Source organism: Hyla sarda, chromosome 9 (assembly GCF_029499605.1).
Source record: "Hyla sarda isolate aHylSar1 chromosome 9, aHylSar1.hap1, whole genome shotgun sequence".
NCBI classification, from domain to species: domain Eukaryota; kingdom Metazoa; phylum Chordata; class Amphibia; order Anura; family Hylidae; genus Hyla; species Hyla sarda.
The window spans coordinates 43,018,930-43,091,018 of NC_079197.1; the positions used below are offsets into that span (position 1 = coordinate 43,018,930).

The 72,089-nt window shown below is 43.8% G+C and overlaps 1 long non-coding RNA gene across 1 annotated transcript; it reads left to right on the forward strand.

Annotated features, from left to right (window-relative positions):
* Nucleotides 1-30,752: 30,752 nt before the first annotated feature.
* On the forward strand, nucleotides 30,753-54,014 carry LOC130291164 (uncharacterized). Its single transcript, XR_008847810.1, has 3 exons — nucleotides 30,753-30,838; nucleotides 53,738-53,771; nucleotides 53,895-54,014. It is a non-coding gene; the product is annotated as an uncharacterized LOC130291164 (long non-coding RNA).
* The last annotated feature ends 18,075 nt before the right edge of the window (nucleotides 54,015-72,089 follow it).

Sequence of the window (72,089 nt, forward strand, 5' to 3'; positions counted from 1 at the left end):
TGACGTCACGAGGGGCGGAGCCGTGACTTAACGATGCTCCGGCGCCTGTATTGCCGTCATTATGTGCAGAGCGATCTCGCTCTGCGCAGTAATGATAGCGGGGTGCAGCAGCAGCGATCCCCGGGGTCCCCAGCAGCGGGACCCCAGCGATTTGACATCATATCCCCTATCCTTTGGATAGGGGATAAGATGTCTAGGGGTGGAGTACCCCTTTAATTGCTGAAGGTGTGAGTGTGGAGCAGCTAGAGATGCCAGATGTGGTGCTCTGTTTAAATCCAGTGTATGTATGGTCTAGTGTGTACATCAGTCCATAAAACAACGATATTTGTAGAAGATAGAAAACGGCACTCACCATCAAAGGCAGGTAAAATCTTTGTCTTTATTTCATCATTTAAAATATGATATAATGTGCCAGCAGACTAGCTGGAAGAGAGGAGGACGAGGAGACTGCAGCTACTTCCCGCGCGTTATTCGCTTCGTTAAGCTATTTTCTAAATCCTCTGTCAAACATGAGAAGGTAAATAATACCAGGCATGAAGATAGAGGGAAATATCAACATCAAGTCATTGGTGTTCACTAGTTAGCAGCAGTGAAGATATATAGTAGCCTTAAATAAATAGAAAAATAAAAAATAATTATGAATGATAAATGAAATATATCACAGTGATCAGATGAAGAGATAAGATAAAAGAACTAATATGATGCAATGGCACATGGAAACAGTCTGCTCTCCTGTTATTCTTTTTGTTTTATTTTCACTTAAAGTGCAACTGTCATCAGGATTTATGTACAGAGTGTAAATGCTGTGTATCACAGTAATGCAGCCATACCTTTGAATACCTAATCAGTGTGTGGTGAGGGTGTTGATGGTAAGGGCAGATGTTATTACCCTAGGGGCAGATGGCATGAACCCCTTGTGTTTGTGACACCAGACGTGCTTATCCTCCAAACCACTCGAGGTATGGCCGCTGGTTCCTGGGCCAGGCGCGGGGCAAATAATCACTGTGATGTAAGGTTACAGAACAATGGCAGCTTTACTGAGGCAGACAGGTGTTATAGTCTTTACAACTCAGTTAGGCTCAAGGAAATGACCGGTAACTTTAGGAGACTTGCGGGCTCGCTGGGACTTGTAGTGGACTTGGACTGAAAAATGCAATCCCACGCTGACTTTAGACTTGACTATGACTGACTAGACTTCTCCCCTGTGTTTGCTTACCAGGCTTTGACTTTCACCTGAAAGGGGTTCACGGTCGGTGGAAGCGTAGCTGCGTGGATAGGTCTTGGTTCTCCCGTAGGACACCAGACACTCTCAGGTCTTGACTGTACTGCTCCTCAGCATGGTCTAAACTGAAACTAAACTAGCTCCTTCCAAGGGAACAATTTGGAGGACTCCCATAGGTCACCCACAAGTCACCTGGTCACTGGCACCTTCCTTGGTTACAAAGGCTTAGTAGCCACATTTAAAGGCACATTAACATCAGGAAGATAAATTAATAAATAATGTGGTGGAGGCGGGGTGTGTGGTGAAGGGCAGATGTTGTTACCCTAGGGGCAGATGGTATTAAACCCTTGTGTTCGTGATGCCAGGGCGTGGTTTAGCCTTAACCACCCAAAGGTATACCACTGGATCCTGGGCTAGGCAGGAATATGGTCAGGTCAAAAAAGCAAGAGGTCTGGAAAACTGTGGAAAACACACAACAGAAATGCTTTCTCTAGAGCTAGTGAGCACAAAGATCCGGCAAGAACAGGAAGGAAGTGTGGGGTTAAATAGACACAGGACCAGACAAGCACCAACCAATGGTGCTCTGGCCCTTTACGTCTGAGGAAACCGGCGCGCACGCCCTTGAAAGCGGGGGCACACACGACAGCAGGGAACAGTGGAGGGGACAGAGAGCCCGGCATTCCCATGCGGGTGCGTCCCGCGATGCGAACAGCGGCAGAAGCAGCACGTGATGACGAGGCCGGAGCGTGCTTGCAGCCACCACATCTGGCAGTAGTGCTACTTGTGACACCTATTTTACTGCAGTTTTGTGGTGTTGATTTTACACGGTGTGAACCCAGCTTTAGAGTTAGGCCAGCTGTCATTGTAATTGGAGTGGTTATAAAACTGTCAATGTTTTTTTTTTTTTGCTCAGTCATTCATCATATTCAGATCTAGAGATAATAACGTTCTAATGAATGCCATTCAAATGTGATTTTGTCAGTAATTACAGACATAGATTCTTCTGACTGTTGGGCTGCTTCTCTGGCTTAGGACTGGTTGCACTTTGCTAAGTCTTGTACACAAAGCTTACACTACAGTACACAAAGCTTATACTACTGTGGTGGCTCGGTACAGAACATGGTTCTCGACAGTTCCTAAGGTCCCCTCAGGTAGAGTCCCTCAAGTCCACAGGGCTCTCCTGCAGGGTTTTCCCCTAGGTCATTATTATGGTATCTATTGTACATTGATTATGTATGTTTATTATCGGAATTGTACAGTGAATATAAGCTATGTGCAAAGGTTATTAGGATGTTTAAACTTTATAGGACCTTCCTAAGGTCATGTGACATGGTCATGTGATATGTGATCACCTGATACCCAATGGGCTTTTAGTCCAGCCCCCTGATATATAAAGGGCTGAAGCCTCCACACTAGGTCTCTTCTCTCTTCACTTCCTAGACAGTAAAGCAAGCACAAGTCCTGTATAAGTTCAGTCCAGAACAGCTAGACCAAAGCCTACAAGTCTGCAGCCACATCAAACCTGTAAGGCTGCTTTCAAACTATGAAGTTCACACATTAATAAACGTATGTTATGTATTGTTAACGTACGTTTAATAATGCGTGAATTAACGGACGCTAACAAAACATCCATCATGTACTGACGTTTTAACACCTCTGCCTAGAGACTCCCACAGCCAGGACTACTACTACTCCCATCACGGAACAGACTTGTTTCCATGATGGGAGTAGTAATTCCCTAGCTGCAGGAGTCTGCCTTTGGCTGGGGAGGTTACATTAGTGTTTGTACTACTACCCCCTGTTATGATTCGGCTGGCTGGAGGTGGATCCTCTGTGTCAGAGAGGGATTGGCATGGACCGTACCAGTGGACCGATTCTAAGATGCTACTGGTATTCACCAGAGCCTGCCGCAAAGCGGGATGGTCTTGCTGCGGCGGTAGCAACCAGGTCGTATCCACCGGTAACGGCTCAACCTCTCTGACTGCTGAGAAAGGCGCGGTACAGAAGGACAAGGCAAGAGCAAGGTCGGACGTAGCAGAAGGTCAGGGCAGGCAGCAAGGGTCGTAGTCAGGGGCAACAGCAGAAGGTCTGGAACACAGGCTTTGAACAACACAAGGCAACAAGATCCGGCAAAGCAGTGAAGGGGAAGTGAGGTTATATGAGCAGGGAGCAAGTGGAGGCTAATTAGACTGATTGGGCCAGGCACCAATCATTGGTGCACTGGCCCTTTAAATCTTAGAGAGCTGGCACGCGCGCCCTAGAGAGCGGAGCCGCGTGCGCCAGAACGTGACAGCCGGGGACCGGGACAGGTAAGTGGCTTGGGATGCGATTCGCGAGCGGGCGCATCCCGCTATGCGAATCGCATCCCCGTCGTGAATGTCAGTGCAGCGCTCCCGGTCAGCTGACCGGGGCGCTGCAGAGAGGAGAACGCCGCGAGCGCTCCGGGGAGGAGCAGGGACCCGGAGCGCTCGGCGTAACAACCCCATCATGGAACAGAGTCTGTTCCATGATGGGGGTTGTAGTACAGGGGCTGAGGCATTGATCGCACCTGGTCTCACTTCTGACACCCGATGCGATCACAAAGTATTTTTTACTTTCATTTTTAAATTCCCCGCGGGGATCCCTGAATGGCCGGTACTGAGGAGCCATTCAGGGATCCCCGCGGGGGGAGTGGGGGTATAGATATATACTTATAAATGCGATGGCGGGGTCACACTATGCGCTGGCGGGGGTATATATTTTTATTAATGCGCTGGCTGGGGTCATATTTTTACTAATGCACTGGGGGGCTAGATATATAGCGCTCTATGACCCCCCCCCCCCACACACACACACACGCAACACTTTTAATATACATATGTCCCCTCACATTGTCAATTTTAAAAATCCTGCGGGGATCTCTGAATGGCTCCTCAGTAACGGGCATTCAGGGATCCCCGCAGGGAATTTAAAAATTTAAGTAAAAAATACATTGTGATCACAGGGTTGCGGACCATGCCGCCCGCTTCCCTGCTTAATAACTTCTGATCGCATCGGGTGTCAGAAGTGAGACCCAGTGCGATCAATCCCTCAGCCCTGTACTACAACAGACTCTGTTCCATGATGAAGGTAGTAGTAAAAACACGAATTGTAACCTCCCCAGCCAACGGCAGATACCTGCATTGGGGAATTACTACTCAATAGTTAAATGTATGTAAGGAGTCTCAGGCCATACATGTGCCTAGTAGTCACTAAACCTCTCGGCAATAGATAGTAGGAAAGAACTAATGTCCAAACTTGGACAGAGGTGCCTTATTAAAACATAACTTTTACTAGAAATGATTAAGAATAGATGAAATAAGAAAACAAATAATAGTGCACAAAAGTGGTGGAAAACAAAAAAGATACAAAATATACTATCTGTTATGTAGCAGTAAATACAGCCGTGTGTTCACACAGATGGTACAAAATATGCTCCTATTTATTATCACAGTGGAGTTTTGATTTAATAGAGTACACCATACTCCACTGACTATTCAAAGACAGTGCTCGCTAATCACAAACACGTACTACTAAGTCCTTATTCCCAACGCGTTTCCATGCGGGCAACCGATACAGATTATTATTCCCCGCACTTCATCAGGGGATATAGAATATAGCATAAGAATATTGGAGCAATAGCCAAGAAATAATGAGATTAGAAGGAGGGGCCCATCATCATATCAACAAGGTATATAGTCGCATATGGATACATCCATGGGCAAATTAAATCACCCTCAAGGAAAATGATCCCCAAGTAAATCTTATCTATCCAGCCATCTGATATAGTAACCCCATGCTTCTGGGTAAAACAGACCTGTGGAGACAAAAAACAAATAAAGATTTCCCTTAGCAACACTGGGTTCACTTACCCCTTATGTCGCCCCTCAGGGAAATTAGAAATATTTACTCACGGGCTGCTGGATAGGTAGGAGAGACCCCGGGGAACCGACTACTGAAATAACAATATATCCGTGCTCAATTCATCTATACACAAAAGCCGCAGGGTATCATCTAAATCGTAAGCACTTAGTAAAATAATCCTAGAGGGCGTACATACCGTGTCGGCGAACAAAGCAATAAGCTGTCCCTGCAGTGGCAGGGGGTCCCGGAACGGTGTCCAGGTAGTGAGCGTGTTAGGTGAACACGCCGGCGTCTCACTAACACCGGCGCGCATCCTATTTACGTCATCGGAGGCCCGTCCCCATGACGCCGCGGCTGGGGGCGCGGCCTCCACACGGAGCCGGATAGTAAACTGGCCTTGATCCGGCCCATGATAGGTAAGACGGCGGATGCGATACCGGTTACTTGTCTACAAAATAATAAACCAATAGACTCCTGACTTAGGCTAAACATAGGGACATTCGAAACCTTATACACTATCAGCAAATTCACTATATCCTTATCTCATCATTGTCATCTATAGCATAAAGCCACCTTATGTTTGTTCATATGTACCGCTAGGTGTAACCGGGATTAGTATCTACCATCACCCCTAGCAACCGACATAGGAAAAAGCATATATACCCATGAAGGAGTTTAATCCAGTGTAAATCCCACTCATCATAATTTACACTGGATTAAACTCCTTCATGGGTATATATGCTTTTTCCTATGTCGGTTGCTAGGGGTGATGGTAGATACTAATCCCGGTTACACCTAGCGGTACATATGAACAAACATAAGGTGGCTTTATGCTATAGATGACAATGATGAGATAAGGATATAGTGAATTTGCTGATAGTGTATAAGGTTTCGAATGTCCCTATGTTTAGCCTAAGTCAGGAGTCTATTGGTTTATTATTTTGTAGACAAGTAACCGGTATCGCATCCGCCGTCTTACCTATCATGGGCCGGATCAAGGCCAGTTTACTATCCGGCTCCGTGTGGAGGCCGCGCCCCCAGCCGCGGCGTCATGGGGACGGGCCTCCGATGACGTAAATAGGATGCGCGCCGGTGTTAGTGAGACGCCGGCGTGTTCACCTAACACGCTCACTACCTGGACACCGTTCCGGGACCCCCTGCCACTGCAGGGACAGCTTATTGCTTTGTTCGCCGACACGGTATGTACGCCCTCTAGGATTATTTTACTAAGTGCTTACGATTTAGATGATACCCTGCGGCTTTTGTGTATAGATGAATTGAGCACGGATATATTGTTATTTCAGTAGTCGGTTCCCCGGGGTCTCTCCTACCTATCCAGCAGCCCGTGAGTAAATATTTCTAATTTCCCTGAGGGGCGACATAAGGGGTAAGTGAACCCAGTGTTGCTAAGGGAAATCTTTATTTGTTTTTTGTCTCCACAGGTCTGTTTTACCCAGAAGCATGGGGTTACTATATCAGATGGCTGGATAGATAAGATTTACTTGGGGATCATTTTCCTTGAGGGTGATTTAATTTGCCCATGGATGTATCCATATGCGACTATATACCTTGTTGATATGATGATGGGCCCCTCCTTCTAATCTCATTATTTCTTGGCTATTGCTCCAATATTCTTATGCTATATTCTATATCCCCTGATGAAGTGCGGGGAATAATAATCTGTATCGGTTGCCCGCATGGAAACGCGTTGGGAATAAGGACTTAGTAGTACGTGTTTGTGATTAGCGAGCACTGTCTTTGAATAGTCAGTGGAGTATGGTGTACTCTATTAAATCAAAACTCCACTGTGATAATAAATAGGAGCATATTTTGTACCATCTGTGTGAACACACGGCTGTATTTACTGCTACATAACAGATAGTATATTTTGTATCTTTTTTGTTTTCCACCACTTTTGTGCACTATTATTTGTTTTCTTATTTCATCTATTCTTAATCATTTCTAGTAAAAGTTATGTTTTAATAAGGCACCTCTGTCCAAGTTTGGACATTAGTTCTTTCCTACTGGGAATTACTACTCCCATCATGGAAACAAGTATGTTCCATGATGGGAGTAGTAGTTGTCCCTCAGCACTGCAGGAGTCTACTGATGTCACCTCTTCTGAGCATGCTCAGTAAAAATAATGTCCGTTATAATAACGAGCATTAACAGGTGTATTTACTACCGTATGTCAGCCATAGACTTCAATGTTAAAAATAACATACGTTAATTTACCCGTTTCTTGTGACGTGCGAAAAATTTGTGCATGTCACTTTATTTCTCCCGTCACAACTAACGTACGTTAGTCATGACGGGCTATAACGTGTGACAAAGGGTAAACGAAAAAACCCATTGACTTGAATGGGGTTGTTTAACATGTGTTAATAATTATGTTTCAAACGTACGTGTATTAACGGGAGAACCTCATAGTGTGAAAGCAGCCTAAGTCTAATCTATGTTTACAAGTAAAGTCTCTACTGTCCCTACCAAAGTCATAACAGTAGCAAATTGTCCTGCATCGTCATTATTACCACTACAAGTCCAAGGGGAGAGGTTCCAAGTCTGAGAGGTTCCCCCGTGTCTCAGTCACCTCTGTGGAAGTTGGCTCTCTGTAAGGCTGGGTTCACACCAAGTTTTGTAATTACGATTCCCGTATACGACTGGGAGGAGGGGGGCGGGGCTTAATCGTGGCGCCCGCACTCAGCAGTATAGGGGAACCATAAATAATGCATGTCTATGAGTCTATGAGCCTCCGGTCGGCTGCGTTTTCGGCCGTATGCGATTTCCCGACCGCAGGCAAAAAACGTGTTCTTTTCCCGTTTCAACTTCTTCATTCACTTCCATCCTTCAGACAAGAACATCAGGGCTGATGCACTCTCCAGGTCCTCTGACGTCATTGGTTTGGACTCCACGCCTAGGCATATTATTCCTCCTGACTGTTTGATTCCTGCCGCTCCTGCCGAGATTCAGCAAATTCCTCCGGGAAAATCCTTTGTGCCCACCAGATTGAGACGCAAGGTCTTGAAATGGGGTCATTCTTCCTTGACAGCAGGACATCCTGGAATACACAAGACCCTACTTATTATTTCCCGGCACTACTGGTCGCCCCATCTTGAACGTGATGTTTCTGATTTTGTTCGGTCCTGTGCCCGTGACAAAACTCCTCGGCAAAGACCTGCAGGACTCTTACAGCTTTTAACCATTCCAGAGACTCCCTGGTCCCATATCGCCATGGATTTCATCACCGATCTGCCACCTTCTCATAATAACACTGTCATCTGGGTCGTGGTAGATCGGTTTTCCAAGATGGCTCACTTCATTCCTCTACCAGGTCTTCCTTCTGCTCCACAGCTGGCGAAGTACTTCTTGTCGCATGTCTTTCATTTACATGATCTTCCACAACATATCGTTTCGGATCAAGGTGTCACGATTCGGCTTCCAGGTAGTGGATCCTCTGTGTCAGCGAGGGATTGGCGTGGACCGTGCTAGTGGACCGGTTCTAAGAGGCTACTGGTTTTCACCAGAGCCCGCCGCAAAGCGGGATGGTCTTGCTGCGGCAGTAGCAACCAGGTCGTATCCACTAGCAACGGCTCTACCTCGCTGACTGCTGAGAAGGCGTGGGACAGAAGGACTAGGCAGAGGCAAGGTCAGACGTAGCAGAAGGTCGGGGGCAGGCGGCAAGGTTCGTAGTCAGGATGGGTAGCAGAAGTTCAGGTACACAGGCTTTGGACACACTAAACGCTTTCACTGGCACAAGGCAACAAGATCCGGCAAGGGAGTGCATGGGAGGAGATCAGATATAGCCAGGGAGCAGGTGGAAGCCAATTAAGCTAATTGGGCCAGGCACCAATCATTGGTGCACTGGCCCTTTAAGTCTCAGAGAGCTGGCGCGCGCGCGCCCTAGAGAGCGGAGCCGCGAGCGCCAGCACATGACAGCAGGGGACCGGGACGGGTAAGTGACCTGGGATGCGATTCGCGAGCGGGCGCGTCCCGCTGTGCGAATCGCATCCCCAACGGCCAAGACAGTGCAGCGCTCCCGGTCAGCGGGACTGACCGGGGCGCTGCAGGGAGAAAGACGCCGTGAGCGCTCCGGGGAGGAGCGGGGACCCGGAGCGCTAGGCGTAACAGTACCCCCCCCCTTAGGTCTCCCCTTCTCTTTGTCCGGTAACTGCCTGCCCTGGGATGAGGACACCGGGAAAGAATGGAGGGTTTCCTCAACGGCAGGCAGTACAGCAGGAGTGGGAATGGGGAGGGAGGGCAGAGGGCGAGGCCTGGCACGGGGCAGTGTGACACCAGGACGGGGGCCATGGGGAGGCACAGAGGCTTGCCTGACGGGACTGGGAGGGGGGGGAGAGGCACTTCCTGTGGCAGGCAGAGTCCCAGTTCCTGATCTCCCCGGTGGTCCAATCAATGGTGGGGGAATGAAGCCGGAGCCAAGGCAGACCGAGGAGGACCTCAGAGGTACAGTTGGGGAGAATGAAGAACTCAATCCTCTCAAGGTGGGGTCCAATAGACATGAGGAGGGGCTCTGTGCGGTAACGCACGGTGCAGTCCAATCTGGCTCCGTTGACCGCGGAAATGTAGAGCGGCTTGACGAGACGGGTCACCGGGATGCTGAATTTATTAACAAACGACTCCAAAATAAAATTTCCAGAGGCACCGGAGTCCAAGCAGGCCACGGCTGAGAGGGAGGAGTTGGCTGAAGAAGAAATCCGCACGGGTACCGTGAGACGTGGAGGAGCAGACTTGGAACCAAGAGACGCCACACCCACGTGAGCTGGGTGCGTGCGTGCGTTTCCCAGGCGTGGAGGACGGATAGGGCAATCCACCAAGAAATGCTCGGTACTGGCACAGTAAAGACAGAGATTTTCTTCCCTACGACGATTCCTCTCTTCCTGGGTCAGGCGAGACTTATCCACTTGCATGGCCTCCTCGGCGGGAGGCCCAGGCGTAGATTGCAACGGATACTGTGGGAGAGGTGCCCAGAGATCTAAGTCTTTTTCCTGGCGGAGCTCTTGGTGTCGCTCAGAAAAACGCATGTCAATGCGGGTAGCTAGATGGATGAGTTCTTGCAGATTGGCAGGAATCTCTCGTGCGGCCAGCACATCCTTGATGCGACTGGATAGGCCTTTTTTAAAGGTCGCGCAGAGAGCCTCGTTATTCCATGATAACTCGGAAGCAAGAGTACGAAATTGGATGGCGTACTCGCCCACTGAAGAATTACCCTGGACCAGGTTCAACAGGGCAGTCTCGGCAGAAGAAGCTCGGGCTGGCTCCTCGAAGACACTCCGGAGTTCAGTGAAGAAGGCCTGGACTGTGGCTGTGGCAGGATCATTGCGGTCCCAGAGCGGTGTGGCCCAAGACAAGGCCTTTCCTGAAAGAAGGCTTACTACGAACGCCACCTTAGACCGTTCTGAAGGAAACAAGTCCGACAACATCTCCATATGCAGGGAACACTGAGACAAAAATCCACGGCAGAGTTTAGAGTCCCCATCAAATTTGTCCGGCAGGGACAAGCGGAGGTTAGGAGCGGCCACTCGCTGCGGAGGAGGTGCAGGAGCTGGCGGAGGAGATGGTTGCTGCTGTAGCAGAGGCAGAAGTTGCTGTAACATGGCGGTCAACTGCGACAGCTGCTGTCCTTGTTGGGCAATCTGCTGCGATTGCTGAGCGACCACCGTGGGAAGATCAGCGAGACTTGGCAGCGGCACCTCAGCGGGATCCATGGCCGGATCTACTGTCACGATTCGGCTTCCAGGTAGTGGATCCTCTGTGTCAGCGAGGGATTGGTGTGGACCGTGCTAGTGGACCGGTTCTAAGAGGCTACTGGTTTTCACCAGAGCCCGCCGCAAAGCGGGATGGTCTTGCTGCGGCAGTAGCAACCAGGTCGTATCCACTAGCAACGGCTCTACCTCGCTGACTGCTGAGAAGGCGTGGGACAGAAGGACTAGGCAGAGGCAAGGTCAGACGTAGCAGAAGGTCGGGGGCAGGCGGCAAGGTTCGTAGTCAGGATGGGTAGCAGAAGTTCAGGTACACAGGCTTTGGACACACTAAACGCTTTCACTGGCACAAGGCAACAAGATCCGGCAAGGGAGTGCATGGGAGGAGATCAGATATAGCCAGGGAGCAGGTGGAAGCCAATTAAGCTAATTGGGCCAGGCACCAATCATTGGTGCACTGGCCCTTTAAGTCTCAGAGAGCAGGCGCGCGCGCGCCCTAGAGAGCGGAGCCGCGCGCACCAGCACATGACAGCAGGGGACCGGGACGGGTAAGTGACCTGGGATGCGATTCGCGAGCGGGTGCGTCCCGCTGTGCGAATCGCATCCCCAACGGCCAAGACAGTGCAGCGCTCCCGGTCAGCGGGACTGACCGGGGCGCTGCAGGGAGAAAGACGCCGTGAGCGCTCCGGGGAGGAGCGGGGACCCGGAGCGCTAGGCGTAACACAAGGTGTGCAGTTTGTCTCTAAGTTCTGGCGAGCCCTTTGTAACCGTCTGGACATCAATCTGGACTTATCCTCGGCCTATCACCCTCAGTCCAACGGTCAGGTGGAAAGGGTCAATCAAATCCTTGAGACTTATCTTCGGCATTTTGTTTCAGCTCGCCAAGATGATTAGGTCGACCTTCTCACCTGGGCTGAATTCTCATATAATCTTAAGGATTCTGAGTCCACGAGGTCGTCTCCCTTTTTTGTTGTCTACGGACTCCATCTCCGTCCTCCTCTTCCTCTCCCAGTCTCCTCCGGTGTGCCTGCTGTTGATGAGCTGGTCCGTGACTTCTCCACCATCTGGCAACAGACCCGACAGTCATTGTCCCAGGCTTCTTCACGCATGAAGGTGCAAGCGGATATAGGTAGAAGACCTCCTCCGCCCTTCTCTCCTGGTGACATGGTGTGGCTTTCATCCAAATACATCCGCTTCAAGATCCCCTGTTACAAGCTCGGTCCCCGCTACCTTGGTCCCTTCCAGATTCTACAAAAGATCAATCCTGTTTCCTACAAACTCTGTCTACCTGCTACGTTACGTATTCCCAATTCCTTCCACGTCTCTATCCTCAAGCCTCTTGTTGTAAACCGGTTTTCTCAGAAGAATCCTCCCCCAACACCTGTCTCCAGCTCATCAGATATCTACAAAGTTAAGCAGATCCTTTCTGCAAAAACTGTGAGAGGTAAACAATTTTTTTTGGTCCGTCAGTCCGTCACTCTCCGGGTGTTTCCCCTGCTCTCTGCTCCGGCGCACGTGTCCCCATCCCTTAGGGCGTGCGCAAGCCGGAGCTTTAAGATTTAAAGGGCCAATACGCTCATTAGTGTAACCACCTGTGTCTTGTTGATAAATTCCTCCTCAGTTCTCTGCCAGATCTTTGTTGCCTTGTGCCCTAGAGAAAGCTTTCCTTTGTATTGCCTTGCCGTGTACCAGATCTCCTGCTCTTGTGACCTTGCTTCTCTGCTGCCTGCCTACTGAACCTCTGCTATGTCCCGACTACGCTACTGTGCTGCCTGCCCTGACCTACAGCTATCCTGACTACGAGTTGTCTCATCACTTCTGTGCTTCGCATCTCCTTAGCCGCCTGTGTGGTCGAGCCGTTGTTGGGGGTTACGACCTGGGTGTCGCCTGCAGCAGCAAGCCCATCCTGCTTTGCGGCAGGCTCTGGTGAAGACCAGCGGCACCTTAGACTCCGTTCCCTGGCACAGCCCGAGTCATCTGCCACACAGATCCAGCGGATCCACATACACCGGAGTTCCTGTCTTCAGAAACGTGAGTGTTACACACGTAGGATTAGGATTGAGTTAGATTGAACTCACGGTTTTGTATTCGGCTAAAGTTAGCAGGCTTCAGGCCTAGATTTGTCTTGCAGGTATACACAGAGCTCCGCTCGCTGTCATATCCCTAGGGAAAGAGAGCGATGATTGGGTAACAGCGCCCTTATAGCTAAAGGGGCGGGCTTCAAGCTTATTGGCCCTCCAGACCTGTCAGTCCTAATACAAAGCATTGAAGTACAACATGTGACCTGAGCACATGACCTGGAAGGTCCTTATCCTTAGCAGAACAATATAATTATTAGTCATGTGACCTAAGGTCTTGGAAGCAATATTTACACTATACATTATATATATATATATATATATATATTACAAACACATAAAATTAAAGAAGGAAGAGGTGACTAGGGGTTATCCCACTAAGAGCATCCTAGAAGTGCGGAGGAACTCTGACTTTGGAGACTTATAAGACAAGGTAAAGTACGTGTACAGTACTGGGACACCACATATACTCCAGTATACATAATGCTTATATTATATTGTTTTATATATTATATTATATTGCTTGTACTGTTTAGTACTATGCAATAATATAGTACTGACCAGTACTAAAGGTGATCTACTTGTACAGCCTACCTAGGCAGACCGTACTAGAAGACTGAAGATCCTGGAGTAGAATATTGGAAATTATTGGATCACACTGTGGGAGGACCAATGAGCCCTCTGAACTCACCAGCATCTGTCATTTTACCTATAGATGCCATGATCACTTTATGAATCTTTGGAATGCTGTATTGTCTCTTTTTCTGTTTGGACAACTATTCCATCAGTCAGTACGATTCTAATGATACCAAATTTGGTTCATTTTTTATCTTGTTTGTCTTTTAACAATTCCCTTTTTTCCTCCACCAGAGCTTTTGCTTTTTTTGCACTATGATCTGCAGTTTTTTATCAGTACTATTTTATGTGCAGATGCAACTGTGCACTTATGGTGTTGACTGTGCAGGATCAGAAATAAGATAATTTAGTAGTTCAGACAATTCCAAACATGATAATATCAAAGAATTTTTTTTATTTTTTTTACTTTTTTATTTAGAAGATTGGAAAAGAGGGGAAATTTGAATTTTTATTAGGGAAAGGATGTCCTAGGGAACATTTATAAGCAATTATTTAATTGCTTATATAGATCAATCCAATGCATATGCCTTGTATTAATCTATGCTATCAGCATTCTGCTGGTGCCGCCTGCCATAAACAGATTGTATCAGCAGATCAGTCACGACGGACAGGCCTCGGGCTGCCATGACAACAGTTCAACATCTCAGGGGGGCAGATCAGTACACTGTCCCACCAATAACGCATCTAAAAACTGACCATCTTCAAAGTGACCTCCAATTACCAGTGGGTGTTGGCTGCAGATGGCAGCCGGTTCCCAATGGGTATGGCGCAAACTCGGCTCACCAGTCTCCACCACATACCCTCACCCAACTCATGCCATAAGTGTACATCACAAGTTGGGAAGAGGGTGTTTGTTTGTTTTTTCATATATGTGTTATATTTGTGATGATGCTTGTTAGTGGTCTTGTCCTGACCCATGACTGTTTAAAACTTGTACTACTGAAATACTATAAATAGTGTGTTGGAATAGATTACCAAGTGCTCATTCTCCCCCTTCCCCCAAACATATAAATGTGCATTATGAGACAGAACTCCCTTCTTTGGCTCCATAGCACCTGTCTCAAGTGTGAGACCCAGCTTAATGTGATTCTACAAAATTTTTCAGGAAATCAAATAAAACAGTGGGGGAACATTTCAAACTCTTCGCTGAGCTTTTCTTAATGTTTTCTTCTTTTATTCAGGGGTGGGTGGAAAAAAATTCCATAGTTCCACCATTGTTTATTTTACACCTCATCCATCTCTCTCCTGCTATCAGCTGTCACCTAACTAAAATCTTTAACATCTCCCTCTCTTCTGGGGTCTTTCCCTCCTCCTTCAAACACTCTATCATAACTCCACTATTGAAAAAACCATCTCTGGACCCGTCCTGTGCAGCCAACTATTGACCCGTCTCAAATCTCCCCTTTATCTCCAAACTCCTGGAACGCTTGGTCTACTCCCGCCTTATCCGCTATCTCTCCGAGAACTCTCTCCTTGACCGCTTACAGTCTGGTTTCCGCTCCCTTCACTCCACAGAAACGGCCCTAACCAAAGTCACTAACGATCTTCTGACGGCCAAATCAAATGGCAATTTCTCTTTACTGATTCTCTTGGACCTGTCTGACACTTTTGACACTGTGGATCACCAACTCCTCCTCAGTAGTCTCCGCTCCATTGGTCTCAAGGACTCTGCTCTCGCCTGGTTTTCCTCCTATCTCTCTGGCCGCTTCTTTAGCGTCTCGTTTTCTGGCTCTACTTCTCCTCTTCCCCTTGCTGTCGGGGTTCCCCAGGGATCGGTCCTGGGTCCTCTACTCTTTTCACTCTACACATCCCCCATTGGAAAAACAATCAGTAGATTTGGTTTCCAGTACCAAGTCTACGCTGATGACACCCAACTCTATACCTCCTCCGCCAACATCACCCCTGCACTCCTACAGAATACCAGTGACTGTCTCTCTGCTGTCTCAGACATCATGTCCTCTTTATATCTGAAACTAAATCTTTCTAAAACAGAACTTTTCTCCATCAACTGATACTGTACCTAACCCTGACATTTCCATCTCGGTATGTGGTACTAACATAACTCCTGGGCAGCAGGCTCGCTGTCTTGGAGTTATACTTGACTCTGATCTGTCTTTCACTCCCCAAATTAAGTTCCTTTCACGTTCTTGTCACCTGCATCTCAAAACATTTCAAGAATCTGCCCATTTCTCACTACTGAAACTGCTAAAACTCTCATTATTGCTTTGATCCACTACCACCTCGACTACTGTAACTCTTTACTAATAGGCCTTCCTTTCTCCAAACTCTCTCCTCTCCAGTCCATCCTTAATGCAGCAGCCAGACTCATCTTCCTCTCCAGCAGCTACACCGACCCCTCCTACCTGTGCCAGTCACTACACTGGTTACCAATTCAGTCCAGAATACAGTACAAAATCCCCAGTCTCGCACACAAAGCTCTCCACAATGCTGCACCTCCCTACATCTCCTCTCTCATCTCTGTCTACCATCCTACGCGTTCTCTCCGATCTGCTAATGACCTCACACTAACATCTTCCATATTCCAAACTTCTCACTCCCGTCTCCAAGACTTCACTCGTGCTGCACCGGTTCTCTGGAATGCTATCCCTCAATCCCTCAGACTCAACAAAAACACCCATAGTTTCAAACGTGGCCTAAAAACACATCTCTTCAGACAGGCCTATAACAGTCTCTAATTGGCCTCAACATATCCCCAACATATCCTCAACATATCCTCAACATATCCCCAACATATCCCCAACATATCCCCAACATATCCCCAACATATCCTCAACATATCCTCAACATATCCCCAACATATCCCCAACATATCCCCAACGTATCCTCAACATATCCTCAACATATCCTCAACATATCCCCAACATATCCCCAAACATATCCCCAAACATATCCCCAACATAACCCCAATATATCCCCACACCTCTTGTTTGAATAGTTATTGTGTAATTTTATGTCTGATACATAATTGTAAGTTCTGCGGAATCTGTAGGCGCTATATAAATAAAATAAACAAATATATAAATTAAATAAATACGGGGCTCACTGTACCGCAGAAATAACATGATGAATTTATTTTCTGGGTCCATGCAACATTAGCAATATCAAAATTGCATTATTTTTATGTTTTACTACTTTTGCACACTAAAAACCTTTCTGAAAAGAGCTAGTTGTTTTCTGTCAGCGCATTGGCCGTCCCTAAGGGGTTAAACGTGCAGTCAAGCAGCAGCACTCTTATACAGTGTGGTACTCATAAAAATTCCAATTCAAATTCTTCAGCTTCTGTTCTCTTCCCAATATTGCAGTGGATACCTACATCTACAGATACATATATTATCTGATGTTTAGAATAATTGTTTTTGCTTCCACACAGCCAGCAGGGCTGGTTTTAGAGAAAATATGGCCCAGGGCAAGCCTAAAAATGGGGCCCCAACTTTTTAAATATTCTACCAAAAATACAGTTGCATTTAGTCACTTCAACAAAATAAAACATATATGATCATATGAAAATCTACTTTAAAGAGTACTTGTCATCAAACCACAATTTCTAAACTAACACAGATTATATTCCCTAACTACTCCTAACACCTCTCCTGCCCTTAAAAAAATTCTCAGAGCTTTAAAAAGCTGTATATTATACCCTTCCACTTGTTCACACTGTGTGAGCTCCCGGCAGGAGAAAGTGGGCATTCCCCAGCAGGCGCAATGTTATTGAAGCCTGCGAGAGCTGAGCCTCGCCATGCCCCGAATGCACTTCCTGAGTTTGGTGCCCTGCCAGGCCGGGAGGAGACCAAACTAACTGTTTGACTTGCGCAGGGAACAGAACAGAGCCACCTAGAAGCCGTTTTCCATTCTCAATAAAGGAGATGTGCAACGTAAAACTTTTATGTCCCCCTGTGCCCGGGCTGCAAAAAAAAAACTTTAACTCACCTTCCTACGTTCCCCCGTTGCTCCGTTATCGGCATCCCGTTCCTCTGCTGCTGCTCAGCTCTGTGCTTCTTAGGCTCGGAACGTCACAATGCGGTCAGCGTATCATCGGCCGCAGTGATGTTCTGCCTCTTCCAGTGATAGGCTGCGCTCGGGCTGGCTCCTTACATGACAGTGCGCTCAGCCTATCGCCGGCCAAGGCGGGACATGGCTGCGGCTGACAAAACGCTGACCGCATTGTGACATTCCAAGCCTAAGAAGCACAGAGCCAAGCAGCAGCGGAGAAACAGGACGCCAATACCGGAGCAACGGGGGAATGTAGGAAGTTGAGTTAAAGTTTGTTTTTTGTTTTTACAGCTCGGGCACAGGGGGACATTAACGTTTTACGCTGCATATCTCCTTTAAAAATATACAAAGGTTGAGAATTTTAACAGCAAGTGAATAGCAAAGTGCCTTATAATTACATAAGAAACAATATATTAAAAGTTTAGTTTAGTGACAGGCACTCTTTAATTAAGGCTAAGTTCACATTGCCGTTTGCATCAGACCCATTGGCTCTTTTGATTTTCTTAGACAATCGGACCCTTAAACAGGTCGGATGCAAACGGCTAATACCGGGTCCCGACACATCTCATTCACTTGCATGGGGTCTGTCGGTGATCCGGTAATTTTACAGGTATTCAGCGGACAAAATAATAGTGCTTGCACTATTTTTTTTCCCACTAAACTCCCGTCCTGGATTGCCAATGAAACTCTAAATTGTGGAGTCCGACTGCAATGTGAACGAGGCCTTAATAACATTAGACAAAAAGAACTAAAACAAAAATAACAAAATGATTACAATTTTGACTTTTGCATCTAGAAAAAAATCCAGTGAATGTAGACAAGAGCAATGTCTGAAAGAACAATATAACAGACATTTCCAAATACTATACTATAAGTGAACCTTCCTGGCTTTTGCTGAGGCAAAGTATTCAATCACTTTTAAGAAATCCAGACTTCTGCAAATGTCACATTCAGTTGCAATCTCTACAAGATCATTTAAAGGAGTTGTCGGGTAAAACACGACTTATTCCCTATCTACAGGATAGTGGATGTGTCTGATCACGGGGGGAATCTAACCGCTGGGACCTTCAACAGCCCCACCACCACCACCACCACCACACAAATTCCTGCAAGGCACCCCGACTCTATGTGCATAGGGGATGAGTTGTTTTTGTCGGACTACCCCTTTACATAATCTTATGACATAGATGACCTCAAATAATTTTTAGTTCATTTCCAACGTGAAAGTTGTTTTTCTCCTGAAAACTGCTACTATCAAAGGAACACTCAAGAGAATTCATAAAGCTACACTCAGATTTGGGTACATATCTAGTAGGTTTGTTAGGTAGATGTTATGAAGTATATTCATTGGTTAATCTGACACATCATGAGGCATGCTCCTTATTGTAGAACATATTTCGAAATACAGGTCATTGGGAACAATATCGCTCATTGCTTCAAAGAAGTGGCTGCCGCGGTCTTCAAGTCTTTTTAGCAGCTTTCATTTTCTTTTTTTTTTTTTTTTATGTATCTGTGAAAACCTCTCATTTATACTTATAACTGCAGTGTCATTCAGTGGTAAGAAAAAGACCCTTCCCACTATTTCCTCTGGAGTCTTCTGCTCCTCATTCATATGTTCATAATTTAACATTCTCCTCTTGCTTCTAAAGTGCTTGTTTGTCTTGTTTTTGTGTTTGGCTTTATTTGTTTTCATTTTAATTTTAACGCAAATTATTGTCTAAAAGAAGGTCTGCAAACAGAGTCGCCCTCACATTTAAAACATTATTGTTCGAGATATGGAGGTTTTAGGAGTTTTTTAAAAATGTATTTTAAAGGGGTACTCCGGTGCTTAGACATCTTATCCCCTATCCAAAGGATAGGGGATAAGATGCCTGATAAGATGCCTGATCGCGTGTTCGCTCCGGGTCTGATTACCCACGACCACAGGGCTGGCGGCGTGTGACGTCACGCCTCCGCCCCCGTGTGATGTCTCCGTGTGACGCTCCGCCCCTCAATGCAAGCCTACAGGAGGGGGCGTGATAGCTGTCACACCACCTCCCATAGGCTTGCATTGAGGGGTGTGACGTCACACGCCGCCGGCCCTGTGGTTGTCGGTAATCAGACCCGGAGTGAACACGCTCCGGGGACTGATTACAAACGGGGTGCCGCGTGCAAGATCCCGCGATTAGGCATCTTATCCCCTATCTTTTGGATAGGGGATAAGATATCTAAGCACCGGAGTACTCCTTTAACCTTTTTTTGACCTTTCACCTTTTTTTTTTATTATGAATTGTGTTATCATCACTTTGTCGGATATTTTTGTAAACTTGGGCACATGAAATTGTGAGATGTTGGCCATTGTTAACAATCTTAATTGTTTCTTACATCTTTACCATTCCTTTTTTGTACCTTAAAAAATATATCTGTCTGTTTCATATGGACAACTGCTTTACTTTTCCTTTGCATGTTTCTTTTTTTAAACATTTTATTCTCTACCTTATTCTCTCTCTCTCTCTATTTTTTTATTTTGGCAAACAGACAGGAGTAGTAATTTTTTTAGACCTGGTCAGGAGGTGGTCTACATTTGCGCGTTTTTTTTTGCGCCAGTTGCGGCAACATTTTTGCAAAAAAGACGCAGACCACTGCATCCGTCACTTTAAAAAATGGTCTTGCAACACCAAAAGGTCAACGTGACAGATTTTAGAACTTTAAAAAAAAAAAGCAAAAAAAAACAGCAATTAGCGCAAAAATAACAAATATATGCAAATGTAGACCAAAATGGCCCCTATGTGTTTAAAACTTTAGCTGAGCTTGAAATATAGCTGGGATAGGAGCATAAGAACATGACTTATAAATGCATGCATATACATACACACATACACAAAAAGGAGGGAAGGAACTCTCAAGAAAGGCACATCTATACAGACATGTACATGTAAACAAGCATGTGCATGTATGTATACTAGTGGCTCAAATAAAATGCAATTGCCTTTAGTCTTGCAGAAAATTGATCTCTGAATCAATTTCCTTTTGAAGTGTGTCCATGCCAACTTTTGGACTTTGAAACAGCTTGCTGTTAAGATTATTATGGTAAAATATATTGTACCAAACAACAATGCAAATGAGGAACTTTTTTTATATAGTATAGATGACAAGATCTTCAAGCGCAGAGCACACATCGCCTAGGTTGTAACAAAGAACGACATTCCCAACGAGTATCAGAGATTGGTTTTAGGGTCAAGTTAGTAACATCTTTGATTTTTTTTCTTTAGTATTTTCCTTATATGTTTGTTCATTGTTAAATCCTATCGAGTAAGAAATTCTACTTGACCAAGAAAGTCACCATTACTAGGATTGTGCAATTTATTGGAGCTTCTTGTAGATATAAGTGCACTGAGCTAAATAACAGATTATAGGCCTTATGTCAAGGCTTTTCCAGATAGATTTTGTTTTGTGTGTATTGTACGATAAATTTACTTATTTACTTATGTTTCCACATATATTGTAATGGATTTGAGCTCTGGAAAACTCAACAGCTCAGAGCAGGTGTAAAAAGAGCAAAACATTGTCAAAATCACCAAATACAAGATACAATAGTAAATACCATGGAAAAATATCTGTCAGAAACAAAATCCAAACCAGAAAGCTACACTCCCCTCTTAGTAGATGAGGCCCTTTATGACTCTGCTGAGGATTGATCTCAAGTGTAAGCGGCAGGGTAATGAATCCTCTGACCTGTGAGAACTATGTCTGAACCATACCAGGGAATGGAGTCTAAGGTGCCGCTGGTTTTCACCAGAGCCCGCCGCAAAGCGGAATGGACTTGCTGCGGCAGGCGGCACCTAGGTCGCTACCCCTGGCACAGTCCATCCACACAGGTTGCCCAGATGTAACTTGGCATGGAGGGTAAATCGTAGTCGGGATGAAGCACTGGTAAGAAGGGCAGGCAGCAAAGTAGTGTAGTCGGGTCACAGGAAAAAGGTCAGGAGGCAGGCAGCAGTGGAGCAAAGGTCAGGTCACCAACAAGAGGTCAGGAACACAAATTAGGCACACACTAGGAAATGCTTTCTCTCGGCACAATGCACAAAGATCCGGCACCATAATAGGGAGATGCCTGACTTAAATATGGTCCACCCAGCAGCAGACCAATTAAGGGCGTACTGGCCCTTAAAATCTAGTAGCGCCGGCATGCCCCAAGGAGAGGGATGCGCTCGCGTACCGGCAATGCGCATAAAGAGAGAGACCGGGGACAGAGGGGGTAAAGAGATGCCCGGGACTCGTATGCGGGCATGTCCCGCAGAGCGAGTCCCAGAGCCGCCGCAATTATAGGAAGGGGTGCGCTCACGGCCGGACAGAACATCCCGCACCGCGAGTCCTGGGGTTGCAGAAGCCGGGGGAGAGGGGGCGCGGCCGGAGTAAAAGTCCGGAGTGCTGCCCATGACATCCAGTATGTCTTTTCTATTTCTATCAGCTGCATGTTTGTGTTGTTAACCATTTTTTCCTCACGGAGGCCCTTTTTAAAGATATGCCAGTCCTGCATGCACTTCTCATGTGACATTTTTTACATTATGGCTCAGTTGTGTAGGTGTCTGTGTGTGTGAGCCTAGAGGGAATCTGTCCAAAGTTTTGAGCCTGTGGATAGGTGATAAATATTTTATTTTCTCACTGAGCCACATAAGGTTTTATTTATTGCAGGATGACTTATACTTTTTAATGGCAGTCTTCATATTTCGCATCGCAAAACTAATATATATACATATATATATATATATATATACACACACATTACAGATGGAGCGTTTAATGTGGGGCGCGAGGACGCAGACAGCTTCTTTCGGGTCTGTAACACTAAACACGTACTTCAAGTAATGAGTGCCAAAAATCTAAAAATGAAAGTCTCCGCATTGTCCAAAAGGAGAACCAGATTATTCTGGACACTCAAGTCTCTTTGATGGTATGTGGAATGTAACCGCGTTCCTCGCGGTTTACGTAATCATAAAGAACCATCCCAATATGGCGAAGATGAGGACTTTATGCAAGAGTGGATGAATATTCATTTGGACTATTCCATGAACATGTTAAAATCAGTCATCTCATGACATGAGAAGGAATAAGAGCTAGTGACAGCAGAACTTCTCAAAGCTAAAACAGAGTTGCATGTAAGATTGGATGATGCACATTTTTCTGCATACATGAAGAAGTTGGAGCGTAAATTGTCTTCTATACAGTTGGTAATTAAGGACACTGAGTGTGATAAGTTTTTGCGTGACAAGATCGACTTTGATACCAAACGAATCTTTACAATTGCAGGCCAAAAACGCAAGCAAAGAAAAAATAAAGGGAGACGCAGGAAAACGGACTTTTGGACCACAGACTCAGAGTCCAGTGGCTCCGATCATAATACTACCAAAATTACAAGCACTGCAGAATCCAGTATCCCTTTAGGAGGAAGAGGACGTGGCAGGGAGAAAGAGGAAACAGAGGCCACAAGAGAAAAACTGTGTCTCGGCAAAACTAGACCCCCCAGAAGAAATGGCAGTAATTAATTTGTCCAAATTCATCATGGACTATGTGATAAAGTCAGTCTTGGCTAGGGGTTAAAATTTTTGCATAACAGAGGACTTTAATCTTGTCAACTTTGAAATAGATCTATTTAAAGCCACTCGTAAATTAAGTTTAAAAAAATGATTTCACAATAAAAGTAGCAACACGTTAAGAGCAGAAGGAGAAACTCCTGTGAGCATTGTTTCTCTTGGCTTCAGTGTGTTACAAGATGGGTATGTATCAGAGTGTGTATCAGAGTTAGAATGTCTGAATACACTTGCTGACCTCCCATCAGAGGAACAATTGGAACAGGATCCGGAGAATATTTGCGTCCCTGAGTTCATCGGCGGGGTGGGATCTTCTTTAACCCCGCCGGTGCAGTTGGGAAGCAATATTGATCTCTTTCAAGAAAGAGTCTTAGCAGATCTGAAAGCCTTATGCTATCCCTCTGATCCAGCTACCCTAACAAGGGAAGAAAGAGTAGCCCTAGACAACTTGAAAAAAGGGATGATATATTTGTAAAAAAGTCCGATAAAGGGGGCAACATTGTCCTAATGGACAGGGACTATTATGTAACAGAGGCAAAAAGGCAGTTAGAGGATGAAAGATTCTATAAAAAAGTCCCCTCTAATCCACTCCCTAAATTTACTATGAAACTTCAGACACCTTTGAGATGCAATGTCGAAAAAAATGTTCTTTCGAAAAAAATGGCAGAAAAATTATTACCTGCCAATTCAAAACCAGCTACCTGGTACTTTTTGCATAAAACACACAAAACCTTGGTGTCCCGATTGTCTCCGGGGTGGGGTCACTAACTGAGCCTATTTCGAGGTTTATTGATTGGCTTCTATACCCCTGGCTAGGGAAGATACCCTGTCTAGTTAAGGACACCAACAAATTTCTCCTTACTTTGGAGGGGTTAAGCTGGCCTAAAGAAGCCATGTTGGTGTCTCTCGACATAGAGAGCTTGTATACTAGTATCCCCCAGAGCAACGGAGTGGAAGCCATTGGAGAATTTCTTAATTGTTCTGACAGGTCTCAGAATTACATACATTTTGTGTGTGATGCACTTTCTCTAATTCTTACATGCAACTCATTTAGGTTTGGCAATTAATGGTTTATACAAACAGGAGGAGTTGCCATGGGCACTCTGGTCGCCTGTACGGTAGCAAATTTATACGTTGCAATGTTTAAAAAATTACATATTTTCTCTGATACCAACCCATTTTTTAAACATATTGGCCCTCATTTACTATTCTAAACCCGACTTGTTTTGTCGGGTTTTTTTGGCGCATCTTTGTCTGCGACATGTCGCAGACATCGTGCGCCACTCTGCGACACGATGCAACATTTTTTCCCGACGGACCCGATGTTGATTCTCCCAAACCCGAAAAAGGAGCGTAACCAACATTTCTGAGCTTTCCCACATATTTATAAAGGTTTCCAACCCGAATTTGTTGAATTGTTGTGGATTTTTTCCCAACAACTCAGAGGAGTTGGAAACCAAAACCAACAAAACCACGTGCGACAAACAGGATGCGACATAATAATAATAAATACCAGGGGAAAAAAGCAGTCGGGTAAGAAAGCAAGACAGACTTACAACCCGATTTTCTAAGTAAATGAGGGCCATTGTATGTTATCGACATTTTGTCTATGACATCTTTATGGTGTGGACAGGCTCCGAAATAGAGTTTACAACATTTGCGTCAGCATTAAATTTAAATAATCATCTTAACCTAAAATTCACATCTAAAATAGGTCCATCGGAGTTAGAGTTCCTTGACGTGCTCATGGTGATAGAGGAGAGAAATCTTGTGACAAAAGGCTACAGGAAACCTACTGCCTGTAATTCTCTCCTCCATTATAATAGTTATCACCCCGTGCACGTCAAATCAGCAGTCCCTTACGGACAATTTTTGCACCTTAGACACATTAATAGTGATTATGAAAGACAGGCTCTGGATCTAAAAGAAAGACTGTTAAAAAGAGGTACCCCATTACAGTTCTAGAAAAAGCAATGAAACAAGCAAGTGAACAGAATAGAGAAAAACTGTTGAAAGGAAAAAGAGATGGGAAAGATAGGAAAAACAAGACATCACACTCTAACACTATCTCAACAGCCTCTCAAAATACAGAGAGCTCCCCTGCCAATTCGGATCGTTTTTCTTTCTCCTTTCCTGTTTGGCCCAATGGCAAAATGAATTAAAAAACAATTTATGACAATTAGTTTTTAATTCAAAATGATGCAGATTTAATGCGTTATGCACAGTCCAAGCTCCTGATAGCTTTTAAAAAATGCAAAAATATTAAAAAAAATCTTAGTAAGAGTGGGTTCACACCATGATTTTCTATACAATTTTTTTTTTTTAAACATATGCAACTATACAGCAAACCATGGCCATAGACTTTCCATTCAAAACCGTATGCTGTCACGATTCGGCTATCTGGATGTGGATCCTCTGTGTCAGCGAGGGATTGGCGTGGACCGTGTCGGTGGACCGGTTCTAAGATGCTACTGGTATTCACCAGAGCCCGCCGCAAAGCGGGATGGTCTTGCTGCGGCGGTAGCAACCAGGTCGTATCCACCGGCAACGGCTCAACCTCGCTGACTGCTGAGAAGGCGTGGGACAGAATGACTAGGCAGAGGCAAGGTCATCCCGCTTTGCGGCGGGCTCTGGTGAATACCAGTAGCAACTTAGAACCGGTCCACCGACACGGTCCACGCCAATCCCTCTCTGGCACAGAGGATCCACCTCCAGCCAGCCGAATCGTGACAGTAGATCCGGCCATGGATCCCGCTGAGGTGCCGCTGCCAAGTCTCGCTGACCTATCCACGGTGGTCGCTCAGCAATTGCAGCAAATCGCCCAACAAGGACAGCAGCTGTCGCAGTTGACCGCCACGTTACAGCAACTTCTGCCACTGCTACAGCAGCAACCATCTCCTCCGCCAGCTCCTGCACCTCCTCGGCAGCGAGTGGCCGCTCCCAGCCTCCGCTTGTCCCTGTCGGACAAATTTGATGGGGACTCTAGACTCTGCCGTGGCTTTCTGTCTCAATGTTCCCTACATATGGAGATGTTGTCGGACCAATTTCCCACAGAACGGTCTAAGGTGGCGTTCGTAGTGAGTCTTCTTTCTGGAAAGGCCTTGTCTTGGGCCACACCGCTCTGGGACCGCAATGATCCTGCCACAGCCACAGTCCAGTCCTTCTTTTCTGAAGTCCGTAGTGTCTTCGAGGAACCAGCCCGAGCTTCTTCTGCCGAGACTGCCCTGCTGAACCTGGTACAGGGTAATTCTTCAGTAGGCGAGTACGCCATTCAATTTCGTACTCTCGCTTCCGAATTATCTTGGAATAACGAGGCTCTCTGCGCGACCTTTAACCCCTTAAGGACCAAGGACGTACCGGTACATCCTTGGTCCTGCTCTTCTGATATAACGCGGGGTTACACAGTAACCCCGCGTCATATCACGGCGGGCCCAGCGTCATAGTGAAGCCGGGACCCGCCTCTAATAGCGTGCAGCGCCGATCGCGGCGCCGCGCGCTATTAACCCTTTAGCCGCGCGCTCAGAGCTGAGCCGCGCGGCTAAAAGTGAAAGTGAAAGTTCCCGACTAGCTCAGTCGAGCTGTTCGGGATAGCCGCGGCTAATCGCGGCATCCCGAACAGCTGACAGGACAGCGGGAGGGCCCCTTCCTGCCTCATCGCTGTCCGATCGCCGAATGACTGCTCAGTGCCTGAGATCCAGGCATGAGCAGTCATGCGGCAGAATCGTTGATCACTGGTTTCTTATGAGAAACCCGTGATCAACATAGAAGATCAGTGTGTGCAGTGTTATAGGTCCCTATGGGACCTATAACACTGCAAAAAAAAAGTGAAAAAAAAAAGTGAATAAAGATCATTTAACTCCTCCCCTATTAAAAGTTTGAATCACCCCCCTTTTCCAATAAAAAAAAAAAAACAGTGTAAATAAAAATAAAAATAAACATATGTGGTATCACCGCGTGCGGAAATGTCCGAATTATAAAAATATAACATTAATTAAACTGCTCGGTCAATGGCGTGCGCGCAAAAAAATTCCAAAGTCCAAAATAGTGCATTTTTGGTCACTTTTTATATCATTTAAAAATGAATAAAAAGTGATCATTAAGTCCTATCAATGCAAAAATGGTACCGTTAAAAACTTCAGATCACGGCGCAAAAAATTTGCCCTCATACTGCCTCATACACGGAAAAATAAAAAAGTTATAGGGGTCAGAAGATGACAATTTTAAACGTATAAATTTTCCTGCATGTAGTTATGATTTTTTCCAGAAGTCCGACAAAATCAAACCTATATAAGTAGGGTATCATTTTAATCGTATGGACCTACAGAATAAAGATAAGGTGTCATTTTTACCTAAAAATGTACTACGTAGAAACGGAAGCCCCCAAAAGTTACAAAACAGCGTTTTTTTTTTCAATTTTGTCGCACAATGATTTTTTTTCCTGCTTCACCATAGAATTTTGGGCAAAATGAATGACGTCATTACAAAGTAGAATTGGTGGCGCAAAAAATAAGCCATCATATGGATTTTTTGGTGTAAATTTGAAAGAGTTATGATTTTTTAAAGGCAAGGAGCAAAAAACGAAAATGCAAAAACGGAAAAACCCCCGGTCCTTAAGGGGTTAAAAAAGGCCTATCCAGTAACATCAAGGATGTGCTGGCCGCACGAGAGATTCCTGCCAACCTGCAAGAACTTATCCATTTGGCCACCCGCATTGACATGCGTTTTTCTGAGAGACACCAGGAGCTCCGCCAGGAAAAAGACCTTGATCTCTGGGCACCTCTCCCACAGTATCCTTTGCAAACTACCCCTGTGCCTCCCGCCGAGGAGGCTATGCAAGTGGATCGGTCTCGCCTGACCCAGGAAGAGAGGACTCGCCATAGGGAAAAAAATCTTTGTCTGTACTGCGCTAGTACCGAACATTTCTTGGTGGATTGCCCTATTCGTCCTCCACGTCTGGGAAACGCACGCACGCACCCAGCTCACGTGGGTGTGGCGTCTCTTTGTACGAAGTCTGCTTCTCCACGTCTCACTGTGCCCGTGCGGATTTCTCCTTCTGCCAACTCCTCCCGTGGCCTGCTTGGACTCTGGTGCTTCTGGAAATTTTATTCTGGACTCTTTGGTGAATAAGTTCTGCATCCCGGTGACCCATCTCGTCAAGCCGCTCTACATTTCTTTGGTTAACGGTGTGAAGTTGGACTGTACTGTGCGTTACCGCACAGAACCCCTCTTAATGTGCATTGGACCCCATCACGAAAAGATCGAATTGTTCGTCCTTCCCAACTGTACCTCTGAAGTCCTCCTCGGTCTGCCATGGCTCCAGCATCATTCTCCCACCCTTGACTGGACCACCGGGGAGATCAAGAATTGGGGTTCTGTTTGCCGTAAGAAATGCCTCACCTCTGCTCCCAGTCCCGTCTGTCGGGCCTCAGTGTCTCCTCCTGTGCCTGGTCTCCCCAAGGCCTATCAGGACTGTGCTGTGCCTCCTCATAGCCCCCGTCCTGGTGACACCCTGCCCCGTGCGAAGCTTCACCCTCTGCCCTCCCTCCCCATTCCCACTCCTGCTGTACTGCCTGCCTTTGAGGAAACCCTACAATCGCTCCCAGTGTCCTAGTCCCATGTGAAGCAATTGCCGGACAAAAAAAGGGGGAGACCTAAGGGGGGGTACTGTTACGCCGAGCGCTCCGGGTCCCTGCTCCTCCACGGAGCGCTCGCGGTGTTCCTCTCTCTGCAGCGCCCCGGTCAGACCCGCTGACCGGGAGCGCTGCACTGACATTGCCGGCGGGGATGCAATTCGCATAGCGGGACGCGCCCGCTCGCGAATCGCATCCCAAGTCACTTACCTGTCCCGGCCCCTGGCTGTCATGTCCTGGCGCGCGCGGCTCCGCTCCTTAGGGCGCGCGCGCGCCAGCTCTCTAAGATTTAAAGGGCTAGTGCACCAATGATTGGAGCCTGGCCCAATTAGCCTAATTAGCTTCCACCTGCTCCCTGGCTATATTACCTCCCTTCCCCTGCACTTCCAGGCCGGATCTTGTTGCCATTGTGCCAGTGAAAGCGTTTCCTTGTGTGTTCCTAGCCTGTGTTCCAGACCTCCTGCTGTTGCCCCTGACGACGATCCTTGCTGCCTGCCCTGACCTTCTGCTACGTCCGACCTTGCTCTTGTCTACTCCCTTGTACCGCGCTTATCTCAGCAGTCAGAGAGGTTGAGCCGTTGCCGGTGGATACGACCTGGTTGCTACCGCCGGTGCAAGACCATCCCGCTTTGCGGCGGGCTCTGGTGAATACCAGCAGCAACTTAGAACCGGTCCACCGACACGGTCCACGCCAATCCCTCTCTGGCACAGAGGATCCACCTCCAGCCAGCCGAATCGTGACATATGCATCATATTGTATACAATTGTCTCCGTTTTTCACACCACACGGTTTTTTACTTTTTTTTTCTGGACAGAAAACCGTGGCCTACCACGGTTTTTGGTCCAGGTGAAAAACCATATTGACCCGTATACTGTTTTTTTTAAATGGGAGACAATGGGAACCGTACAGAACTGTATGTGCGTACGGTTACATCCGGTTTTCACCATACGGTTTTTGACTTCGCACAGTTTTTTTTTCTTGGAATTTCAATCAAACAAGTGAAACTTTATTCATAATGGAGTGAAAAGTTCAAAACGTATACGTTTTTTTCTTCTTAAAAAACGGATGCAACCAGACATCATTTTTCAAACTGTATACGGTTTTCAAACGTATGCAGATAAAACTTTGTGCACATGTTTTGATACAGTTTAGTCAGGTTTTGAGGAATCCGTTTTTTTTATCAAAAACCTGATAAAAACTGTATTGCAAAAACGTGGTGTGAACCTACCCTAAGAAGTAGTCTAACAACGAGCTCAACTAAGAGTGAGAATTGGCTCCAAAGACCCATTGCTTCCCGAATGCATATGTGCAGATCCTGTAATTGGTGCGCCTCTGCATACCTGGAAAAAAATGTGGTGTTAGGTGGCATCCCTGTCCCTTGCCAGGAGGTAATGTGCTGCAGAACAAAATACGTAGTGTATGCAGTTGTATGCCCTTGCAAAAGGTTTTATATAGGGTGCACCACATGCTCATTAAATACAAGATTCCACGAAAATGCTCGCTCTATAAAAAAAAAAAAAAAAAAAAAAAAAAAAAAAAGGTTCACCAAGACTAATTGCTCACATCGTAGAGGAACATGCAGGAGACATAAAAAAACATTAAATTTCTAGGTATAGAATTGGTACCAGTAAAAGAAGGTGTAGACAGATGCAGAGCACTCCTTCAGTGTGAGGCGAAGTGGATCATTCAGCCCGGAGAACTGGAGAACCTAGGTCTGAATGATCGCTTAGACATTAATGCGTTTGTCTAGACTTTTCTTACTACCTGTACATTCCTAAGTACTGTATATTACAGAGACATTCACTGTAAGTGTTCTTGTTAAAAAGACTTGTCCTTGTAGAAATTGATTTTATTGCTCTTACAGATTCGAATAAGTTATTTGCTGTTTTAATGCTGTTGCAGTTCTGTTACATCCCCTGTCTGACGTGACAGGTGTAAGGAGGTATTTACCTGGCCTCTCCTGTCAGAGGAGGCGTGACCTGAAGAAGCGCCGGGAGGGGCGTGAAATAGCTGTCGTACAAATGCACTGCAGCACCCCGCTGTTTGTTTTAACGCACCGTACCGAATAAGGAAGATTCTGCTTACCGTACCGTGAGTGCCACCTGGTTCCTTTTCCTATGCATATATATATATATATATATATATATATATATAACCTACAAGCCCAACGCGGCTAATAATTTAATCAATAACCTACAAAATTAGCCCAAAGATATAGTCAAAAAATTCATCTTTATTATGTATACAAAAACAGGTAGAAAAAACACCCATAAAATGACCCACCCGTAAAAAAACCCCAACACAAAGCTAAGCAGGATATCACTGGGATATATACAGTAATCGGTAATGCCAATATACAGTCTAAAAGTATTAGTTTGGTCAGCACATAAGAAAACAATAACTTAAATCAACACAATACCTAATTGTGACATGCTGACAGCTTCCCAGTGATGATCCTGCAACCTCGAGGTTGCAGGATCATCACTGGGAAGCCGTCAGCATGTCACAATTAGGTATTGTGTTGATTTAAGTTATTGTTTTCTTATGTGCTGACCAAACTAATACTTTTAGACTGTATATTGGCATTACCGATTACTGTATATATCCCAGTGATATCCTGCTTAGCTTTGTGTTGGGGGGTTTTTAAGGGTGGGTCATTTTATGGGTGTTTTTTCTACCTGTTTTTGTATACATAATAAAGATGAATTTTTTGACTATATCTTTGGGCTAATTTTGTAGGTTATTTATATATATATATATATATATATATATATATATTATTTTTTTTTATTTGTGGGTTGGGGTGGAAAAAAATGTATTCTGTATTTAATGGAATTCATCATATAATAAAACGGACATGTTAACTTTATTCCATGAATTAGTATAATTACAGTGATTGCCAATTCACATAGTTTTTGCTATGTTTTCCAACATCTCATCGCCATATTCTGACTCCTGTTATTTACCTATTTTTTTTCCCTTTTACAAAGTTGTGTTAGGGCTGTCTTGTTTTTTTTTTTTATTTTTTTTTTTTGAGCCATGACCTGTCGTTTTTGCTATACAATTTTTGGGGTAGCATTCATTGCAGGGTCAAAAAAAGACACCCACTGATCTAGCAATGTATGTGTCTATCTTACCACAGGCTAATACTAATGTGCACAATAGTGCTCATACAATAATATAACCAGAGCGTGGCATAGCAAGTTGCGACACATAATTAAAAAGCATATAGCCTCAATGACCTAGTCCATAACTCAGGTTCAGTTGCTCAATCCTAAGGCCATGTTCACATGTCAGGATGTTGTCACAAAGAATCTCTGTGTGGACACTCCGGATATAATATGCCAGAGCTAGAACCACACAGGAATGCGCCTTCTCATAGACAGCTATGCATTCCATGCAGTCTCTACACAAAGAATGAGCATGTTCATTCTTTGTGTGGACACGGAAATCGGGTAAGGAAATCTTGCCGTGAGAACATGGGCTTAGGCTATGTTCACACTACAGAATGTCCACACAGAGAATATCTGTGCGGACATTCCACAAACTGCTGCCGTCGCTAGGATTGCATCGGAATGCGCCATCTCATAGATGGTTATGCATTCCGTGCAGAGTCCGCAGAAAGAATGAACATGCTGAAAACATCTGGCATGGAAATTCTGCAGTGTGCACAGTGCAGCAGAATCCCGTTGAATTCAACCGGACTCTGCTGCAGCAGAATCTCTGTGCCAAATTCCAGTGCGGTATCTGGCTGGAAAATGATGTGAACATGGCTTTAGTGGCCAATGTTATTAATACCTTAGCAGTTCCTCTATTTTGCGCCAGAATTGGAAAAAACAAACAAACAACCAACTCTCCATTTTACTGAGAAAACCCGAAAAAAGGGGCGTGACTGGTGGGGAAAGGGGTGTGGTCAACAAAAAGGATGCGTGTCTCTACATTTTCGGAATAATTTCAACATATTTACTAAGGTTTCCACTGAAAATGTAGTGGATTTGAGCTCGGGAAAACCCGACAAATCAGAGAATGTGTAAAAAAAAAAAAAAAAGCAAAACGTAGGGAAAAGTGCAAAATGTCGGGAAACCTTAGTTAATACCGTGGAAAAATATCTGTTGGGGAAAAAAAAAACACAAAGAAAACTACACTCCACTTTTCGTAAATCAGGCCATTATCTTTATTCTGTAGGTCCATACGATTACAGCAATAACCAAATTATATAGGTTTTGTTTTATTTTAATACTTTAAAAAAAATTATAACTTTTTATAAGAAAATGAGCATGCTTAAAATGTCCATTTGTCACCCCTGTAATGTTTTTATTTTTCTGTATACAGGGATGTATGAGGGCTCATTTTTTGCACCGTGATCTGTAATTTTATCGGTACCATTTTTCTTTAGATGGGACCTTTTGATCATTTTTTATTCTTTTGTTTTTCTGGTATAAGAAGTGACTAAAAATCAGCAATTCTTGAACATTATTTTTACATTTACACCTTTCACTATGCGGTTCCATTAATCTTATATTTTTAACAGTTCAGAAATTTCTGCCCACAGCGTTACCAAACATGTTTGCATTTTTGTTTTGTTTACTAGATATATCAACCAAAGCTTGTAAGGTGGGGAGCTAAATGGTGGATCCATCTTCTAAGAGATGCTTCATTCTTCCAAGATGGCGGTCACTCTCTCTTTCTCTCTCTCTCTCTCTCTCTCTCTCTCTCTCTCTCATGAATTCATATCTAAACCTGAAAACTATAGTCATGGGTGTGTCCATTATTATTGAGTGTTAATCAGGGGTCAAGTCCTGGGGAAAAAAATTGGGCGAACTCACCCATTATTTGCACTCAATGGCTGGTTCTGCAGGACTCCTGCTAATGGGAATGGTGTTCCTGCTGTGGAAAAAGTGCAGGAACTCAGTTCCTACATGTTCCTGCAGGACTTGACCCCTGATGTTAATATATACACATACAACCGGTAAAACAAGTATTGAACACGTCACTATTTTTCTCACTAAATTCGGTAACTTTGAGACAACATTACCTGCTCATTTTGAAGCTCTCCACACGTGATTGCTCCTTGGCTCTTGGACTTTCTTCTGATTATTCTTCTCACTCCTCTGTGAGAGATCTTGTTAGGAGCACCTGGTCGAGGCAAATTTATGGTGAAATTATTGTCTTTCCACTTTCCAACAGTGCTCACTGAAACATTCAGAAGCTTAGCAATGCGTCTGTAACCAACACCATTGCTATGTTTTGCAACAATTAGGTTGTGAAGGTCTTCAGACAGCTCTTTGCTTTTACCCATCATGAGATGCATCTTTAGTGACACCTTAGCAATGAGACCTTTTTGAAGGCTATCAACTGATACTGAACCACACGATATTGCTTTGCACTGACAAGGGACTGGATTGCTTTTTAATTACTGATAAATTTCAGCTGTTGTCTTGGCTTTCTGTGCCTTTCTACCCCTCACTTTCTTCATGTGTTCAATACTTTTTCCCTATCATTTCACATAATCATACATAACTTGATTTGTAAGCTTATTTGTTTGGGTTTCTTTGTATGGATAGGTTATTTGGATTCTTACCAACTTCTGGTGAAAATTTCATGTCAATAGCACCTTTGGAAAATATATTTAGTGAGATAAATGGTGACACATACACATTATATGGTATATAATGTATATCAATAAGCCTTATAAATGCAGTTCTGATTGGCATTGTATCATTTTTCATAATAATTAACAGGAGCAATTTATGGGGGCTGCCCTGATGATTGGTTCCAGCAGTATGAAAGTGATGACAGGTTCCCTTTAGGCTGCATGGATTAGTCACCAGCCAGTATACGTGCGTATGTATTTTCACATGGATAATACAAAATAAGAATAAAAACAAAGACAACTTGATCTAAAGCAGAATTTCAAATCAATACAGTCTAGAACACCATTAAATGCAGCCACATTTGTCCAATTGCCATCAGCATCACAAAACCTTTCTAGTGATAGCCCCTTTTAAACAAGCCCGACTTGTAAGAAAAGCTATTATATTCAAAGTGCTTTATTCTGTAACAGCGAACCTTACAGCATCTCAGAGGCCAAGATGGTTCCTATTAGAATCCCTGGAAGGGCTGAATACAATTTACGAGTGTCAGGTAATAGAAAACTTGTTATTTTTTATATGAATAAAAGAAAAGAACATGAGGAGAAGAAGAAAAGAACCATGACGGTTTCGAAGACAACTAAGCTCATCCACATCCACGTCCTCATATGTATCTGAGTCCATTGCTGAATATTTTACATACGTCTTGGCTTTTGGAAATCTATATGTTTCTTGGTCCTACAGATAAAGCTTGATAAATAAAACATGGCCAGATCCGAAATCCTTTTTTATCTTTTTTTCATCTTTTTTTGGGAGAAAATATCAGAAAAAGAAAACTGCTCCGGCTCACAAACAATGAGTGAATCTCCTATGAAGGCAAATAATAAGGCAGCTTCAGTTTGGTGGATATCCAGATTCTGGAACAAAATATCCATAGGGCTGGATTCATGAAAAGTCATTTGCTGTCTTTTTTATGCTACTATTTTTTCTTGCAAACAAAAAAAAGCTATCATCTACAAAATGTTTGGCTTGTAGCACAGTAACGAAGAAACATAGTTCATAAGGTTGAAAAAAGACAAAAGTCCATTACGTTCAACCTATATCCCTACTGTGTTGATCCTGGGTATGAATACATCATGGGGAGATCTCTGTGCTGCCCCTAGATATATTTATACATAGTTGTTAAATCATAGTTGTTAACCCCAGATTTAGATAATCTTTCTGGGTATTGTAGTCCTCCCATTTCTGTATTACCCTGGTAGCACTTCTTGGAGTTTGAGGTGTTTTTTTTTGTTTTTGTTTTTTTTTGTTTTTTTTTTAATACATCGTTCTCTGGATATGCCTTTGAGGAGTTTAGCTCCCAGAAATTACAAAATATTTTTTAACCTGCATTTCCAGGAAAAATTTATTGATAACTGATCCCCAGGATAGGTCATTAATATCAGATTAGTGGGGTGCCCATACCCAGCAACCCAGAGCCACAGTGCTGCCATACAGGGAAACCGAGCAGGAAGCAGAAAGCTTTGTACATTGTGTAGTGACCGTTCTAAGTTTTTGCAGCTCAGTTGTCATTCACTTCAATAGAAGCAGAGCTGCAGTTACTCTGCATAATGTGAAGAGCTACAGTGATCCCTCAACATACGATGGTAATTTGTTCCAAATGAACCATCGTTACTTGTAACCATTGTATGTTGAGGGATCCTTGCAATAGTAATAGAGAATATTATATTCACGTGTCCCCGCCGCTCTGGACCGTCACCGCTGCCCTGGATCATCGCTCCCCATCACTGTCATCACGTCCCCAGGGTGTCCCCGCCACTCCGGACCGTCACAGCTGCCCTGGATCGTCATCCTATACGAGGTCATCATGTCCCCAGGGTGTCCCTGCCACTCCAGACCGTCACTGCTGCCCTGGATCATCGCTCTCCATTGCCATCATCACGTCGCTGTGCACGCCGCTCCTATTGGATGATGGGACGGCGTGCGCAGCGAAGTCTGAAGAGGACGGTCTGGAGCGGCGGGGACAGGTGAGTGACACTCACCGGAGCACATGGGGTACATTAAATGGCTATATGGCAGCAGCTGAAGCAGTCTGCGCTGCCGGATAGCTGTTTATGCAATGGCCCGACTTACAAAAGCATCGTATGTTGATGCTGCCTTCAACATGCAATGGCCTCTGAGAGGCCATCATATGTTGAAATGATCATATGTCGGGGCCATCGTAGGGCGGGGAATCACTGTATTTGCTTTCTTCTCCTTTACACTATGCATGGTGGCCCTATAGCTCTGACAAATAGCTGATTGCAAGGTTGCCAGGGTTTCTGAGGAAAGGTTATTAGTAAATTTTGCCCTAGAATAATGGAAATGCTTTTTTTAGGCATTTCCTACCATAAAGATCAAGTGATTTGTCTTCTTCTAATCATAAGATTTGTAATATAAAAAATGCCACATAAAATGCATGTGCCAAAAAGTTATTCCTGTATTTCCCATTCCTTTTGAATCCACTTTAGGCTATGGCCCAAAAACTTAATGAAAAGCTGCCACAAAAACTGCAGCGTAAAAAAAAAAAAAAAAAAAAATCTCCCAATCCCACATGGCTGACAACTGATATTAAAATAGCAATTAGTAATAAAAAAAATTTGTAAAAAAAAAAAATACAAATCTGAGTGGTCAGCCTTAGCCTTTACAAACTACGTGGAGCTTAATAAAATCTCTAAAAGTGTAATAAAAGTAGCAACAAATCTGAATGAAAAGCAAATGGCCAAAATTTGTTAAAGATATAAATGCAAAAAAAAAAGCCTGATGAATAAAACATGGCTAGATTGGAAGTCCTTTTTTTTTTTTTCTTTTTCATCTTTTGCTGGGAGAAAATATCAGAAAAAGAAAACTGTGCTCAGCCTCACAAACAATAAGAGGGAAGTTTCTATGAAAGCAAATAATGCAGCTTCAGTTTGGTGGATATCCAGATTCTGGAACGAAATATCCATAGGGCTGGATTCATGCAAAGTCATTGCTGTCTTTCTTATGCTGCTTTTTTATGCAGAAATATATCATCCCCTTCCCTTCACCTCCTTGGTTGACATATGTCTTTTTTAAACCCCTAAGGACTTAGGGTTTTTTTGCTTTTGCATTTTCATTTTTTCCTCCATACCTTTAAAAATAACCCGTTCAAATTTGCACCTAAAAATCCATATGACGGCAAAAAAATCATTGTGTGACAAAACTGAAGAAAAAAATATTTTTTTTTACTTTTGGAAAAGGAACGCTTTCTCTAGGGCACAAGGCAACAAAGATCCGGCAGAGAACTGAGGAGGGTGGAGGAATTTATCAACAAGACACAGGTGGTTACACTAATGAGTGTACTGGCCCTTTAAATCTTAAAGCTCCGACGCGCGCACGCCCTAAGGGATGGGGACACTCACGCCGGAGCAGAGAGGCGGAAGCAGAGGCAAGGGAAACGCCCGGAGAGTGACGGACTGGGGCTCGCATGCGGGTGCGTCCCGCAATGCGAGTCCCAGCCCCGTCGGCAGCAGAAGGTAAGGGGACCATGCGCTCACGGCCAGCATGTGACGCAGGAGCGCATAGCATAACAGTACCCCCCCTTTGGTCTCCCCCTCCTTTTACGAGAGAGGAAACTCCTGAGAAGGTCACGGTCCAGGATATTCTCCTCAGGTTCCCAAGATCTCTCCTCAGGACCATAACCCTCCCAGTCGGCCAAAAAAATTGTTTACCTCTCACAGTTTTTGCAGAAAGGATCTGTTTCACTTTGTAGACATCTGAGGAGCCGGAGACAGGTGTTGGGAGAGGATTCTTCTGAGAAAACCGGTTTACAACAAGAGGCTTGAGGAGAGAGACGTGGAAGGAATTTGGAATACGTAACATAGCAGGTAGACGGAGTTTGTAGAAGACAGGATTGATCTTTTGTAGAATCTGGAAGGGACCAAGGTAGCGGGGACCGAGCTTGTAACAGGGGATCTTGAAGCGGATGTATTTGGATGAAAGCCACACCATGTCACCAGTAGAGAAGGACGGAGGAAGTCTTCTACCTTTATCCGCTTGCGCCTTTATGCGTGAAGAAGCCTGGGAGAATGATTGTCGGGTCTGTTGCCAGATGGTGGAGAAGTCACGAACCAGCTCATCAACAGTAGGCACACCGGAGGAGACTGGGAGAGGAAGAGGAGGATGGAGATGGAGTCCGTTGACAACAAAAAAGGGAGACGACCTCGTGGAATCCTTAAGATTATATGAGAATTCAGCCCAGGGGAGAAGGTCGACCCAATCATCTTGGTGAGCTGAAACAAAATGCCGAAGATAAGTCTCAAGGATTTGATTGACCCTTTCCACCTGACCGTTGGACTGAGGGTGGTAGGCCGAGGAGAAGTCCAGATTGATGTCCAGACGGTTACAAAGGGCTCGCCAGAACTTAGAAACAAACTGCACACCTCGATCCGAAACAATATGCTGTGGAAGGCCATGTAAACGAAAGACATGCGACAAGAAGTACTTCGCCAGCTGTGGAGCAGAAGGAAGACCTGGTAGAGGAATGAAGTGAGCCATCTTGGAAAACCGATCTACCACGACCCAGATGACAGTGTTATTATGAGAAGGTGGCAGATCGGTGATGAAATCCATGGCGATATGGGACCAGGGAGTCTCTGGAATGGGTAAAGGCTGTAAGAGGCCTGCAGGTCTTTGCCGAAGAGTTTTGTCACGGGCACAAGTTACACAGGACCAAACAAAATCAGAAACATCACGTTCAAGATGGGGCCACCAGTAGTGCCGGGAAACAAGATGTAGGGTCTTGCGTATTCCAGGATGTCCTGCTGTTAAGGAAGAATGACCCCATTTCAAAACCTTGCGTCTCAATCTGGTGGGCACAAAGGATTTTGCTGGAGGAATTTGCTGAATCTTGGCAGGAGCGGCAGGAATCAAACGGTCAGGAGGAATAATGTGCCTAGGCGTGGAGTCCAAACCAATGACGTCAGAGGACCTGGAGAGTGCATCAGCCCTGATGTTCTTGTCTGCAGGACGGAAGTGAATGAAGAAGTTGAAATGGGAAAAGAACAGTGACCATCTTGCCTGGCGGGGGTTCAAACGCTGAGCAGACTGAAGGTATAGTCACCAACGGTAGAATCTCCTTGACAGAGATTCAGCAACGCTGTCTCAGCTGAAGAGGCACGTGCGGGTTCCTCAAAGACACTGCGAAATTCGGCCAAGAATGCAGACAAATTGGAGGATACTGGATCACCACAGTCCTAAAGGGGTGTAGCCCAAGCCAGGGCTTTTCCAGAAAGTAGACTAATGACAAAGGCCACCTTACTACGTTCAGTTGGAAACAGTTCAGACATGAGCTCCAAATGCATGGAGCACTGTGTAACAAAGCCTCTGCATGACTTGGAATCCCCATCATACTTGGAAGGCAAAGGCAGGTGCAGCTGGGAGCCAGGAGAGACTGCAGGAGCTGGAGGAGGGAGTGGGCCAGATTGTGGTACCTGCAGCTGTTGCAAGGCCAAAAGCTGTTGCATCATGGCTGCAAGTTGAGAAAATTGCTGTGCCTGTCGGGACAACTGCTGTGACTGACGTATCACAATGGAGGAAAGAACTTCAGGCAGGGGTACCTCAGCGGGATCCATGGCCGGATCTTACTGTAACACTCACGTTTCTGAAGACAGGAACTCCGGTGGATGTGGATCCGCTGGACCTGTGTGGCAGATGACTCGGACCGTGCCAGGGAGCGGAGTCTAAGGTGCCGCTGGTCTTCACCAGAGTCCGCCGCAAAGTAGGATGGGTTTGCTGCTGCAGACGACACCCAGGTCGCAACCCCCGGCAACGGCTCAACCACACAGGCGGCTGAGGAGATGCGAAGCACAGAAGGGATGAGACAACTCGTAGTCAGGATAGCTGTAGGTCAGGGCAGGTGGCACAGTAGCGTAGTCGGGACGTAGCAGAAGTTCAGTAGGCAGGCGGCAGAGAAGCAAGGTCACAAGAGCAGGAGATCTGGTACACGGCAAGGCAACACAAAGGAACGCTTTCTCTAGGGCACAAGGCAACAAAGATCTGGCAGAGAACTGAGGAGGGTGGAGGAATTTATCAACAAGACACAGGTGGTTACACTAATGAGCGTACTGGCCCTTTAAATCTTAAAGCTCCAGCGCACGCGCGCCCTAAGGGACGGGGACACTCGCGCCGGAGCAGAGAGGCGGAAGCAGAGGCAGGGGAAACACCCGGAGAGTGACGGACTTGGGCTCGCATGCGGGTGCGTCCCGCAATGCGAGTCCCAGCCCCGTTGGCAGCAGAAGGTAAGGGGACCATGCGCTCACGGCCAGCATGTGAGGCAGGAGCGCATAGCGTAACAACTACATGCAGGAAAATTTATCCGAATTTTCCTGCATCTGACTTTTATAACTTTTATATTTTTCTGCATACGGGGCGGTATGAGGGCTAATTTTTTGTACCATGATCTGAAGTTTTTAGCGGTACCATTTTTGTATTGATCTGACTTTTTGATTGCTTTTTATTCATTTTTTCATGACTATGGAATTTTTTTGCACATACGTCATTGACCGTGCGGTTTAATTAACAATATATTTTTATCATTCGGACATTTACATATGTGGTGATACCACATATGTTTATTTTTATTTACACTGTTTTGTTTTTTATTGGAAAAGATGGGTGATTCAAACTTTTATTAGGGAAGGGGTTAAATGATCTTTATAGGGGGCTATAACACTGCACACACTGATCTTTTACATTGATCATTGTTATCCCACAGGGTGCCATTTACATGATAGCGTGTAGTGCACCTTGCTGGCTTACAACCTATTAGTGATGCCCATACTATCCGATCAGGTGGGATACCCAGCATCTTATATGTGCACCCCAAAACGCACTGACACACCAGGCTACCCCAGTATCATAAGGCCAGACCACATCATAAAAAAAATATATACTCTATATGATAGACATGAGGTATTAGTTGATATTTTGGCCAAAATACGCAAGCTCGCAACCCACGTCAAGGGTCCTCAGTCTTTCCCCTTATATATATCATTGGGGCTGATTTGCTTCATAGCTGGAATAGGCCCTAACCTGTCCTTGTACCAGAAAAGAAAATGGCAGAAAAAACATCCTAGGTAACGTGTTTTATGTTTTCCTAGAAAAATACAGCAAAATATGCAGCATCTTTTTGAAAAATGCCGTGACACCAACCTAAAAGATTAGAAAGGGGAGAAAGTCAATGTGGAAAAATAAAAAAGTAAAGAGGGCAATAAATAACATGAAAGCATTTCAGCTACTAAAACAGCCAGGCAGTTAAAAAAGCATGAAAAACCTTTAAGAAAAGAAAAAAAAAAAGATAAATGCAGAGGCTCATTGCCAAAAAGAGTAAAACTAACCCTAAAATATTCTATTATTTAATTTGTAAAAAGGTTAAAACTGAAAGTGAGTGAGGAATAGAGGGCTATGAGGTAAAGAGCAAATTATACACTTTAGGTGAAATGCAAAGAAAAAGTTGCTCAAGTATCCTAGAAAGAAGTGCAGCACCACCTTAAAGGGGTACTCCAGTGAAGAAGAAAAAAATTGCTAATCAGCTGGTGCCAGAAAGTTTAACAGATTTGTAAATTACTTCTATTAAAAAAATCTTAATCCTTCCAGTACTTATCAGCTGCTGTATAATACAGAGGAAGCTGAGTTGTTCTTTTCTGTCTGACCACAGTGCTCTCTGCTGACACCTCTGTCTATTTCTGGCACTGTCCAGAGCAGGAGAGGTTTTCTATGGAGATTTGCTTGTACTCTGGACAGTTCCTGACATGAACAGAGGTGACAGCAGAGAGCACTGTTGTCAGATAGACAAGAACAACTCAACTTCCTCTGTAGTATACAGCAGCTGATAAGTACTGGAAGGATGAAGATTTTTTAACAGAAGTAATTTACAAATCTGTTTAACTTTCTGGAGCCAGTTCATATGAAAAAAATTGTTTTCCAACGCAGTACCCCTTTAAGAAAGTACACCAGTACACCAATTCACAGGCCATAGCATACACGTGTCCTAGGAAAAGTAACTACAGTGATAAGTCATTATTTCTAGTATAGGTTTGTTCCACTGTTAATACTAAATTTATGTTTACGTGGGGGGTGGTCTGGCTGCTAGCAGATCTGAAAATCTCAAGAATGAGGTTCCCAAAGCAGAGGTTCTTGTCAATGAAATAGAGGTTGGGCATGTGCCCTGCTGCTTCAGTCACTCAGTGTAAGAATGCCAAAGATGGCCGAGCTCTGTACTCCTGAAGATAAGAGACAAGTATTGATGGTGGTAAAAAAAACCCTTAAAGGAAAATTGTTAACCTGTTCGTCCACTCTAAACCCAAACCAATGGGGGTGAACAGGAGTCCAACAAGGGGGCGGGGCTTCACCAGCTCAATTTACATATCCATTGCCTGTGACTCCACTTCTCCAGGGTTTGTGGCCAAGAGTTCTACAGTTTCCCTGCTCTTACAGTAAATAATCCCTGTCTATGATCCCCCTTGCCTGGTACTGTTTACTACCTTTTTAATAGCAGTGTTGTCACGATTCAGCTGGCTGGAGGTGGATCCTCTGTGTCAGCGAGGGATTGGCGTGGACCGTGTCGGTGGACCGGTTCTAAGTTGCTACTGGTTTTCACCAGAGCCCGCCGCAAAGCGGGATGGTCTTGCAGCGGCGGTAGCAACCAGGTCGTATCCACCGGTAACGGCTCAACCTCTCTGACTGCTGAGATGGCGTGGGACAGAAGGACTAGACAGAGGCAAGGTCAGACGTAGCAGAAGGTCGGGGCAGGCGGCAAGGTTCGCAGTCAATAAGGATAGCAGGAGATCTGGAATACAGGCTTTGGACAACACTAAACGCTTTCACTGGCACAAGGCAACAAGATCCTGCAAGGAAGTGCAGGGGAAGTGAGGTATTATAGCCAGGGAGCAGGTGGAAGCTAATTAGGCTGATTGGGCCAGGCACCAATCATTGGTGCACTGGCCCTTTAAATCTCAGAGAGCTGGCGCGCGCGCTCCCTAGAGAGCGGAGCCGCGCGCGCCAGAACATGACAGCCGGGGACCGGGATGGGTAAGTGACTTGGGATGCGATTCGCAAGCGGGCGCATCCCGCTATGCGAATCGCATCCCCGTCGGCAATGTCAGTGCAGCGCTCCCGGTCAGCGGGTCTGACCGGGGCGCTGCAGAGAGAGAGACGCCGCGAGCGCTCCGCGGAGGAGCAGGGACCCGGAGCGCTCGGCGCAACAAGTGTTACCCAGTGTTTTTTTTTTTTTTTTTAGCACATAATTGTACATGTTGTTTTTACACCCCAACCTTACATTTATCCACATTAAAGTTAATGTGCCCTGTCTGTGCCCAAGCATACCATGCCATACCAATTCCAATTCCATTACTGAAATGGTTTTCTAATTACTTCCTGCATTTCACAATGAATCCTCTGGCTTTGTAGAGAGAGCGGGTGAAGTCTCATCATTGCACATGCTGATCTAATTATCTGGGAAGATTCCAGCAGTCTTAACTGATAAGACTCATAAGGAGGTTGTGGGTCAGTTCATGTTATGTGCAGTTTTGATAAATTTAAAGTGCAATTGTTATAGAAATATTGCCATTAGTGAAATTGATTTGACCAATATTCACACTTAATATGTTTTATATAAAGATTTAAAGTGTTTAGGCTAAGTTCACTTTGATGCATAGTTATCCCATTTTTATATGTTTTTGCTATGATTTTCCAAAATTGTGGTAAACAGGATGCATTTTTACCACAATTTGTGAAATTGCAGCAAAAAGGCAAATTTTTTTTTGTAATTTCAGGAAAGCCGCAGAAATAATGTAGCAAAAATGCATTGTGTGAACACAGCCTCAGGAGAGATGTGTGAATACTATATATCCTATAGAGACAGCAGCAGCATACAGATAGAGCTAGGAGAAGAGGGGTCTGGGAGTTACCAAGAGGGATGTGATAAGAATTCAGCTAACCAAGGCAGACCACTTCCTCTGACACTGAAACACTCAGATTTTCTGTGGGGCTAGCTAGTGAACACATGACCCAGTTACAGTAATGACCCTTACGGATCCACCTGTACTATAATGAAACAGGTGACACTTCAGGACTAGAGATGAGTTTGATATAAAAGTATTCCAGCTTTTATATATAAATATATATATCCTATAAGATACATTAGAATAGCACAATAGATGTTACATTTACAGGCCTACAGTTTCTAGGATAACTTTTTAACCTCCTTCTTGAATACTGGCAACACATTTGATAGTTTCACATAAAATTATATATCAATCTATTCCACTCCTTCTTCTCTATAACAGGCTGCCACATGTGCACTGTCATTGATCAGAGAGCCATGGTTGTCATTCAATGAAAAAGAGGTTGGTGGAAGCAAGTGGAGAGTCATTGCTACCCGAGGCTGGCCAGTGCCCCAGACATGCCTCTGACTCTTCAGATAAGCAAATAAAAGCATTTTTTTTGCCATTGGAGCCACAGACAAGCTAATTACAGGCACCTTTGAGGGCCTGTTCACATGGAGAAATGTCCATGTGGAATTCCACAAAAATATTCCACATGGACATTCCGCTGCAGCAGAGTCCTCTTGATTTCAATGGAATTCTGCTGCATTGTGCACACATCAGAATTTCTGCATCAGATGTTTCTGCTGTGAAAATACCGATTCCGGCATCCACAGAAAGAATATTCATGTCTATTTTTTCTGCAGAGTCTGAGCGGTCCTAGTGATGGCTGAATCATTCAAATGTGCAGAACGTAGACTTGTGTTTTCCTTGCAGACATATCATACATTTTCAATTGTGTGAACATGGCCTTATTCTTATAGTTACCAGTACAACATAACACTGCTAGCAGTTATAGCGGATTTCTAGGTGACAGATTCCCTTTAAGCAGTGAAATCTATATGGTGGGCTTTGGGATTTTCCCCTAGTATTGCATTTTGACATTTACACTAAAATGTGAAGGATGTAAAATGATAGCCAGGGCCAGATTAAGGCTGCCTGGAAGATGGAGCACTTCATTATGATATGCCCCCCCCCCCCGACAGTTCCCCCACATTAGGTGCATTAAAGTTCCCCACACATTAGGTGTGCAGTACAGTTCCCCCACATTAGGTGTGCAGTAAGTTCCCCCACATTAGGTGCAGTATAGTTCCCCGCACATTAGGTGTGCAGTACAGTTCCCCACATTAGGTTTACAGTACAGTTCTCCACATTAGGTGTGCAGTACAGTTCCCCCACATTAGGTGTGCAGTACAGTTCCCCACATTAGGTTTACAGTACAGTTCTCCACATTAGGTGTGCAGTACAGTTCCCCCACATTAGGTATGCAGTACAGTTCCCCCACATTAGGTGTGCAGTGCAGTTCCCCCTCATTAGGTGCAGTACAGTTCCCCCACATTACGTGCAGTAAGTTCCCCCACATTGGGTGCAGTATAGTTCCCCCACATTAGGTGCAGTATAATCCCCCACATTAGGTGCAGTATAGTCCCCCACATTAGGTGCAGTATAGTTCCCCACATTAGGTGCAGTATAGTCCCCCACATTAGGTGCTGTATGGTCCTTACATTAGGTGCAGTATAGTTCCCCACATTAGGTGCAGTACAGTTCCCCCACATTAGGTGCAGTATAGTTCCCCACATTAGGTGCAGTACAGTTCCCCACAGACATACAGCCTTCAGCCATATATAGTGTATGGCTGGAGGCTGTATGCCTGTTTACTGCCCCACTTCAGTGTTCCGACCACCGCTCCAGGGTCACGATCTATTGCTATGGCCTATGGGCCATAGCAGTAGGTCCCGGGACCGGAGGAGGGGTGGTCGGAACACTGAAGATGAGGTGCTGGTGAGTGGTGTCTTACCATGCGCGCGCACATTCTCCTCACTGCTCCGCTCTTCTGTGGGCGCATGCACGGGATGTCAGTGATGTCCCTGCGTGCGCTACCTCCCGGCGGCCCCTGCGTTTTTAAAGTTAACGCGGGGCTGCAGAGAGGTTACAGGGACATCCTTGTGTCCTGAAAAGATTTTTCGGGACACAGGGATGTCCCGAATGTGACAGGGGCCCCCTGCAGTCACAGGGTCCGTAGCAGGCGCTCCAGGAGCGCCAATGATGATCCGGCCCTGGCCATAGCTTTGTGGAGCAGTAGTTTAAAGCCAATTGAGTAAGCCTTTATATTAGAATGCACATGTTATCATCCTTAGGCTCGTCTGACTTTCAGCTCTGCCTGTTTGACTAAAAAAAAATCAATGATCTGCAGTAAAAAAAAAAAATACTTTTGGGAACCAGAGGAAAGTCTTCAAATTACACTGAGGAACAGAGCCAAGTGTAGCACATTAGCAGGTTTAGTGCAGTGTTAAGAACTTGTACTACGGGTACCAGTGCTTAGTGAGGTGTATGAATATTTGGCAGCTTTCAAATAAGCTTTAGTGGCATTACAGAGTCTTAAAAGGGCATTTTCTAGCTTCTGAAATAATCGAAAGTTAACTGCTAGGGGCCAATTAGGTTTGGGGGTTTATTAATGTTAATTTTAGGGGAGACTTTTCCCCTTCAGGGTTTATACACACGTACAGTATCCCGCACAGATTTGATGTAAATAAATGACTGAATAGAGCTTCACATACTGTGCATCAAATATGCGCAGGATATTGGCTGTGTGAATAGACCCTAAAGGGGTACTCTGGTGGAAAGAAAAATGTTTTCAATCAACTTGTGCCAGAAAGTTAAACAGATTTGTAAATTAGTTTACAAGAAGATAATTGGGGCTCAGGGTAAAGGATATGAGGACACCGCTGGTTTATTTATCAAGATATTATTATTTATTAGTTTATTAATAATAAAATTAATTTAAGAGACGCAGTGAGTGGATCGTGACCTACAGGGCCCTTGTAGAGTCATGGCACTCACTGTATAATAATATATATAAAATATGATATAATAGATTTATACAATGCTTAAAAAATACTTAATAAATATTGAGACCAAAATAATAAAAACTATGTAAAGTTCAATAATTGATGAATAGCCCTCCTAGGATATTATTAGCCAATAGTAGAAATGGGATTAGTATGCATAAGAGTCCATCCACATTTAATACAGGCTGATACAATCAATATCCACAATGGGGAGAAGAAATTAATGTCCAGTATCCAGTATACAAGGGAAAACCAGTATATAGAGAAAATCAATGTCCAATAGCCAGTATACAAAGAAAATTAGTGACTTGCAGCATAAGTGGTGAATCAATATGTTTCAGCGCTGTTGTAAAAATGTATCAAAGTGTCTCAGTAGCTACTTTGTAATGAAAGTGATACAGATTATCTCACTGCTCCGGGACACTGGCGTTCTTAGGGAATACTGCGATCCCTCCTGCGATCCCTCCTGCGGACTTTTGCGGTGTCTCTTGATTTGGGTCCGACAATTCACTCTCTCTGCATGAGAGGACACTGCCTGGAGACTCCGCCGTCTCCTAGGATGGCAGTGTCGAGGCAGGCGGTGGGTTCCGGATGATGTGGCTCCAACGCTTCTGCTGGCAGTGGCGGCCGCATCCTCGTGGCTCAGAGGAGCGCGCTCCTGGCTGGCAATTAACTGGGTAAGTGGCCACTGGTACTGGGTACTGGGGCTCACGGAGGGCTTATACACTGGTCTCAAAGTTCATATAAAATGGTCTGGACGCGTTTCAAGACTATACTTAGTCTTTTCTTCAGCAGCAGTGTTATATTATATATAGTAGGCGTGTCTATTGTGATCTTATATATAGTTAACTCCTCCTCTACCAAATACGTCACTTCCAGTGTAAATAGACACAAAGTAGTAGTAAAAGCATGAATGGGGATCGTAGTAAAATATATTAAATAAATATATGGAACTAAAAATACTTGTAATAAATTATATTACAGCAACTCATAATATTAGTAACATAGGTGCATATATAAATTATGTCTATGTACACTGGAAATTTTAGCAAAACATAGACAATAGACATATAGAATCAAGAATAAAATCTTATAGATATATATATATATAAAAATAGCCATTTAATGAATAAATAATGTCATATAAAAAATGTAAGTAAAAATATAAATATATATATATATATATATATATATATATATATATATATATATATGTATATAAATATATGTAAAAATATGAAAAAGATCACCAGATGGAAAGTGTGTTATATTAAAATGAATGGGTTAGAGGACATTAATAGTAGTATAATAATCAATATGGATAACATACAAATACAATAAAATATACAATATACTAAAATAAAAATGATAAAATATAAATCACTAAAATTAATTAAAATGGACAATGGTGTAAAATGATGACTATAGGGAAGGACCCAATGAAGGGTCCGTTGTGGTGCTGATAATACAGCCAGACACACTACGGACCATCTAAAGGGTCCCCCCCACCTTTCTACTAATCTAAAAAGCCAAACTGTTCAATATCGTTATTCAAGCCCCTAGGGGCTAATGAGTTGAATTCAAAAATTTTGGGGGATTCTGCTCTGGACATTTTACTGATATAGTTACCACCTCGCCAGTCCGATTAAATTTTCTGGAGGGCTATATATTGTAGGTTACTAGGGTTACCTTGGTGAAAAAGTTTAAAATGCGCCAACAGGGGATGTTTATCGTTTTGTTTTTTAATGTTGTATCTATGCTCTAGAATTCTTGTTTTTAAAGCCCGGGAAGTACGTCCCACATATTGTTTGTGGCATTGGCATTGTATTAAATAAATAACTCCCCTGCTGGCGCAATTTAAAAAATCTTTTATAGTGAAATTAAAATCATTAACCGTGGAATTAACCAAGGTAGTCCTTTTTTCAAAATTAGAGGCTTTAAGGTTTGGACATTGGCCACATCTAAAAAAGTCTTTTAGATTTACCAGAGTAGGTTCTGACTTTATATGAGATTTGATCTGACGAACTGTCGGGGCCCCGACAATACAGGCCCAAATTACAAAATTACAAAAAGAAAATAAAAAGTTATGGTCATAAAGTAATATGATTGCGTTGTCTCTTACGGGTGTTCTTTCTGAAGTTTTAGTAGGAAAATACATTTAGAATATTAATGACATCTTATTTGTTGTCCAGATGTGCAGATCTCTGTTAGTATAGTGTAGTTATGTCTGTGCACCTTACAACCTGTGGATAATGCATTCTAAGGCTATGTAACATAGTAACATAGCAACATAGTTCATAAGGTTGAAAAAAGACCAGAGTCCATCAAGTTCAACCTATATCCCTAATGAGCCCCTACTGAGTTGATCCAGAGGAAGGCAAAAAACCCTCATACCAGAGGTAAAAATTCCTTTCCGACTCCAAATATCGCAGTCAGAATAAATCCCTGGATCAATGTTCTGTCTCTATAAATCTAGAATCCATAACCTGTAATTTTAATATTCTCCAAAAATGCATCCAGACCCCTTTTAAATTATTTTACAGAGTTCCCCATGACCACCTCCTCAGGCAGAGAATTCCACAGTCTCACTGCTCTTACAGTAAAAAACCCCTGTCTGTGCTGGTGTAGAAACCTTCTTTCCTCTAGACGTAGAGGATCACTGTACTGTCCCCTGATATATTTGTACATAGTTATTAGGTCTCCCCTAAGCCTTCTTTTTTCTAAACTAAATAACCCTAATTCTGATAATCTTTCTGGGTACTGTTGTCCTCCCATTCCCTGTATTACTCTGGTTGCCCGTCTTTGAACCCTCTCCAGCTCCACTATATCTTTCTTGTACACTGGTGCCCAGTACTGTACACAGTATTCTATATGAGGTCTGACTAGTGATTTGTACAGCAGTAGAATTATTTCCTTGTCGTGGGCATCTATGCCCCTATTGATGCACCCCATGATTTTATTTGCCTTGGCAGCAGCGGCCAGACACTGGTCACTACAGCTAAATTTACTATTAACTAAGACTCCTAAGTCATTTTCCATATCAGTCGTCCCAAGTGTTCTCCCATTTAATACATAATCCCAGCCCGGATTTTTCTTCCCCATGTGCATTACCTTACATTTATCAGTGTGGAACCTCATCTGCCACTTCTCAGCCCAAGCCTCCAACCTATCCACATCCATTTGCAACAGTGCACTGTCCTCTATAGTGTTTACCGCTTTACAAAGTTTAGTATCATCTGCAAAGATTAAATGCCGTCTCATACAGTCTGGTTCATTCTTTCTGTGGACATGGAATTTGGAATGTTTGTGCAAGAAACATCTGGCACAGAAATGTCGCCATGTGCACAGCTCAGCAGAATTCCGATTAATTCAATGGTGCTGCTGCAGAGGGCAGAGGAATTTCTTTGCACAATTCCAAGTGGAATTCCACACGGAAATTCCGAGGTGTGAACATGGCCTAAAATTAGATCAACTAGGATATCACATGGACATATATGCCTCCCCTCTTTAGTGGTCATAGGTTTCTCGGTCCTGATGAATCATTCCCCAAATTTACATGTGGTTTATCATACTGGTATCCTCATGTGAGGAAGATTAAAGGGGTACTCCGGTGAAAACCTGTTTTCTTTTAAATCAACTGGTGGCAGAAAGTTAAACATATTTGTATATTACTTCTATTAAAAAATCTTAATCCTTCCAGTACTTATTAGCTTCTGAATGCTGCAGAGGAAATTCCTTTCTTTTTGGAACACTGATGACATCACGAGCACAGTGCTCTCTGCTGACATCTCTGTCCATTTTAGCAATCATGCATAGCAGATGTATGTTAAGGGCAGCATGGTGGCTCAGTGGTTAGCACTGCTGCCTTGCAGTGCTGCGGACTTGGGTTCAAATCCCACTAAGGACAACAATAAATAAAGCGTTATTATTATTATAATAACGTCAGCAGAGAGAACTGTGCTCGTGATGTCATCAGAGAGCATTCCAAAAAGAAAAGAAATTCCTCTGTAGTATTCAGCAACTAATAAATACAGGAAGGATTAAGATTTTTTAATAGAAGTAATTTATAAATATGTTTAACTTTCTGCCACCAGTTGATTTAAAAGAAAAAAGGTTTTCACCGGAGTACCCCGTTAACTCTTGTTCACAGAGCTTAATTTTTTAGCGGTATCAAGCTGAAAAAAATTTGCTCGGAAATTCAATGTTTTCAATGGTATCCTGCTGCACCCTGCACACAATGGAAACATCTGCTGTGGAAATTCTGATTCCAGTCTCCACAGAAAGAATTGACATCAATTATTTATGCGGAATCGCTTAGAAATGCATTGCTGTCTATGAAGATGGCTCCTTTCTGAGAGGTCTTGTCGTGATTCATGGCATGCTGGGAGTTGTAGTTTTAGAATCCACTGATTTAAATGTGGTGACACAGGGATGCAAGTTATACTTGTCAGGTCATGATGCCAGGCACAGTTAGCCTAAATACGTCCAAGGTGGTGACAGCTTCTCCTGGGCCAGGCATGGAACAATGAACACACCGACGCCAGGTTACAGATAACTGTCTTTTACTGAAGGGATGCAGTGTAACCCTTGGGAGCCCTGTTGCCTTGCTGGGACTTATGGTGCTTTTCACCCACTTGAACTAGATAGACTACAGGCTTGGATCCCACGTTGACTAGGGTTCTCTTAAGGTCCAATTTCATTAACACTGGCAGGGTATGACTTACCAACTCCTGTGCAGGGGAACACTTGCAGAATTGTGGGGCTGACTTGATTGAGAGCTTTTCTGCAGGCTTCCTTCAGTATCACCTCACACTCCTTCTACCTCCTTTCCACACTGCAGCTCACATGGAGCTCTGCACATAGCAGTGACTAGATTCACTCTAGACTGGGCAACTCCTCCCCCCCTACACTGTATACAGGGCAATGTGGGGGCTCCCATTGGGTAACAGGGGTCACCTGGTTACTCTGCATCTCCTTCCTTAAAGGGGTTCTCCCTTGTTTATACTGTTTTTTTGTTATTATGTTTGTGTGTTATGTGTGTATAAGTATGTGTTTTTTTATGTGTGTTGTGATTATGTATATATGTATTTTCTCACCTTTTGTGAAGATCCGGAAGCTGGCCCCTTTTTCTTCCAGTGGCTTGCTGTGTAACCTCGGCCTCCGCCATGTTGTGTTCGGTAAGTGGGATGTCGGGGGGTGTGTTCTTGCTTCTGTCCTTCCTATATTCTGACGTCCGAGGCGAATCTTTTCTTCCTGTTTCTTCTGTGGCTCAGCGACGAATCTGCTCAGCGACAAAACTGTCTGCGCATGCGCGAGTATGCAAGTGCTACGCTAACAGCGTAGCGTATGTTAGGTCTACGCTAAAAGCGTAGCTTCGCCCAAACGCAGACAGTTTGTCAATTAGACAAAAAAAACTTTATTGGTAAAAAATAAATTAAAAAAAATACCTGCGCATGCGCCGGAAGAGGCCGCAGATTCGTCGCTGAGCCACGGAAGAAGCAGGAAGAAAAGATTTGCCTCGGACGTCAGAAGATAGGAAGGACAGAAGCAAGAACACACACCCCGACATCCCACTTACCGAACACAACATGGCGGAGGCCAAGGTGCACAGCAACCCACTGGAAGAAAAAGGGGCCAGCTTCCGGATCTTCACAAAAGGTAAGAAAATACATATATACATAATCACAACACACATAAAAAAAACACATACTTATACACACATAACACACAAACATAATAACAAAAAACAGTATAAGCAAGGGAGAACCCCTGTAAGGTACAGTACATATATATAATAAAAGAATACAGCAAATATGACAAAGTGCATAAACATGGTAAACAGTAGAACAGTGAACCCATGACAGGAGCAGCGGGCATGCCCGAGGAGATCCGTAGCCCACAGGACAGCTTTTGGTGCTGGGACACCACATAAAGAATTGGGAAACAGACAGGAAGTGCTTCCTGCACAGTGCCATACATGCACAGCACTGTGATCACAGCTTCTGTACTTGTTCCATGTGCTTGTACTGACTGTAATACACAGCCAACATCATGCTACAACAGCCCCTCATCTGTCCTCAGGTTGTGGGTGGTAGTGCAGCTCACTTCCTTTTGAGGGATTCAAACCAAGTTGTAATACCGCACACAACCTGAGCACAAGTGTGGCGCTATTTGAGGAAGAAATTAGCTCTGGTTTTCTCTTTCTTGATAACTCTTTTAACCATCCCCACTAACTTCCTTCTGTGCCCACTGTAAATGGTGGGGAGAGGCCCCATAAAAGAGTACTACAGGTGCCCTTCTATTGTATGTATTAAGCTATCATAATTTAGTACAGTGAAGATGACTTTTACATTTCAAAACCAATTCAGTGAGGACAGCTACAATGGACTGGGTATAAACAAATGCTCTGACAAAACAAGTGAAATTGTTGTTTTTTTCTTTCTTTAGGTTGTGCATTTTGCTAGGAATGGCCAAAATGATGGTAATTATGCGATTTTGGCCACAGGAAAAAACGCATGCTGTAATTAGTTGCGGTCCTGCAATGTGTGAACACAGCCTTAGAGTTTGCTGAGCCTGTGATTAATATCCTTTTCTTTAAATTTAGACATTTGCTGCACGTAGCTTTATTACCTGACCTTACGACTTTGTAGATATCTCTGGATAATTGGGATTTCATCATTGGATTTAAGATACACAAGCTCCACCTGCTGGAAGGTTATAGAAGGACATCAGTCAGACAGGAGCTTATTGTAAGGCTGAGTCAATAGTTCTTTTTAAAAGCTTCTGTTTCTCTAAGATTAATGCCTATATGGTTTTGTTTCTCATTGAAGTCAACGTTAAGGAACCTCACAAAAATACAACTAGAGCATGTTTTAAGTTTATCTGCTGCATTTCTACAGGAAAAAGAGCTGGTATTCAGTATATCAGCATTTAATATTACAATTCTATTGGTATAGACTCTATTGGCTTACACTGCTATAGACTGTATACAATACATTGTCATATGCTGTCATATTCTCTGTATGGCATGCACTGTTTAAAGAGCATCTGTCACATAAATCGCACTAAAGCAACTCTCCTCATAAAGATATCATCAATAATGTCCCCTTTCCTTATATACCTTTATTATCCTCGCCATAAAATAGGTAAAAAGGACTTTGTAAATCACTTGAGAGTGTCCTGGAGGCGGGCCAGCAGGTCCGCTGTGCCAGAACTGCTGGCCCGCCTCCAGACAACACAGACAAAGCTGCTTTTAACCAGATAGTGTGGGCTGTTAAAGGGTTAAAGGAGTGGAATTTTTTTTTTATATCAACTGGTGCCAGAAAGTTAAACAGATTCCTAAATTACTTCTATATAAAAATCTTAATCTTTCCAGTACTTATCAGCTCCTGTATGCTACAGTGAAAGATGTGTATTTCTTTCCAGTCTGACCACAGTGCTCTCTGCTGATACCTCTGTCCATGCCAGGAACTGTCCAGAGCAGGAGAGGTTTGCTATTGGGATATGCTTCTACTCTGGAGAGTTCCTGACATGGCAGAGAGCACTGTGGTCAGGCTGAAAAGAACTGCACAACTTCCTCTGCAGCATACAACAGCTGATAAGTACTGGAAGGATTAAGATTTTTAAATAGAAGTAATTTACAAATCGGTATAACTTTCTGGCACCAGTTGAAATGAAAACATTTGTTCTCCACCTGAATACCCCTTTAATAACTCAGCTATGATGTGGTGCTGAGAGGCATGGTGGATCGGCACAGGCCTGGACTCGCTGGCTCCGCCTCCAGAACACTCTTAGGTACTTTTACCTATTCTTGGCCACCAAACAGGCCTACTAGGTATATATATTCTAACTGTGTGGAGAAATCAATAAATGGAAATAAATTTATGCTATGGCTCGTTGTACATAGAAGGATTTATTTCATAAGATATGTTCATATGATAGACCAACTAGCATCATAGCAGGGCCCTTGCTTTGGATGTAGTGATATTTTATAAAGATAATAAAATGTATATTATGTAAGTGATTATATTTATAATAATAAAGGTATAATTATAAATATAAGCACTTAATAAACAGTTTATTATCTTTATACAATACTACTACATCCAACGCACGGGCCCTGCTATGATGCTAGTTGTTCTATCAAATGAACATATCTTATGAAATAAATCCTTCTATGTACAACGAGCCATAGCATAAATTTATTTCATTTATTGATTTCTCCACACAGTTAGAATATATATACCTAGTAGGTCTGTCTCTACCTATTTACTATAAACAATATTATTTGGCCCATAGGATATCGTGTATCACAGTCACCTTGGTATATCATTTATAAGGGTACTCCCCTGCCCCAGCGTTCGGAACATTTTGTTCTGAATGCTGGGTGTGGGCTGCGGGGGTCATGACGTCACGACCACCTCCCTCGTGACGTCACTCCACGCCCCCTCAATGCAAGTCTATGAGAGGCAGCGAGGCAGCCACCATGCCCCCTCCTATAGACTTGCATTGAGGGGCCCGGCGGGTGTTGTGTGACGTCACAACCTCCGCAGCCTGCATCCAGTGTTTGGAACAAAATGTTCCAAATGCTGGGGAAGTGGAGTACCCCTTTAATTATAGTGTGAGCCACCCAAATATTTTACATAATTTGGGTATCAATACTGACTGGTAAGAGGAATAAGAATAGCAACTCAACAATAGACAGGTACCAGGATTACGATGACGGCTGTGAGGAATGTAGCAGAAGATGGCAAACAGGGACAAGTACAAAGAACAGACCCTTGAAACCTTAAATCTTTCCCTAGATCTTTCTTTGAACACCAAAACTAAGTCCCCATTGTGTCTGCAACTATTCTTTTCAATTTCCCTAGCGAAACAATTAGCATGCACTAGGACCTGTAGACAAAGAAAGGCTGAGCAGAAATAAAAAAAACACTGAAACTAAGCAAACAGATGCACTGAGTTTATAGCAGTAACTTCAAGGAAGGACCATCTGTAAAAACTAGGGCGAGACTAAACTAGAACACAGTATAGAAGACACAAAGAACGCAGGAAACAAATTGGCAACAAATATACTATAATTCACACAGAGCTAAAAAAAAAAAAAAAAAAGGAGTATTCAAAGAGAGCCTAACCAAACAGGAACTCAACTATAAGCCCTGAGCTGAACAGTCATTACCGGCTGATCCAGAGTGACAGATCAGCTGTAGAAGACAGTTCCTTAGCAACTGCTCCAAACAACTTAATAGAAGAAAAAGAGAAATAAGGTCATGACTGACTGCGGAGTGAGAGAGTGAGCTCTAAACTGACCCTAAAAACACTCTCCCTGCCTACTTGCTCATCCATCCTAAGCGATTGATCGACAACTTGGAGACAGTCCCTGCCTGCGCTAAAGTGCAGTGGCGTAAAAACAAATAATATGCATAGTCGGTCACTGGCCAGAAACTACTAGACAACCAGAAATACCAAACAGGATACAAATACAAAAAAGGGCAGAATATAGTGTTATTAACAAACTTCATGAACCAGATATCAGATAAACGGCAGACATGATAAAATGAACAAGATTAGGAATGGAACAGGAATACAGCAGAATCCAGGAAATGCAGGGGATGGACGGAAGAACTGAGAGCTAAAACACAAAACTGATCAGGTAACAGAGGACACTGTTCACAATGGGACACAGAACAAACAAACGGGACACTCCACTCCACAAAAGGTGTAGTCATTATAATAAAGCCAAATAGACTGTGTGCAATTGTGTGATCTTTTAAGCGACACAAGAGTGATCCTCACAATAGGCAGCCACTGCAGGGCTACCTAGTTACTTAAGAGGAGACTGCTCCTGCATAACAAATTCATTGCTATACTAGGATCACCTGGTTGTCAGTTTTAACTTAATTCTGTATTTGGGAATTATCTTTTAACAATAATAAATAAAAGTTACTTTTTAAGGGGTAAGCAATAGGGTTTTGCACCTCGGGCTTTGGCCTTGGGGTTTGGTTATTTAATTGATATATGGCCTCTTACTACCCTAGGGTAGTTTGTTCAGTACAAAGTCAAATTTATCATTGTCCTTGTGACTTTTTGATAAATGTATTGGGCACATGTCAAAACCACCATCAAAAAAAGGGCGGAGAAAAACAACTACACAAGACATCATTTAATAAATGTCAGCCTTTGTGTCTTATCAGTAAATGTGTTCCAGATTTTGACTTCCCTATTGGAGTCAATTGGAAAAATCAGCAATAAATTTACAGCAAATGCATAACAAATCTGCAGCATTTCAGTCCTGTTCAGCTGTGACATGGTGGTGAGAGGTATGGTGGATTGAGGCTGGCCCTGCTGACCCCACCTCCAGGACACTCTCAAGTGATTTACAAAATCATTTTTACCTATTTTCAACCATCAAACAGAATAAAGAAGGTATATAAGGAAAGGGGACATTAAAAAGTGTGCTCACTCTAGCCAAGCAGATAGACAAGCTCTTGCTCTCGTTTGTTGGCCAGAAATATAAGGTCTGGTTTTTTTTTCCATATAAACATTGAACATTTTTTAAAATAAAGCATATTACAGAGTGTCCTAATATGGCATGCTCAACAACATATGAAAACTTTCTCCAAATGACAGGTATCATTTAAGATTGAGGTAAAATCATTTGCCAGTTTTAAAGGGGTACTCCCGTGGAAAACATTTTTTTTTTTTTTTAAATCAACTGGTGCCAGAAAGTTAAACAGATTTGTAAATTACTTCTATTAAAAAAATCTTAATCCTTCCAGTACTTTTTAGGGGCTGTATACTAAAGAGGAAATGCTTTACTTTTTAGATTTGTCTGATGTCATGACCACAGTGCTCTCTGCTGACCTCTGCTGTCCATTTTAGGAACTGTCCAGAGCAGCATGTGTTTGCTATGGGGATTTTCTCCTGTTCTGGACAGTTCCTAAAATGGACAGCAGAGGTCAGCAGAGAGCACTATGGTCATGACACCAGAGAAATCTAAAAAGTAAAGCATTTCCTATGTAGTATATAGCCCCTAAAAAGTACTGGAAGGATTAAGATTTTTTTTAATAGAAGTCATTTACGAATCTGTTTAACTTTCTGGCACCAGGTGATTTAAAAAAAAAAAAAAAAAAAGTTTTCCATGGGAGTACCCCTTTAAGTTGTTCCTGTCTTTTCCCAAAAAAATTATAGTACTGGCACCCAGTGGATAACGCCCAGCACAGTACATTTATAGTAATGTCATCATGATGTCATCCCTCTGCTATATAAGATGACCCCAACAAAGATAAGCAAGGCTATAGTAACCTCAGCCGGTACCCAATCCAATAGATTAGCTGTCGATTAGTTTAGTCTGGCCAAATTGTTCAGCTTTCAAATTGCCTTCGTTAACCTAAAAAGATGGATACAGTATTTGGAGACTTTAAACTTTTATCCTGGAACTTTCCAAGCAACACTTTAAAAATTAAACTAATTTGACCAGAATAAACAAATCAACGGCCGGTCCATTAGCTTGAGTTTCGGTCTATTGTACTGTAGCTTTGCTCTGCCCACCAGTATTATGAATATAGCACATGATGGTTAGTGTTTGTGAATTTACACCTCAGCAAAAAAGAAATGTTTTATATAACAGAGTGGCTTTTGTCCTATTACATGGTTATACAGCTTTATTTCTATAAAGGTTTAGAGTCTCTTTAAGCAAAGCAAGGAATGCTGTTCGAAGTCTGTGGAGCATTCACGCATTCTCTAACGAGACATGTGAATGAATACAATGTGGTATAAATGTAGTAATAAATGCATGCTGTTAGTGAAGATAAATATAGTCGTTCACATGTCCGCCATTCACATGACTATTAAACAACATTTATTATCTGATGGAGCAGAAACTCGTCATATGGTGCGGATTAAAGATTATCCATGCGGAGAGAAACATCACACGGACAACATCACTGCCCCACTGACAAGATGTAGATTCTAGTAAACTAACATAAGTATCATGATCTGGATCATGTCAGTGTGTGAAGGGACAGATCTACAAATAAGGGGAATCTATCATAGAGGCCACTGACCTTATGGGCTTGTCAACACCCATTCAATATATACAAAAGTAGACCCATGAGGACGCAGCTCCAGAGGTTACCTTCACATTACATTTTTGAGTAACATTCTGATGTTTTATAACCTTCACAGAGAAACAATATAATACACAGAATATATATGCACAGAATAGTTCTGCATTATATGTGGATTTCACCCCTTTAAAAGGGTACTCTGCCGCTAGACATCTTATCCCCTATCCAGCGGAGGGATCCCCGCAATCTTGGCTGCGGCACCCCAGACATCCGGTGCATTGAGCGAACTTTGCTCCACGACGGATGACTGGCAATGCGGGGCGGAGGCTTGTGACTTTATGGCCACGCCACGCTCGTGATGTAACGGCCATGCCCCCTCAAGGCAAGTCTATGGGAAGACTTGCATGGAGGGGGCGTGGCTGTGACATCACGAGCGGAGCGTGACCGTGACATCACTTACGAGCCTCCACTGAACCTGACGCTCTAAACGAACACCGGGTGCATCAGGGAGATCAGACATCTTATCCCCTATGCTTTGGATAGGGGATAAGATGTCTAGGGGTGGAATACCCCTTTAAGTAAAAATCTAGGATAGGGCAAGTGACCCAATTCCATTCTGTCCATAGGATTGGGAATAAAATGTCTGATCGGGGGATCCAGCTGCTAGTACCCTTCACTATCTCCATGCAGACACCCGGCGTTCTGAACATTATGTTCAGAACACTGGATTCGGGAGGCTGTGGTCATGATGACACATCACGCCCCTTTGTGGCTATTACATCCCCTCTCATAGACATGAAAGTACTACACTCTGTACTACGCTGTGTCCATGGGCCCTAAAACAAGGTTCACATGGCGTACACTACAGCACATCACCCGCTAAAATAATGCATGCAATCTGCGCTCCATTGTTCTAAATGAAATGTTTAAATTATTTTGTGTTTATTTTTGGAGCATGCATTTCTAATATAACAGAATAAGTGACTTGCCCCTTATACAGAGCGTAATCCTCAGGGAAAGTGTGTAGGAAATGCAGGACACCAAATAGCAAAATTGAGATGAATTTGCATCTGAATTCCTGCAATGTATTTCACAGTAATCTTTTTTTTTAAAAAAAAGCTAAACATATTTACCCAAAAATTGTTGTATTGGGTCTATAGATATACATATTAAAAAAGAGAAATCCCATTCAACACATTATTTACCATAACGGCGTGCCACTATGGTACATAATGAACAAAACTTATAGCCACAGATTCTAAAGTGGTATGCCACATGAGACAAAGTCAGCCGCAAAGGATTGTCTTCATACTGTAAGGGAATGCTTACACAGAGTGTTACTGGCCACGGCTAGTGATCATGAAATACAAGCAGGACATGGACTTGCCAATTTGAAGGGAATCTGACAGCTGCAATTTATGTTCCATTCTCTTGACATTGTTAGGCTATGTTCACACCTTAGAATTGCTGTGTGGAATTCCACATCGCTGTGCTGCAAGAGTCACATTGAATTCAATGAGATTCTGCTATGCTACGCACGGCGGAATTTCTGTGCCAGAACCTGTTCTTTCTTTCTGTTAACTCCGCACGGAATGTATAGCTGTCTATGAGATGGTGCATTCCTGTACGGTCTTCCCGCAGTTTTCGGAATGTCCACATGGAGATATTCCATGTAGACATTCCGATGAAGTGTGAACATAGCCTAAGAAAGCCGTTAGGACAAGGAGAAACGTGGTACCTTTCATATATCTGTCTGTGCTTCCATTACATAGAAAAATGCTTTTATTCTCTGCCGTCAAGAGTCAAAGAGGCGTTCCCAAGACCCTGAAATGCTGCAGGCTGGAACATCTCCTTTTCATCCCTGTCCCTGGTTGATTGACAGTCAGCTGGAAGCCGAGCCCTGTGTACAAAGCTTATTTTTGCCCACAAGCTGAGCCCTGATTGTCAAGTGGGGACAGGGATGAGAGGGGGAGCGAGGTGGCATTCCAGCCTCAGCTCTTCAGGGGCTTGGGAACACCTCTGTGACTCTTGTCGTCCGAAAGTAAACACAAATATATGAAATGTATCATGTGTCTCCTTGTCCTAATAGCTAACACTGTCAGCAGTTTGGAAAGTAAATTGCAGATTTCCTTTTATACAGTAGCAATCCCAGGTGCAGACTGCAATTATCGGTGAATCACAAGCACCAATGGCTCACCATAGTCTCTAGCACTCTAGTATAACGTGGGTCATATATAACATTTTCTGTCATCATATACACCTCTTCAGTATGGCAGTTACATTAATCTCAGCTCCTTTTAGTCTACAATTGCCTTCATAAAAGCTGTGATTACAATGGGGAGGCTGTCATGTCCCCGGCATACTTTGCGAGCTGCAATCACTGCCTCAGCAGGGGCTTCAGCCATTCATTACCGGCAGTGATTGTGGCCACTTGTTATGTAACCTATACTCATTAATGGCACAGCCAATGGGAAAGGGTCATATCTGTAATAATAGGGAATGCATTCATACACGTAATGACACTCCTCTGAGTTGTCACCTCCTTGTTTTATCCTACAAGGTTATTTTAATTGTAATGACATGGGAAAGCTAATTTGTTACACAGAATATAAAGGAATAAAATAATCTACATAGTAGCTTCTTACATTTATGCTACACACTTTGGCTGCACAGTGTTTTGCTGACCAGATAACCAGATTGTGCTGCATCACAGCAAATAAAAGTGAATGTAGAAGCATTGCACCCTGGTAACCTATCGGCAGGGGCGTAGCTATAGAGATAGCAGAGGTAGTCTAAGGGGGCCCCAAAGAAAATCTGCCCCATTAGAGACCAGTAATATAATTGGCAATTAGGGCCCTGTTGCAGATTTTGCATTGGGGTTCAGAAGCTACAAGCTATGTCTCTACCTGCCAGGATAGATTTCTCATTGCAGTTGTTGCAACTTGGGGCCCATGTGATCACACACTCACTTTCAATAACTGAAACTGATTGACAGCCCTCGTCACCACATGGCAACCCGTTACATATGGTAAAATCTTCTTTCTCACCATCCCCAGTAGACTTTCCTGCCCGCAGGGATGGTGAGGATATATAGTTTATTAGTGTTCCCCCACAGGCCCTGTAAGTAGTACCCTGGGCGGGAAGTATACTTACCGAGTCCAGCTTCTCAGGCTGTAATCACGCCCCCTCAGCATGATTGACAGACCTCGACACCACTCTGCTCCCTAAGCAAATGCTGCAGAGAGATGACACAGGCTGTGCCCAGGCCGTCAGTCACGCTGAGGGAAGTGATTACAGCTGGAGAAGATAGGAATAGGCAAATATAGCTCCTCACCCACGGGACTACTTATGGGCCTGGCGGGGGACCCATTTAAACTATATATCCTCACCATCCCTGTGGAGGAAGAAGATTTTACCACATATAACATGTCGCGTTATATATGGTAAATCTGATGACATGTTTCTTTTAAGTGACATTGAACATGACAGGTTGAGTATTTCAGAAACTGCTGATATACTGCAATTTTCACACACAACCATCTCTATGGTTTACAGAGAGTGGTAAAAAAAAACGAAAATATAAAAGGGGTAACCATGGTATCATGAGCCCCCTCATACATTGTAAATATATTTTTGTGGTGGCTGCTTTTCTTCTCTTTTTCATTTCAGTGCAGCAGATTTGCTCATTCCTGATTGGCTGTTGTTATTTTGCCTGGTAATCTGTATTGCCTAGCGGTAAGGGCTTAATTGGATATAGCCACTTTTGGTTATATCCAGCTGAGGCCTGACAGTCCCTAATTTTGCCTGTTGGCGAAGAACAGAAAGTTATTCAATTAAATAAATGATCCATTAATAAACATTGTGGCCTAATTTTTATTTCTGGTAGTAGTGTTAAGTGTATATCTGGGGTCTATAATAGTAGTGTTAAGTGTATATGTGGGGTCTATAATAGTAGTGTTAAGTGTATATGAGGGGTCTATAATAGTAGTGTTAAGAGTGTTAAGTGTATATGTGGGATCTATAATAGTAGTGTTAAGTGTATATGTGGGGTCTATAATAGTAGTGTTAAGTGTATATGTGGGGTCTATAATAGTAGTGTTAAGTGTATATGTGGGGTCTATAATAGTAGTGTTAAGTGCATATGTGGGGTCTATAATAGTAGTGTTAAGTGTATATGTGGGGTCTATAATAGTAGTGTTAAGTGTATATGTGGGGTCTATAATAGTAGTGTTAAGTATATATGTGGGGTCTATAATAGTAGTGTTCAGTGTATATGTGGGGTCTATAATAGTAGTGTTAAGTGTATATGTGGGGTCTATAATAGTAGTGTTAAGTGTATATGTGGGGTCTATAATAGTAGTGTTCAGTGTATATGTGGGGTCTATAATAGTAGTGTTAAGTGTATATGTGGGGTCTATAATAGTAATGTTAAGTATATATGTGGGGTCTATAATAGTAGTGTTAAGTGTATATGTGGGGTCTATAATAGTAGTGTTAAGTATATATGTGGGGTCTATAATAGTAGTGTTAAGTATATATGTGGGGTCTATAATAGTAGTGTTAAGTGTATATGTGGGGTCTATAATAGTAGTGTTAAGTGTATATGTGGGGTCTATAATACCATGTTGCCTGGTCTGATAAGTCTTGATTCGAGCCGTGACATTCAGATTGCCCCTCAGGTCACTCTTCAGTGTATTCAATGTACCAATGGAAAATCATAAGAAAACTGTTTAATCCATGAAGTACAGTTCTTATTTGAGGGAGATATGTCACCACCATGGAATCCGGAATGTGATGTTATGCGATAGGCAGGATGTGATGTAATGCCACCGGCACCATCTACAATGGATATAAAATGTCTACATACCTTTTTAAAATGTCAGGTTCGTGTGTTGTTAAAGAAGATGTTTCAGTAAATCTCCTGATCGTGTAACTCTTGGGCTGCATAGATTGCCCGGGACTTTTAAACAACCTGCTTACTGTCCGGCAGGCAGGTGCATAGAATAGTTGGTTCGGGGCATGGAATATGAGGATGAGATATGAGATCAGGATATGAGGATGGAATATGAGTTTGGGAGATATGAGGATAGTACATGAAGATGAGAGTGTCAATGTTTCTTGTCCCCTCACACAATGTTTAGGTAGGATCCCCAATAGCAGCCACAAACCACAGAGGACTCCGTCGAGCTTTGCACCAGCACAGCCGGAGACCTCTATGGTTTGTGGCCGCTTCTGGCGCTGAAGTTGCAGGCTGCTACGGAGGATAACATGCGGGTGGCTCTGCTGGATTTGGTAAAGGTCAGCAGGGTGCCGCTACAGTACAGAAGGGCTCTGGGCTAAAGGAGATCAGTCTACAGCCCTTCCTTGCTCATTGGACGAAGTGCATGAGGATGATGGGGGTTGTGCAAGAAGAAATCAGGAGAGGTCACTTACTTAGCCTGTGTCATTTTGTAAGTTGCTGCTAATAATTTCTTAGATCTAATTCATGTTATAAAGGAGTTGTCCATTATAGAGAGACAATTGCATTTTGGGTGGTTGGTTTACAAAGGCAACCGTCTTATGCCCAGTGACTAGCGCATATGGTTTCCATTCCACTCAGCGTGCATTACTTCGCTCAGATCACATATATACCTGGACAGTGCCTAGAAATTCAAAACCTGTGTAGAGGAAGACGGGTGCAGTTGCCCAAAGCAACCAATCAGATTCCTTCTTTCATAGCAAGTATCCACTGCGATTTTGAGCTGCAAGAAGTTTTTCTCGAAGGATTTTCTGCTACGGAAAATCCGCTACAGACCCCATTGAAGTCAATGTAATCTGCTGCAGATTTTCTGCTGCGGCTCAAACTAGTTTTTTAATCCGCCTATGTTAACATACCCTAAGAGAGCTGGGATGGGATGATAGATACTCTGGGACTGTTGTATCGTGATGCCTAGTTAGTGGTACCGCAACTAATTACCGAATGGTATGTGCTGCAAATTAACAAAATCGTAGTATAAAGCACCATTTTCCTGTTATTTTGGTCATTTTGTGGCAAAAACTCGGTTAATCAGTTTCGGTATAGCTAATTAACTGCAATGTGTGAATACAGCCTGATCTATTTAGGTTAATTAACTAATCGAAAAAATAATCGGTCAACTAACCAATTATGAAAATAATCATTAGTTGCAGCCCTATATATATATATATATATATATATATATATATATATATATGTATATATATATATATATATATATATGTATATATATATATACATATATATACATACATATATATATATATAATCAAAGTAAAAAATTCCGCAGCACTCCAAAGTAATTGCAAAAGGTGGTGGATTTATTAGCCTGACGGCATAGTGACGTTTCGGCTGCCTGCCTGCAGCCTTTCTCAAGCTTGAGCCGAAACTTCGCTATGCCGTCAGGCTAATAAATCCACCACCTTTTGCATTTACTTTACATATGTACTGGTGTATGTAAATTTATGAACACATACATTATATTCTATTTTTTGACACCATCCCTTTAAGACCACAATGTACCCATCTTCTGCTTCCAGCAGGATAATGCACCAGGTCAGAAAGCTTATATAAGACAATGAGGTCACTGGACTCCAATGGCCTCCACAGTCACCAGATCTCAATCCAACAGATCACTTCAGGGATGTGATGGAACTGGAGATTCACACTATGGATATGCAGCCAACAAATCTGCAGCAACTGCGTGATGCCACCATGTCCATATGGACCAAAATCTTTGAGGAATGTTTTCAGGATGTCTTCAGTATGCAATGGAGAATAAAGGGTGTTTTGAGTTGAAGGGGATCCATCTTGGTCCTAGCAAGGTGTACTTAAAGGAGATCTGTAGTGCAATATAACTTATCCCTTATCCAAATGATAGGGGATTAGTTATAGATCTCCTGGACGGGGCCGCGGCAGTAAGCTGAAAAGGGGGCGTTCCGCTCCCGCATGACACTGCAGCCGATATGCCCCCTCCATGTACCCCATAGACATACATGGAGGGGGCGTGTCTGGCTTTCTGCTGGGGACGAAACTGCACTTCCTGCAGACTGCCGTGGCACCATCCAGGAGATTGCTGGGGGCCCCAGCGCTCGGACCCCTCGCGATCTATAACTTATCCCCAATTCTTTGGATAGGGGATCAGTTATGTTGCACTGGAGTACTCCTTTAAAGGGGTACGCCGGCCCTGAGACATCTTATCCCCTATACAAAGGATAGGGGATAAGATGTCTGATCGCGGGGGTCCCGCCGCTGGGGACCCCCTGCAATCTCTCATGCAGCACCCACCTGTCTCAGCTGCAGGAAGTGATGATCGCTCCATGTCTGAAGAATCACGACCACGGGGCCAGAGTTTTGTGGTGTCACAACTCCGCCCCCTTGTGATGTCACGCCTTGCCCCCTCAATGCAAGCCTATGGGAGGGGGCGTGACGGCTGTCACGCCCCCTCCCATAGGCTTGCATTGAGGAGGCAGGGCATGACGTCACAAGGGGGTGGAGTTGTGATGTCACGATACTCTGGCCCCCTCCCATAGGCTTGCATTGAGGGGGCGGGGCATGATGTCACAAGGGGGCAGAGTCGTGACGTCACAAAACTCTGGACCCATGGTCGTGATTCTTCAGACATGGAGCGATCATCACTTCGTGCAGCTGAGACAGGTGGGTGCTGCATGAGAGATTGCAGGGGGTCCCCAGCGGTGGGACCCCCGCGATCAGACATCTTATCCCCTATCCTTTGTATAGGGGACAAGATGTCTTAGGGCCGGAGTACTCCTTTAAAAAAGTGAGCAGTGAATTTTGTTCAAGAACAGATACATATTACTGCTATGTGCACGGAGCCTAAAAATGGTGTTTATGCCAAAGGAAAACGATATTGTGCACCCACTTGGGACATGAATCGCTGTGAATACAATCTGTATGCAGCATTGCAGAATATGTCAGCAAATGAACATTTAACTCTTTGGTGCTGCATTACTAGTGAATTATTAACCTTAACTAGTGAATGATTAACCTTATAAAGGACACAGGCAATTCCGTTTCACGCTGTACACTTTATGGTAAAAATAACATGACCTGGGCTCATTTTTGTGCCATGATCTTTAGTTTTTACTGATTTAACTTTTAAGTATATGTGACTTTTTAATTGCTTTGTATTACATTTTCTTGGAAATGTGATGTGACCAAACAGCCACAATTTTGGACTTTTTTTTTTTTACATTTAGGCCTTTCCCCATACAGTATCATTGACATTATAATTTGATAGTTCAGACATTTACGCACACACAAATATCAAATATGTTTATAAAAAAAAAAATTTACACTCTTTTGGGTAATATAGGAAAACGGGGCAATTAACATTTTTAGTGAGGGAGGGGCTTATTCATATATTTTTTAACCATTTAATAAAATTTTTATAGCAGTCATTAGATTGCTAATACTATTCAGTATTATCAGCAATTTATTTCTCTGGTTTGCCAAATAAGATGTCCCAAGAGCAGCCAGAGGCAGGTGAGGGGACCTCCGGCCCCCATGATAGCGGCCGGGATCTGCTGTGCTCTCTCCATGTACAGGATGCAAATGTATGCCCTGGTGAATGAAGTACAGTGGGGATCAAAAGTTTGGGCACCCCAGATAAAATTTTGAATTAATGTGCATAATTCTTTAAATGGAAAAATCTCCAAAAAGCATCAAATTACAGATTAGACATTCTTGTAATATGTCAACAAAAGTTAGATTATTTCCATCATTTACACTTTCAAAATAACAGAAAACCAAAAAATGGCGTCTGCAAAAGTTTGGGTACCCTGCAGAATTTATAGCATGCACCACCCCCTTTGCAAAGCTGAGACCTGCCAGTGTCATGGATTGTTCTCAATCATCATCTGGGAAGACCAGGTGATGTCAATCTCAAAGGTTTTAAATGCCCAGACTCATCTGACCATGCCCCAACAATCAGCACCAAGGGTTCTTCTAAGCAGTTGTCTAGAAATCTGAAATAGAAAATAGTTGACGCTGACAAAGCTGGAGAAGGCTATAAGAAGATAGCAAAACGTTTTCACATGTCAATATCCTCTGATCAGAATGTAATTAAGAAATGGCAGCCATCAGGAACAGGGGAAGTTAAAGCAAGATCTGGAAGACCAAGAAAAATATCAGACAGACCAGCTCGCAGGATTGTCGCAGGAGATGACTATTTAGGTTGCTTATACCGTGCTGCATCATAATTAAGGGGAAGTGACCTCTTTGTGTGCCCTTTCCTTTCCCGTCTTACTACTATTTAGATTTGTAAATGACTTCTATTAAAAAATCTTAATCCTTCCAGTACTTATTAGCTGCTGAATACTACAGAGGAAATTCTTTTCTTTTTCGATTTATTTTCTGTCTGTCCACAATGCTCTCTGCTGACACCTCTGTCCATTTTAGGAACTGTCCAGGAGCAGGAGAAAATCCCCATAGCAAACATATGCTGCTCTGGACAGTTCCTAAAATGGACAGAGGTGTCAGCAGAGAGCACTGTGGTCAGACAGAAAAGAAATCCAAAAAGAAAAGAAAGTTAAACAGATTTGTAAATTACTTCTATTAAAAAATCTTAATCCTTCCACTACTTATCTGCTGCATGTTCCACAGGAAGTTGAGTTGCTGAAAGGATTACGATTTTTTAATAGAGGTCATTTACAAATCTGTTTAACTTTTTGGCACCAGTTTATTTGAAAAAAAAAAAAAAACCTTTTCCACCAGAGTACCCCTTTAAAAGGAACCTAATGCTAACATCCTGGTACCAGTTGACCTCAGGACACCTTCAGAGGTTTTGTGGAGCCAAGTTTTTATTACAGACACATGCACACTATAGACTTGCTCTACACAGAGACATGCAGATTGTGCTGTAATGTACAGTATAATTAAATCAATCATGAAGGCTTATGAGAAATGGGTGTGAGAAGGTTGACTCCCAGGATAAAAGTGCAGTGCTAGCAAAGGAATAATGACAACTAGAATGACCCAGCCAGCCGGCACCACCTCAATGTTACAACAGGGCCAGAACATGCCTTTTCCTGAAAAGCTTTCTTGTATGTGGCAGCTTAAAGGGGTTGTGCGCTGCCCTGCCTTTCAGAGCTCCGCTCACAGCGTCCGGAAGTTCATTACTCCAAACGCTATGTGCGGGCTTCCGTATTCGCGGTCGCACCCCCTTCCCATAGACTTTCATTGAGGGGGCGGGCGTGACGTCACGAGGGGGCGGGCAGGACGTCACGCCCGCCCCCTCAATGAAAGTCTATGGGAAGGGGGTGCGACCGCTGTCACGCCCCCTTCCCATAGACTTTGGTTGAGGGGGCGGGCGTGACATCACGAGGGGGCGGCCGCGAACACGGAAGCCCGCACACAGCGTTCGGAGTAATGAACTTCCGGACGCTGCGAGTGGAGCTACGAAAGGCAGGGCAGCGCACAACCCCTTTAAGCAATGCACAACAAGCAAGCACCTGAAACAGAGCCAACACAGATATAAACTATAAATGCATAATGGTAACCACTTTATGTATCTATTGTGGGAGATTAGCTCCATAGAGCCAGGGAAATAACAGCAAACAGCTGTTACAAACAGTGTCACAGATGTTTAACCCCTTAAGGTCCTCGGGCGTATGGGTACGCCCTTGCTTGCTGGTACTTAAGGACCAAGGGGGACGGGACAGGGGTGACTGCTGATATCTATCAGCAGACACCCTGTGCAAATGTCCACCCCCCCCCCCCCCCCCCATGTCACACCGGGCAACTTGCGGCGATCCCGGGTCATACGAGTCTCCGGTGTCCAAGACACCCATGATCCCCCTGAAGGGATAGGAGTGAGGTGGCAGGGGTGCCACCCCTCCTATCCCTGCTATTGGTCGTTCAGAAGCGATGACCAATAGCAGATTGGGGGCGGGGGGTTAACGTTCAGTTCCCCCACTCTGCCCACCCACTGTAGTCCAGAAAGAACGGGGGAACCGACGGTGACCAGCGCCGAAGATTAACTTACCCATCGACGGCGGCAGCGAGTGATGATCGGCGGCAGCAGAGGATCCTGGATCCTACGGAAGACGGTTAGTTGCCTAGCAACATCTGGAGGGCTACAGTTTGGAAATCACTGTGCAGTGGTCTCTAAACTGTGGCCCTCTAGATCTTGCAAAACTACAACTCCTAGCATGCTCACACGGCAGTTTGCTGTCTGGGCATGCTGGGTTTTGTAGTTTCGCAACATCTGGAGGGCCACAGTTTGGAGATCACTGTGCATTGGTCTCTAAACTCTAGCCCTCCAGATGTTGCAAAACTGCTAATCCCAGCATGCCCTTCAGTGATCAGTACATGCTGGGAGCTGTAGTTTTGCAACAGCTGGAGGCACACTGGTTGGAAACTACTGAGTTTGGTAACATAACCTAACTGAAGGTATTCCAACCAGTGTGCCTCCAGCTGTTGCAAAAGTACAACTCCCAGCATGCACGGTCTGTCAGTACATGCTGGGAGTTGTACTTTTGCAATAGTTGGAGGTTTGCCATTCACATCGGCGGGTTTACAGTGAGTTTCCTGCTTAAAGTTTGAGCTGCGGCAAATTTTCTGCCGCAGCGCAAACATCTAGCAGGAAACTCACCGTACACCCCACCAGTGTGAATGTTCCCTAAAAACACTACACTAACACATAATAAAGGGTAAAACACTACATATACACCCCCTTACACTGCCCCCCAATAAAAATTAAAAACGTATTGTACGCCAGTGTTTCCAAAAAGGAGTCTCCAGCAAAACAACAACTCCCAGCATTTCAGGACAGCCACTGACTGTCCAGGCATGCTGGGAGTTTAGCAACAGCTGGAGGCACCCTGTTTGGGAATCATTGGCATTGAATACCCCTATGTCCACCCCTATGCAATCCCTAATTTAGTCCTCAAATGTGCATGACGCTCTCTCACTTCGGAGCCCTGTTATATTTCAAGGAAACAGTTTAGGGCCACATATGGGGTATTTCCGTACTTGGGAGAAATTGCACTACAAATTTTGCGGGGCTTTTTCTCCTTTTGCCCCTTATGAAAAGGAAAAGTTGGGGTCTACACCAGCCTGTTAGTGTAAAAAAATTTAAACAATTACACTAACATGCTGGTGTTGCCCCATACTTTTTATTTTCACAAGCAGTAAAAGGAATAAAAGACCCCCAAAATTTGTAACGCAATTTCTCCTGAGTACGGAAATACGCCATATGTGAGCATAAAATGCTCTACAGGCGCACAACATGGCTCAGGAGTGAGAGCGCCCTATGTACATTTGAGGCCACAATTGGTGATTTGCACAGGGATGGCTGATTTTACAGCAGTTCTGCCATAAACGCAAAAAAATATTTTCAAATTTTTTTCACTAAAATTCTGGTGTTACCCTAAATTTTTCAATTTCCCAAGGGAATATAGGAAAAAAGCCCCCCAAAATGTGTGACCCCATTTCTTCCTAGTAAGAACATACCCCATATCTGGAGTGCTCTGCGGGCGAGCTACAATGCTCAGAAGAGAAGGAGCACCATTGGGCTTTTGGATAGAAAATTAGTCCAGAATTGAAGGCCATGTGTGTTTACAAAGCCCCCATAGTGGCAGAACAATGGACCCCCCCACATGTGACCCCATTTTGGAAACAACACCCCTCATGTAATGTAATAAGGGGTACAGTGAGCATTTACACCCCACAGGTGTCTGACAGATTTTTGGAA